The sequence below is a fragment of the Bufo gargarizans genome, chromosome 6 (genome assembly GCF_014858855.1).
Source record: "Bufo gargarizans isolate SCDJY-AF-19 chromosome 6, ASM1485885v1, whole genome shotgun sequence".
Taxonomy (NCBI): Eukaryota; Metazoa; Chordata; class Amphibia; order Anura; family Bufonidae; genus Bufo; species Bufo gargarizans.
This window is the reverse complement of record NC_058085.1, coordinates 205,517,009-205,577,956: the sequence shown is the minus strand read 5'-3', so window position 1 is coordinate 205,577,956 and position 60,948 is coordinate 205,517,009. Positions and strand designations below refer to the sequence as shown.

At 44.9% G+C, this 60,948-nt stretch overlaps 1 protein-coding gene across 1 annotated transcript; it reads right to left on the bottom strand.

Annotated features, from left to right (window-relative positions):
- Positions 1-10,172: 10,172 nt before the first annotated feature.
- LOC122941549 (dual specificity phosphatase 29-like) lies at positions 10,173-28,688 on the bottom strand. Its single transcript, XM_044298873.1, has 3 exons — positions 28,520-28,688; positions 26,643-26,860; positions 10,173-10,564 (listed from the first exon to the last, which is right to left on the bottom strand). The coding sequence occupies exons 1-3, from the start codon at positions 28,636-28,638 to the stop codon at positions 10,353-10,355; spliced, it is 549 nt and encodes a 182-aa protein (XP_044154808.1). The 5' UTR covers positions 28,639-28,688; the 3' UTR covers positions 10,173-10,352.
- Positions 28,689-60,948: the final 32,260 nt, after the last annotated feature.

The window sequence follows — 60,948 nt, the reverse complement described above, 5'->3', positions numbered from 1 at the left end:
CTGAAGACATCCTAATGCATCCTGAACGGATTGCTCTCTATTCAGAATGCATGGGGATAAAACTGATCAGTTATTTTCCGGTATAGAGCCCCTAGGACAGAACTCTATGCCGGAAAATAAAAACACTAGTGTGAAAGTACCCTTAATAGGGTTAATTCTGGTGACAGAAACCCTTTAACTATTATTTATAAAAAATGTTCTAATCACTGCTGTAATTATTCTAATTAAGTGTTAATAATGTATTCACTGTCCTTCATTTGCATACCCCACCCTGCTTGGTGGGTAGAACTCCTGCAAAAATAACCTTTTTTAAACGGTGTATACTAACCTTTCTTGTATTACATTTCTTGATCTGAAGAAGAGGCCGTTCTGGCCCTGAACTTGTGATCTGTTGAAACATTTAATGAATTAATAAAAGTTTATACACAACTCCAAGCCTGGACCTTCCTTGTTGCGTCGCTGCTGACCCAAATTCTTCCACATTCTTCAACCTGGCACCATTTGTCCTGAGGGGAGCAGCTTGCCTGCACCAGCTAGTATAATTCAACGCACATTCGGGTGTTCCACTCCAAGCGCAACCCATCCAGATGAGCCTTCCCACCGGAGATTTAAACGACCTGTAAAACAATCCCACGGATGACCGCTGCTTCTTTTTCAGGCATCAAAGTTTTTGCTGAAGTGCACCGAGGCACGCGTGCATACGTACATCAATATGCGCAGTGGCACTTGGGGAACGGGTAATTAAGAAATCTGCATTGCAAATATTCTTGATTTACTCCTCCCCCAGGTATTTTATATAATCATCGATTACTGAACATTTTATGCACTGGACACAGATATGTAACACATTTTTTGTTTAGAATCATGTGCATTATTTTGTATATGTATGTGTGTGTACGTGTATATATATATATATATATATATATATATATTCTTTTTTAACTTTTATCTGGTGTATCATGTATGAATTGAAATACTGTATATATATGTGGATATGATACAATGATGTTGGATTAATTGGATGTTACTGTTTAGCTATTTAAATACTTCAGAGTAACTTTGCTTTAGAAAGGTCCCGTGAGAGGACTGAAATGTCATATAGATGTGGGTGAATAAAGTTCACATGGCTTACAAATAGTCTAAAAAGGGCAATAAATGACAAAAATAGATCCTTTAAAAATACAAAGCTGAGTATAAAGAACTAAAGAACTAATAAATTATGTAAGGGGGTAATAAAATCAGCTAAAATACACAATGACATACAGGTGGGCAAATAAAGTAAGACCAACCCCAAAACGTTCTTCAAATACATAAATGTAAAAAAACAAGGTCAGAACATGTAGGGCTCCTAAAATATGGTAATAGGGTGTTGGTCACTGGGGATCAAGAGAAGGCACAGCTCCTAAATGTTTTTTTAGCTCTGCATATACAAAAGAAGAGACAGCATTTAATGAGGGTGGTGCTACTGGTGTGAATTACTCAAATAACATACTTTATTGTCTGGGTTTAGAGCTTAACCCGGACATAATCCCTTCTTCACTCATTCAGCATGAATGAGTGGAGCATCCAAGCATTTAAAGGTGCTCTTTTGTTTACATTCTCACACTGCTAGGCACAGGCTTCCACCTGCAGTGATCCCGGTGACGTCAAATGGGCGGTCTGCAGCACTGTCCTAGCCTGTTTTACAAATCTGGTCTGTTTTACAAATCGCCTGCCTCTACATAACTTTGGTGCATTGGAGCATGCCCTCTGAGCCCTGCTCTACCCTGCAGCCGAGTTCGTCCATGGCTGCACGCAACATGGAGGAGCTTGAGAGCAAGCTTGTCTATTCCTGTAGTGTAGCTGCACCTGCGCTGTTTTTCCTATTCTATAAGAGCAGCGACTGTGTAGTCTCCTTCTGTCAGTGGCCTGCTTCCCGCTCCAGTTCTCATAGGAATCAACTACCGTACTTGTTCCAGCTCTACAAACAGCTGATTCCTGTCAGAGTTGCAGAGGGGATCCTAGTAGAAGCACACGTATGTGTGTGTATACAGTATATTATGTATGTTTATATGTATGTATATATATGTATATAGTTATCTACCTACACTGAAAAAAAATGTAAATGCAACACTGAGTTTTGCTCCCATTTTGCATGAGCTGAACTCAAAGATTGGAAAACCGGTCAATATCTGGTGTCGCCACTATTTGGCTCACGCAGTGCAGCACATCTCTGTCACAGAGTTGATCAGGTTATTGATCGTGGCCTGTGGAATGTTGGTCCACTCCTCTTCAATAGCTGTGCGAAGTTGCAGAATATTGGCAGGAACTGGAAGACGCTGTTATATACGCCGATCCAGAGCATCCCAAACATGCTCAATAGGTGACATGTCCGGTGAGTATGCTGGGCATGCAAGAACTGGGATGTTTTCAGCTTCCAGGAATTGTGTACAGATCCTTGCACTATGGGGCCGTGCATTATCATGCTGTAACATGAGGTGATGGTCGTGGATGAATGGCACAACAATGGGTCTCAGGATCTCGTCACGGTATTTCTGTGCATTCAAAATGCCATCAATAAAATGCACCTGTGTTCGTTGTCCATAACATACATCTGCCCATACCATAACCCCACCGCCACCATGGGACACTCAATCCACAACGTTGAAGTCAGCAAACCGCTTACCCACACGAAGCCACACATGCTGTCTGCCATCTGGCCTGAACTGTGAAAACCGGGACTCATCCGCTAACAGAACGCCTCTCCAACGTTCCAGACACCATCAAATGTGAGCATTTTCCCACTCAAGTCGGTTACGACGACGAACTGCAGTCAGGTCCAGACCCCGATGAGGACAACGAGCATGCAGATGAGCTTCCCTGAGATGGTTTCTGACAGTTTGTGCAGAAATTCTTTAGTTATGCAAACTGATTGTTGCTGCAGCTGTCCGGGTGGCTGGTCTCAGATGATTATGAAGGTGAACATGCTGAATGTGGACGTCCTGGCCTGGTGTGGTTACACGTAGTCTGCTGTTGTGGGGCCGGTTGGATGTACTGCCAAATTCTCTGAAACGCCTTTGGAGATGGTTTATGGTAGATAAATGAACATTCATTGCACGGGCAACAGCTCTGTTAGACATTCCTGCAGTCAGCATGCCAATTGCACGCTCTCTCTAACGTTGCAAAAGAGTAAGAGATAGGACAGCACTAACTTTCAAGTCGTTTCAAAGAGTCCATATCATGGCGGTGCCTATGGTGTCGGATCCTAGCCTCTAGAGATCCCACGATGCAGAAAAACAGGAAAAACCCACGGCACTCCAACTTCTCAAAAAACGTTGGTGTTTATTGTTCACCCAGTGTGCAACATTTCGACTCCACTGAGTCTTTGTCAAGCATAGTGTGTTAATACACATCCCCTAATGTTAATTGGGTGGGCGGGCTCTCCCTAAGGTGCCTCCCTCTTTCCCAACATAAGTTAACCCATATGTCCCACAACAATCTTATCACCAACATACAGTAATAATATATCCATCGCCAATATTATATTCAATATACACAATGTCTTGAGGTTTGACAGTGCACACCCTAGAAATATGCTTATTTCACTCCCATAAAGTCAACTACTTAGGACTAAGAGAATTGTGTCAGATGAGGGGTGAGTGGACAAGAGACTACATACATTGGGACAGAAGTTCATTGACAGAAAGTACCCTAGAAATATGGTTTGTAGACATGTGGAGAGGGTTGGGCGACTAGAACGGATGGAACTACTGACAGTCCACAAAAAAGATGCAGTTGCCCGACTAGTGTCATGATTTTAACTTGTCTTCACCATTTTTTTTCACAGTTCATGTAAAAAAGGAGCACACAGGCTGAGGGAGATACATCCAGGGACCTGCCTTTTCAACCCTTAGGATCTTCACATCGGTGATCTACATCGATCATCTACTTCGATGATCAATTACGTGTCTCATCTCATCATTTGACAACTGGATGAATGCAACAGCAGTTTGGAGGTATTGAGCCTTTTGTCATCTATATGAAATGTGGGAATTGGTATTTAGATATTCTATATGATAGGCTCGGTTTTGGCCTAGTAGGGAATGAGGTCGGAGTCTGCTGAGACAGTTTTGTTTATATATTCTGACGTGGTGATTTCTAATTATGTGGTAACACCCATAAACTGACTAAGGACCGAAATACGGACTATGATAAAGAGGGGTGTGAAGAGAGGTGGGCTTCCCTCCAGGTATGGAGGAAGAGGCTACCCGGTTCCACAATACCCCTGAGCGAATGGCAATATATGGACTGATAGTCCCATCGTCCTGGACAGAATAATGGGCCTTACATTAATGGTCCTTTGGTATGAATGGTGGGGTTTGTTACCATTTGTAACCATTTGCCACGCCATATTCAGTGCCTCTCAGCGGACACCTTACCTACCCATATGTAGATATACTAATTGGTATTCCATTGGTTGCTTTTTAAACCTACCCTTACTTCATATAGGGTTATGCCTTCTCACCTGGCTGTATCAATCAGTCTTTCAATGATGAGCAAGACTAATAACACGAGTGGTATATTTAGATTGAAGTTTTACCGATAAATGGGGTGCTAAATTTAGGCAGTGCATAGGTTAAACTACTTCTAGAGTCTAGTTACCACGGCATCTCCCATTTGTCAGTTTCTTTTTTAGCGCTGGAGAGTGTGGTTGGTTAGCAATGGGACGCTCCGTAAGTCATGTGGCCGGAAGTTACGCAGGTCATGTGACCACGCTGACACACATGAAGAGGGATGCCGAGGAGTACAGCCATGAATTACCCTTTGGCAGTTCTCTGCGTGATCTCCTTCAGCCTGAAGTGTATATTGAATATATTATTGGCGATGGATATATTATTACTGTATGTTGGTGATAACATTGTTGTGGGACATATGGGTTAACTTATGTTGGGAAAGTGGGAGGCACCTTAGGGAGAGGCCGCGCACCCAATTAACATTAGGGGATGTGTATAAATTCTGCTCACATATTGTAACACACTATGCTTGACAAAGACTCAGTTTAGTCGAAACGTTGCGCGCTGGGTGAACAATAAACTCCAAGTTTTTTGAGAAGTTGGAGTGCCATGGTTTTTTCCTGTTTTTCCCTCAAACGTTGCAACATCTGTGGCATTGTGCTGTGTGAACAAACTGCAAGTTTTAGAGTGGCCTTTTATTGTGGGTAGTCTAAGGCACACCTGTGCAATATTCATACTGTCTAATCAAATCAGCACCTTGATATGCCACACCTGTGAGGTGGGATGGATTATCTCGGCAAAGGAGAAGTGCTCACTAACACAGATTTAGACAGATTTGTGAACAATATTTGAGAGTAATGGCTCTTTTGTGTGTGTTGAAAAAGTTACAGATCTTTGAGTTCAGCTCATGCAAAATGGGAGCAAAACCTAAAGTGTTGTGTTTATATTTTTGCTCAGTGTATATATGAATAAATATATACAGGTCCTTCTAAAAAAATTAGCATATTGTGATCAAGTTCATTATTTTCTGTAATGTACTGATAAACATTAGACTTTCATATATTTTAGATTCATTACACACCAACTGAAGTAGTTCAAGCCTTTTATTGTTTTAATATTGATGATTTTGGCATACAGCTCATGAAAACCCAAAATTCCTATCTCAAAAAATTAGCATATCATGAAAAGGTTCTCTAAACGAGCTATTAACCTAATCATCTGAATCAACTAATTAACTCTAAACACCTGCAAAAGATTCCTGAGGCTTTTAAAAACTCCCAGCCTGGTTCATTACTCAAAACCGCAATCATGGGAAAGACTGCCGACCTGACTGCTGTCCAGAAGGCCATCATTGACACCCTCAAGCAAGAGGGTAAGACACAGAAAGAAATTTCTGAACGAATAGGCTGTTCCCAGAGTGCTGTATCAAGGCACCTCAGTGGGAAGTCTGTGGGAAGTAAAAAGTATGGCAGAAAACGCTGCACAACGAGAAGAGGTGACCGGACCCTGAGGAAGATTGTGGAGAAGGACCGATTCCAGACCTTGGGAGACCTGCGAAGCAGTGGACTGAGTCTGGAGTAGAAACATCCACAGGCGTGTGCAGGAAATGGGCTACAGGTGCCGCATACCCCAGGTCAAGCCACTTTTGTACCAGAAACAGCGGCAGAAGCGCCTGACCTGGGCTACAGAGAAGCAGCACTGGACTGTTGCTCAGTGGTCCAAAGTACTTTTTTCGGATGAAAGCAAATTTTGCATGTCATTCGGAAATCAAGGTGCCAGAGTCTGGAGGAAGACTGGGGAGAGGGAAATGCCAAAATGCCTGAAGTCCAGTGTCAAGTACCCACAGACGATGGTCTGGGGTGCCATGTCAGCTGCTGGTGTTGATCCACTGTGTTTTATCAAGGGCAGGGTCAATGCAGCTAGCTATCAGGAGATTTTGGAGCCCTTCATGCTTCCATCTGCTGAAAAGCTTTATGGAGATGAAGATTTCATTTTTCAGCACAACCTGGCACCTGCTCACAGTGCCAAAACCACTGGTAAATGGTTTACTGACCATGGTATCACTGTGCTCTATTGGCCTGCCAACTCTCCTGACCAGAACCCCATAGAGAATCTCTGGGATATTGGGAAGAGAAAGTTGAGAGACGCAAGACCCAAAACTCTGGATGAGCTTAAGGCCGCTATGGAAGCATCCTGGGCCTCCATAACACCTCAGCAGTGCCACAGGCTGATTGCCTCCATGCCACGCGGCATTGAAGCAGTAATTTCTGCAAAAGGATTCCCGACCAAGTATTGAGTGCATAACTGAACATAATTATTTGAAGGTTGACTTTTTTTGTATTAAAAACACTTTTCTTTTATTGGTTGGATGAAATATGCTAATTTTTTGAGATAGGAAATTTGGGTTTTCATGAGCTGTATGCCAAAATCATCAATATTAAAACAATAAAAGGCTTGAACTACTTCAGTTGGTGTGTAATGAATCTAAAATATATCAAAGTCTAATGTTTATCAGTACATTACAGAAAATAACGAACTTTATCACAATATGCTAATTATTTGAGAAGGACCTGTAGAATGAACACATTTCACTATAAATAGAATATTTCAGACCTATGGATTTTGGTACAAACTGAGGAGGAGACGGAGTTGGATAGTTTTTAAAGATCTTGGAGTTTCGTGTTTCCTGTCCTGATAGGGGATGGGCTCTCACAGGTGCTGCCATGGGCGCTTGGAAAACAGATTACCGATAAGTGAAATCTAAGTATTTTCGGACTATAAGACTATAAGACGCACTGAGGATTTGTAGGAGGAAAATAAGAAAAAATATTTTCCATCGGACCCCTATCAGACCTCAGATCAGACATTGAAAAAAAAATAAAAAAAAATAAACGTACTTCTCCGGACGGTGCTGCCACTCCCTGATCATCTTCTGGCCTGCACTGCATTGTGACCTGACGTACAGCAAGGTCATGAACGAAGAAAGCAACTCAAACACCAGTTTTGCCAAAACCGTATTTTTACTTAAACATGGTCATGAACGGAGCCACAGATGCTGGTTTCACACAAATACATTTACATACACCCAGCTAGAAGGCTGAGACCCTTGTGCTGTACAGCACGGTGCCATCCGGAGGTATTAGTGATAAAGTTACCTACTTGCGGGCTTAAATAGACCAGCCACGTCTTACCAGTTATTACCCTAAAGTCAGGAACTATTATTTAGGTGTGTAAGGCTAGGCTGCGGTACAGCACAACAGGTTACAATTTTATTCCATTCTATAATAATTCCCTCCCCCTGGTTAAACAGCATGTGCTATAGTGTTTCTCCTGAATAGACCAGCCTGGCTTGAATTAGTTGTGAAGCTTCTCAGCTCTCAGGTGTGAACTGACACTTTAAATGCAAAGTCCTTGTTAAGAGCAGTTAACAACACTTGTGACCTGACACGAACAGAAAACCTAACTAACTGACTACAGGCCTGGTCTAAGTCTCTGGGTTCCTAGGCGCCTAAACTGTATGAGATGCGTGCAAGATTAGTCTTACCGACCGGGGTCTGCTTTGTGTAAGCTGGTGGATGGAATGGAACAAGGGTTTCTCCAACCAGCGTGTGGTACCACATAGTCTGTGGCATTACTCCTCAGCTTCCATCTGAGTTTGTGGCAGAAGTTCCTCTGGACAAGATCAAGGTAATGGACATAATCAGCTCCCCTTGGTTGCAGCTCTGGTCCCTGGAGGATGCTCTCACACTTGGATGTCGAGGGATTCTCCTCACACAGCTCCTGGATGCCTCTTCCAAGCTAACCCTAAAATGGCTGCTGCATCCATTCCTCCCAAGGCTTTGTAACTCCACCCCTGGGAGTTTTCAAATTATTATGCAAGTTAAATGTTTTTTTTTTTTTTTTTTACCATATCCTCCAAATAGATTGGCGAATAGAATGCTTAAGGTTTATGTGACAGTTTTGTCTCTGACGTTTTGGTCTATTCCACGACCTTGGTCACAGTCACATAGGAGGAAGTGAAAAGGTTGGAGGAGTCCCCGTGGCTCAGCGTGGAGGCGCTGTGGGGAAGGCACACAACGTGTAGGCTTCCCCGCAGCTCCTCCACGCTGAGCCACGGGATTTCCGAGCAAAAGCATAGTAAATCCTAACAGAACTCCTAAGAGTACAACCACATGGCATTGTCGAGGGGTGACTGTGACACAGCCATGCTGCATTCGAGTACCATGCAGCCGAAAGTATCGCAGTGGGCTCTAAAGTTGGTCGGTACTTTTAATGCCCATGTGGGATTTTCAATACTAATCACAATAAAGATCTCGCAGGACAGTCTCCATACCATAAAGGGGCCACAGAGGGCATTACTACTATAAAAGGGGCATAGAGGTCAGAACTACTACAAAGGGGCACAGCGGGTATTACTACCATAAATGGGCCACAGAGGGCATTTCTACTATAAAGGGGGCACAGAGGGAATTACTACTACAAAGGGGCCACAGAGGGCATTACTACTATAAAGGGGGCACTTAGGGCATTACTTCTACAAAGGGGGCACAGTGGGCATTACTACCATAAGAGGGCACAGAAGGCATTACTACTACAAAGGGGGCACAGAGGGCATTACTACTATAAAGGGGGCACAGAGGGCATTACTACTACAAAGAGGCCATATAGGATATTACTACTATAAAGGGGGAACAGAGGGCATTACTATTATAAAGGGGGCACAGAGGGCATTACTATTATAAAGGGGGCACAGAGGGCATTACTACTACAAAGGAGCCATAGAGGGCATTACTACTATAAGGAGGGCACAGAGGGCATTACTACTACAAAGGGGCAACAGAGGGCATTACTACTATAAAGGGGCACAGAGGCCATTGCTAGTATAATGGGGCCACAGAGGGCTTTTCTACTAAAAAGGAGTCACAGAGGGCTTTGCTTTATAGACAGGGGGCACAGAGGGCATTACTACTATAAAGGGGCCTAGAGGGCATTACTACTATAAAAGCACACAGAGGGCATCACTACTATAAAGGGAGCACAGAGGGCATCACTACTATAAAGGGGCCACAGAGGGCATCGCTACTATAAAGGTGCACAGAGGGCATTGCTACTATAAAGGAGCACAGAGGGCATTACTACTGTAAAGGGGGCACAGAGGGCTTTACTACTGTGAAGGGGGCACAATAGGCATTATTACTATGAAGGAGGCACAATGGGCATTATCACTATGAAGAGGGCACAATGGGCATTGCTAATTTAAAGGGGTTCCAAAGAGGGCATAACTACTGTGAGAGGGCATAACTATTATGGGGGCACAGAGTGGGCATTAATACTGTGAAGGGGGCACAAAAAGGGTATTACCACTGTGAAGGGGGCACAGATGTGTCTGTTTCTCTGTGTATCTGTCCCTCTGTGTGTGTGTGTCTGTCCCTGTGTGTGTCTGTCACTTTATGAAACTGTCCCTATGTGTGTCTGTCACCATCACCATGGACACAGTGTTCCTATGCCTTGACGCAGTTGCATCAGGACGTTCTGTGTGGGGCAAGATGAAGGAACACCAGCATGGAGTCCCGTGGGAGAGACATACAAATTGACAAATTGACAAATCTACCACTCTACAGTAGGACTTCTTATGAGAGCTGACTGAATATTGGACAAATATATGGAGGAGACATTCTATTATGCAAAAATTCTAATAAATTTAACATTTTGCTTCATTTAAAAGAAAAAAATAGTCCACACATGTAAGAAGCGTGAATCAGATTTTGTTACAGCTTTTTATGAATCATTGTGATCTAAATACACATTAACTAGAATAATTGTAAACTTCTGTTTTGCTGTTTGCCACAGTATTTCATATTAAAGCATAGAGCACCTCCAAAATGAATGGTGCAATTCCATCTCGAGCTGTTGCAATTGCTTCAGGAATCCTCGGTTCGGAGCAATACAACGATGCTCAGAGACATGACGGATGGCATCTACTAGGGAATAGCCTTGATAGATCATAAGGTACGCCAGGACCAATGTGGCAGAGCGGCTTTTCCCCAGAATACAATGTACAAGCACTTTCCCTGAAAAGAAAGGTTAATATCTTTAGTACTTATCTTACCAAGGCAGAGGCCCTATCCTCAAGGGTTCAGTTGACAACTATTGAATGTGTATGGCCACCCTTACCGTGATTTCTACATTGACTACTAATTAATAAAACGTGGTCTGATAAAATATAGGAAACTGTGTTGGCCTCTGTGGTGGCCAGGATGGCCGGAGTGCTCATAGTGCTTTTTATTCCAGTGTACAAGCACAGCCACCGCTGCTGGATTGCAGAGTGGTTGTAACCATGGCTATGAGCATTGTATAATGTGATGGAAAAAAAGAGGCAATATGGGCAAACACAATACATTAGGAAGTGCCTTGTATTAACTTAGTCCACATGATAAATGCTATTTTCTGAAGTGAGACAACTCCTCGAACAATTACACCTGGCCGTATAAATTAACCTACAGGGATGTTTTTAATTTATTCTTTAGGGTGACAGCCAGGCATGTACCCTTCAGTTCTCCAAATGCGGTTGTTAAAATTACAACTGGATCGGAGAACCGCATTACCGGCTGAGTCCCGATCCAGTGCTCTGGAGACGGCAGTGCAGCTGGAGATGTTCACTTCCATTGCTTTGCGCATCGCTGATAGTTTAGCTCCTTAGTTGGTTGGTATGTGTGTAGTGTATATATAGTGTAATTATGTATGTGTACCATGTATATGGTGGATTTATGTGAATATGTGTTGCATACATATGGTGTATGTATACGTAAACATGTTTCGTGACGCAGCGTGTCCGCCGTTGAGTAGGGAATCTGTGGTTAAAAATTGGAATCCCACCTCTGGTGACAAGATGGGCGTACATGGGATAGAATTGAAATGGACTTCCACATCTGGCACGGTCCCATCATACCCTTTTTCATGAGTAGGTCATCAATATAATGATTGTAGCAGATATTGGAGGTAGCAAAGGGATTAAGTTAGTCAAACATCTTCTCTGACCTTGGCAAGTAATGATTTTAGGGATTTAGGTAACAAGCTTAGGGCAAGGACCTCAAAGCTAGTGTTTTCCAAAATGCTACCTGTACCACAAGCCACTCAAGAAAGGCAGCGGGAGAATAGGGAGGTTAATAAATGGCTCAAGAACTGGTGTAGGAAGGAGGGATTTTGATTCCAGGAGAACTAGGCTGACTTCTCTGTCGGCTACAGATTCTATTGTAGAGATGGGCTGCACCTCAGTGTGGAAGGTGCAGCTGTTTTGGGGAAGAAGATGATAAGAAGGTTGAAGGAGTGTGTAAACTAGGGACTGGGGGAGGGTAATTACATTATAGGAGGGGAAGATAGTGCAGATAGAGACCTAGGGCCAGGTAATGGAATTGGGGGAGGAATGGTAGGATCGACTAGAACAGTTCATAAGGAAAGGTGTAGGATAAAGAATAAACATAAACCTCTCAAATGTACCGTATCTATGCTAATGCCAGAAGCCTGACTAATAAAACTGGGGAACTGGAATTAGTGATGTGTGAGGAGGGCTATGACATAGTGGTAATAACTGAGACATGGCTGGATGATAGCTATGACTGGGCAGTTAACCTAATTAGAAACAATCGTCAAAACCAGAGAGGGGTTTGTTTTTATGTAATGTCCTGTTTAAAGCCTACACTTCGAGAAGAGATAAGTGAGGGACATGAAAATGTGGAGTCACTGTGGGTAGAAATACATGGAGCCAAAAACAATAATAAAATACTAAATAGGAGTTCATAATAAGCCACCAAATATACCAGAGTCCACAGAAAATCTAACTTTAAACGATATAGATGAGGCGGCAAATCGTGAAGTCATTATTATGGGGGACTTCAACTACTGTCACGGCAGACAAGCACTCGACACACAGAAAAACCAACAACCAGGCTCTGAGCGAGAAGAAGGGGAAGGGTCACCTCATAGCTGATCCCTGACCTCTCTCCCTGCACTGCTCAGCCCACAGGCAGACCTTAGAGGTAGGAATGCTGTGTCCTCGTGCCTAGGCTAATACACTCTAACTTCCCTGAGATGGTGAAAAGGGGAAATAGGAGCAGCCTGCTCGCACAGAACCTGGATGGGAGAGAAGATATCAACACAACTAAAACAGCAAACAACAAGAACAGAAACCACACTTATCTTAACAGAGCTGGGACAGAAAACCTTCCTTGCTTGCTTGCTTCCTAGGCCAGACTGATTACTATAACCCGCTCAGAGCACTGGAAATGAAAGCCATATAAACTAATGACCCCACCCAGTGCACCTGATGGGAGGTGGATCCATCACGACTCCAAAATAAACACTAAAGACATGCTGCTATTCTGGCCGACCTCCGCACATAGTCAGAGCCGGGCATGACAGTACCCCCCCTTCTACGGGTGACCTCCGGACACCCCGGACCAACCTTATCCAGATGGTATCTATGAAAAGCCCTCACCAGTCGGCTGGCACTGACATCCCGTGCAGGAACCCACATCCTCTCCTCAGGGCCGTATCCCCTCTAGTGTACCAGATACTGAAGGGAACCCCGAAGAACTCTAGAGTCGAGAACCCTGGAGAGCTCGAACTCCAAATTTCCATCGACCAGGACAGGAGGAGGATGCAATGGCGATAGTTCCACCTGTTTCACGTATTTTTTCAGTAAAGACCTGTGGAACACGTCATGAGTCCTCCAAGTTTGAGGAAGATCTAGCCGAAACGCTACTGGGTTGATCACTGCAGATATTTTGTACGGACCGATAAATCTTGGACCCAGTTTCCAAGATGGCACTCTCAACTTAATATTTTTAGTGGACAACCATACCAGATCACCCACACATAGGTCCGGACCAGTCACACGTCTCTTGTCAGCCATTCGCTTATACCTCTCACCCATCTTCTCCAAATTCCCTTGGATCTTCCGCCAGATGAAAGACAAGGCAGAAGAAAATCTCTCCTCCTCTGGCATCCCAGAGGAATCAGTCCCAGAAAAGGTACCAAACTGCGGATTAAAAGCCGAAGAGAATGAAAGTTGAATGCCAAGCCGAGAGCAGAACGCCCTCCAAAACCTGGAGACAAACTGCGTGCCCCTATCGGAGACCACATCTGAAGGAATACCATGCAATTTCACAATATTATGCACAAAAATCTGCGCAAGGGTCTTGGCGTTAGGCAGACTAGATAAAGATATAAAGTGAGCCATTTTACTGAAACTGTCAACTACCACCAAAATTACTGTTCTCCCGGAGGAACTCGGTAGATCCATAATAAAGTCCATAGACAAGTGCGTCCAGGGACGAGACGGAATAGACAATGGAAGAAGTGAACCAGCCGGTCGAGTATGAGCAACCTTTGACCGAGCACAGGTTTCACAAGCTGCCACGTAATCCTCAATGCTCTTACGTAACCTGGGCCACCAGAACCTCTGGGACACAAGATCAAAGGTAGACTTACCACCAGGATGCCCAGCAAGGACAGTATCGTGATGTTCCTTAAATACCTTGTATCGCAGGCCCTCAGGAACAAACAACCTCCCTGGGGGACAAGAACCAGGAGCCCCCTCCTGGGTTCCCAACACCTCCATCTCAAATTCGGGGTACAGAGCGGAGACAACTACCCCATCCGCCAAAATCGGAGCAGGATCCTCTGAATCACCTTCCCCAGGAAAGCTGCGAGACAAGGCATCAGCCTTGACGTTCTTAACCCCTGGGCGAAAGGTAACCACAAAATTGAACCTGGTAAAAAACAGTGACCATCTGGCCTGTCTAGGGTTCAGACGCTTGGCAGACTGCAAGTAAGCCAAATTCTTATGGTCTGTATATACCGTAACGGGGTGAGACGCCCCCTCCAACCAGTGATGCCATTCCTCAAAGGCCAACTTGATAGCCAGCAACTCTCTATCTCCAACATCACAATTCCTCTCGGCGACCGAGAGCTTCTTGGAGAAAAAAGCACACGGGACCCATTTGCCAGGAGATGAACCCTGCGACAGTACCGCTCCAACCCCCACTTCAGATGCATCAACCTCCACGATGAATGGCTGAGACACATCGGGCTGCACCAGAATGGGAGCAGACGCAAAACGCTCCTTAATAGCCGAAAAGGCCTGCAATGCCTCATCCGACCAGACAGAGACGTCAGCGCCCTTCTTAGTCATATCCGTGAGAGGTTTTACAATGGTGGAATAGTTTGAAATAAATTTCCTATAATAATTAGTAAACCCCAAAAACCGCATCAAAGCTTTCTGATTCTCTGATCGGTCCCATTCCAGAAACGCCCGGACCGTTTCGGGGTCCATACGAAAACCAGAGTCAGAAAGCAGATATCCCAAGAACGGAAGCTCCTGCACCAAAAATAAACATTTCTCCAATTTAGCATATAATTTATTCTCCCGAAGGATCGTCAAGACCTGTCTCACATGATCCTGATGGGTCTTCAGATCAGGAGAATAAATTAAAATGTCATACAAATAAACCACCACGAACCTCCCCACCAGGTGATGAAAAATGTCATTGACGAATCGCTGAAATACTGCTGGCGCATTCGTCAACCCAAAAGGCATAACCAGATTCTCAAAATGACCCTCGTGCGTATTGAAGTATTTCCACTCATCCCCCTCCTTGATCCTGATCAGGTTGTAGGCCCCCCTCAAATCCAACTTGGAGAACACCTTGGTTCCCACAATCTGATCAAAAAGGTCAGAAATCAAAGGCAGGGAATATGGATCTCGGACCGTAATACGGTTCAATTCCCGGAAATCCAAACACGGTCTCAGCGATCCATCCTTTTTCTTTACATAGAACAAGCCTACTGCCACCGGAGACTTAGATGGCCTAATATGACCTTTTGCCAAACTCTCGGCGATATACTTTCGCATGACCTCTCTTTCGGGTTGAGAAAGGTTGTAAAGCCGAGATTTTGGCAATTTAGCCCCAGGGATGAGATTAACTGGTCACTCATAGTCTCGATGAGGGGATAATTCCTGAGCCCCATCCTCCGAAAAAACATCTGCAAAATCTGAGAGATACTGAGGTAAAATCGTAGTGGACACCCCAGAGATAGATGTACCAAGACAATTATCTGAACAAAACTCACTCCAACCAATGATTTGTCTCGCTTGCCAATCTATAATTGGGTTATGTTTAATCAACCATGGCAACCCCAAAACTATAGGAGCTGGCAAATCCTTCATGACAAAACAAGAAATAATCTCAACATGTGCATCACCCACCCTTAAGTGAATACCATGAACAATGTGAATAAGACTCCTTTGAGAAAGAGGGGAAGAATCAATTGCAAAAACTCAAATCTCATTCTCTAAATCAGGCATGTCCAAACTGCGGCCCTCCAGCTGTTACAAAACTTCAACTCCCAGCATGCCCTAATAGCTGTAAGCTATCCAGGCATGCTGGGAGTTGTAGTTTTGCAACAGCTGGAAGGCCGCAGTTTGGACATGCCTGCGCTAAATTGCTTAGTCCTAGACTTTGAAGAAAAAGAGAGTCAATTAGGTTTACCCCAGCACCACAATCAAGGAATACTTCAACAAAAGTTTTTCTTGACTCTAGCCCCACCACAGCTGGAAGGAGAAAATGGGAACTGCAGGGAGCTTGCATACCTGCCTGCTCCACCACACCATTCACGCTACCAAGTAACAGGGACGTTTTTTTTTTCTTTCTTTTTCTCTTCCACCTGCGGTTTAACATAAGGACAAGCAAAAATAAAATGACCACTCTTTCCACAATAGTAATATAGTTTGTGCAATTTCCTAAAGTCTCTACTATTAGAATGGCAAGAAACCTGACCCAGCTGCATGGGTTCCTCCACTATCCCAGAGTTACCTGTAACATCACCCGGGGAGGTAGTAGAGACGAAACCACTCGCAGAAGGGATCCCTTGCGCAGAGGGAGCCCTACACCTTTCTCTGATACGTCTATCTAACCGTACTGCTAAAGACATGGCATTCTCCAAAGAGTCTGGGTATTCATGAAAAGCAAGGGCATCCTTCAATCTCTCAGATAACCCTTGACAAAACTGACTACGTAACGCAGGATCATTCGTCTCTGATTCCGTAGCCCATCTCCTAAACTCAACACAGTACAGTAAGCCTCTGCAGTATGTTCACCCTGAAATAAATTACGTAACCTCGATTCTGCCATTGAGACCCGATCTGGGTCATCGTAGATTAATCCCAGAGCCTTAAAAAATTCCTCCACCGACTGGAGGCCCGTGAACCGGGTGGCAGAGAAAAGGCCCAGGATTGCGCAACCTCTTTAAGCAGAGAAATGATTATTCCTATCCTCTGGCTCTCATCACCTGACGACGATGGATGCAGCCGAAAATACAATTTGCAGGATTCTCTAAAATGGATAAAGTCATCTGTACCCCCTGAAAATCAATCAGGAAGAGCCACTTTAGGCTCCACACAAATTTGACCTGCACCTGATGCCAGAGCATTCTGACACTGTGTGACCGAACCACGTAGCTCCGCAACCTCTAGGAATAGCCCCTGCATGTGGTCAACTAACGCTTCAATTGACGCCATCACAAGACCGCTGAGTAATGACAGTCAAAGTTTGGCGGGTTATATTGTCACGGCGGACAAGCACTCAGACACACAGAATAACCAACAACCAGGCTCTGAGCGAGAAGCAGGGGAAGGGTCACCTCATAGCTAATCCCTGACCTCTCTCCCTGCACTGCTCAGCCCACAGGCAGACCTTAGAGGTAGGAATGCTGTGTCCTCGTGCCTAGGCTAATACACCCTAACTTCCCTGAGATGGTGAAAAGGGGAAATAGGAGCAGCCTGCTCGCACAGAACCTGGATGGGAGAGAAGATAACAACACAACTAAAACAGCAAACAAGAACAGAAACCACACTTATCTTAACAGAGTTACGACAGAAAACCTTCCTTGCTTGCTTCCTAGGCCAGACTGATTACTATAACCCGCTCAGAGCACTGGAAATGAGAGCCATATAAACTAATGACCCCACCCAGTGCAGCTGATAAGAGGCGGATCCAGCATGACTCCAAAACAAACACTAAAGACGTGCTGCTATTCTGGCCGACCTCCGCACATAGTCAGAGCCGGGCATGACAACTACCCAGATATAGACTGGGAAACTGAAAACTGTACATCTCATAAGGGAAACAGGTTCTTGGCAATAACCAAAGACAGTTACCTTTCCTAACTCAGGACCCGACTAGATGGACAGCCATATTGGACTTAGTATTAACCAATAGGTCTGACAGAACAACAGACGTGCAGGTTGGGGGACACCTGGGAAATAGTGACCACAAAGTAATATCCTTCCAATTATCATTCAAGAGAGCATTTCTACAGGGAGGAACAAAAATACCAAACTTCAAAAACAGCAAAATGTAGCCAATTAAGAGAGGCCATTGGCCTAGCTAACTGAGACAAAGTCCTCAAAAATAAAAATACAGCCACAAAATTGGATATTTTTAAAGGCATCCTAAACTCTAATTGTGAGAGGTACATACCTTATGGGAATAAAAGGGTAAGTAACAAGAAAAAAAACAACCAATGTGGATAAATTGAACTGTAAAGAGAGCAATAAATGACAAAAAGAAAGCATTTAAATTACTAAAACAGGAGGGTAGTGAGGAAGCTTTGAAAAGCTATAAGGAAAAAATAGAATATGTATAAAACTAATAAAAGCAGCCAAACTAGAGACTGAGAGATTCATTGCCAAAGAGAGTAAAACTAACCGTAAAATGTTCTTCAATTGTATAAATTGTAAAAAGTATAAATCTGAAGGTGTCAGCTCTTTACAAAGTGATGAGGCAGGAATTGCAGACAGTGATGAGGAGAAAGCAAAGCTATAAAACAATTTTCTCCACTGCATTCACTGAGGAAAATAAACTGTCAGATGAAATGTAGAATGTCAAAGTAAATTCCCCATTAAAAGTGCTCTATCTGACCCAGAAAGAAGTACAGCGGCGTCTTAAAAAGATGAAAATAGCCAAATCACCTTTATTTCTCATATTTAAGGACTCTATATTTAGAGGGAGTGTTCGACAGGATTGGTGCATAGCAAATGTTGTGCCAATATTCAAAAAATGTCCAAAAACATATAGGCCGGTAAACTTTAAATTTTTTTAAATTTTTTATTTTTTTATTTTATGTGCTTACTTTGGGGGACATGGGGTGAGGGACACACAGCAGGATATATTAGTGAATAGACATCGAGTACATTGGGGGGAAATGACTATATTGGGGCTTATGTATGGGGGTGAATTACTATGTGGGTGAAAATTATTATGGGGGATTACTATGTGGGAGCTGTGTGGGGCCAAATTATTATGGGAGAGACTACTATGTGGGGCAGTGTGGTGAAAATTACTATGTGGGGCAGTGTAGGAGAAACTACTGTGTTGGGGCATTGCTATTGAGGAGGCACTGTAGGGACAATTCTATTATTTTTGGGGACACTATACAGGGATTTTTACCTGGAGCACAATATAGGGTGTTATTACTGGGGGCACTCTAGGGGTTATTATAACTGCTGTAGACGTAATAGGGACATTTGGGGTAATTTATCGAACTGGTGTAAAGTAGAACTGGCTTAGTTGCCATAGCAGCCAATCAGATTCCACCTTTCATTTTTGACAGCTTTTTTGGAAATTCAATTCCACTTTACACCAGTTTGATAAATGACCCCAATTATGTCTATTAGGGTCACAATGTTTTCAGCAATATAGTACCTGGGGCATTGGGGAGCACCAAGGGCACAGTATTGGGAGTGGCAGCAGGAAACTGTCTGGACACCAGGATGGGGAGGTTGATGGAAAAATTGAGAAGTCTAACGTGTTTGTGTTGCAAAGTCTGTAGAAACAAGATGTGGCTGAAATAATTTGCTATGGCGGTGTGGGTCAAACGGAGAAGAGGAAAGAGAAGGTTTACATGACAGGAGATGTCCCTGGATGTATGAGGTATGTGGTGCTGTATTCTCTTCCAAGTCTTTTTTATTATTATTTTAAATTTGGCAACCAAATTTTTCAGTTTAGGAGCCAATATGGGGTAATTTGGGGTATTTATTTTTTGTCTGAAAATGTCATAAGGACTAGGAGGATACCTTGGTGCTCACGAAGCACCGCAGCCTCTTCATACAAAAAAAAACTAAACTAAAATGGAGGGAGGGACCTAAGTTGGTGTCACGGGTAATGGGGAGGGGATAACACCAGATAACAAACAGAAGGAATAGACCGGAGTCTAGGCCTCAAAGCTAAGGGAGAGGGATGGTGGCCTCCTAGGAATCCCTAGACCTCTCCTTGACTCCTGCCAGTATGAGTAGACCCTGGAGGTGGAAATACTCACACACTGTAACCTTAGCCCGGGAGACCCTGGAAGGCCCTAGGAGTGATGGCAGGGAATGAGACTACTGGTTCCTCCCCAGATGAAGGCCTAGACAGCAACACACACAAGCAAACAACCAAATGCACTTAGCTTGAAGAAGAATGGAGGAGCAGGAGATCCAAAGGAACAACACCCTAGCTCAAGCAACTCCAGCAGGAAATATCAACCGCATGGTAAGATGTGAGTCAGAACTAAAAAGAACCTCAGTAATGACCACAAGCTGCACCTGACGAGAGGCGTGCACCTTACAAGAGTAGGTCTGAAATTCAAGATTTCCATCCACCAAGATAGGGGCAGGAGGTAAGGAGGACGGTTCAGCAGGTTTAACATATCTTTTCAGCAATGATTTGTGAAAAACATTATGAATTTTTAAAGCCTGAGGAAGTTCAAGACGAAAGGCAAGGGAGATTTTATATGGATATAATGGTAATTAGGCTGCACAAGAGTGTTAGATCACGGAGGAGTGGTGCTCACAGCTGATACAGCTGGAAAAAAATAGCTGGGCACTCACTGATACTTGGAACCACACAAATTTAATGACAATAAAACATGCAACAATGGCAAATATTCGAATAAAAAGATGGCATATAATATCAAAACATATAGTAAATCGATGACATATATAAAAAAAAAATTGTATAATGAAATCGAAACCATACGATTTAAAAGATACCACACAATAAATTATTCGTAAAGAGGATCGTCCTGTAATGAAAAATAGTATAGAATACGAAAAGTCAAATCACATGGCATGTGTGCGGCGTCCCGCTACACAGGCCTAAAGAAGCGTGTTTGAAAGGAACCACAGCGATGTTTGAAAGGAAAAGCCACAGGGATTCGAATATAATATGCTGTATAAAGCCAAAAGTCTTGCGACACTGGTGTTATATAATAACAAGTACACTTACATGTCCACGATTCTACCCTTCGATTAAGTCCTTCAATTAAAACGTTCTTGTTCACATCACACGCTTACCAGCAAGCATGTATCGATATCTGATTAACCTTCAGGCCAATGACATCCTTACACAAGTAGGCGGGTAGTTTTACTCCTCCACGGCTAACGGCTTGTAGTTAGTGATGGCTCTGTGTTGATCCGTAGATAAAAAATAGCGTGGCAAAAATGTAGTACCGGAAGTGGTATATAGTCCAATATTATGATTCGAAGGATTGGATGACCGGAACGTGTCATCGGGTGCTATATAGCACCCGATGACGCATGTTCGGCTCATTCTTAGTCAGGGAGAGCTGAGCATAGGAAGGGACAGAGAGTGTAGGGAGTGTAATTGAATATTATTTTGTACAAAAAAGTCCTTGTAAGGATTATTGTGTGTGACAGCAGCAATATATGTTTGTAGCGCAACCTGCGCTAAATTACTCAGTGTTAGGGCTCATGCACACGACCGTATGCCCTCCAAGACATAAAGTCCATTAGAGGGCCATATGTTCTGGAGCGGCATACATCGTGCGAACGGGAGCACATAGCATCATAGATTACTACTATATTGTGCGCATCGGCTGCCTGCGGGACTAATGTCCTGCACTCATATGATCATATGAGTGCAGGACAGTAGTCCCGCAGGCGGCCCGATGCGCACAGTATCATAGTAACCTGTGATGCTGTGCGCTCCCGCGTGCACGATATATGCCGCTCCGGGACATATGGCTCACTCACGCTGTGCATAGGAAGGGACAGACAGTGTAGGGAGTGTAATAGGAAGATCTTTATACAAAAACTTCAGAAACCCAAAAGTCCTTTTAAGGACTATTGTGTGTGACAGCAGCAATATATATTTTTAGCACATCCTGCGCTAAATACCTTGTAATAGGCCAGTTCGCACCACATCTCCTGTGTAAAGTATGCACATCCCTAAAATTATATCAGTGACATCCAGTGTACTTTTTCCGTAGACGGTGCCCTCTCATATACTGTTTTAGAGGGTCAGATCACCTGCAGGCCCTCACCTACAATCTTTTACAGGATCAGCTCACCTGCAGGCCCTCACCTAATTATACCTAATAGGTAATTTGCTCACATGCTGCTTTGCTTGGATGTGGTAGCCGTAGCCGTTTCTCAGGCTCCCTTCTCTGGAATTGAACACTGATTCTTCCCTACCCGTGGTCACCGTGGTTGCCGCTGAAAATAACATTGAAAGTTGATAGGGCAGACATTCAAATGGATCGTCGCCATCACAGGGAAGTGCGATCGGCCCTAGGTTATATAGAGTCACCAAAGTGGCAGCAGGCCCTCGCCCATAATGTTTTAGATGGTCAGATCAGCAGGCGCTTGCTCCAAATGTTTTTGAGGGTCACCAGTAGTGATGGACAAACATCGGCCAGGATGGTTCGCGAACACGATCGCGTGAACGCGATCAAATGTTCGCGAACCACAAGTTCGCCGCGAGCTCCATTCACTTTCATGGCAGACGAACCTGAAAAACGTTCGGCTCATATTTGCAGCCACCAAATACTTAGTAGAAGTGCACAAATAGTCCCAGAACATGGACAGTGACATACTAGAAGGGGATCAAAATTCCAACAAAAAATATTTATCTTAATCAGAGGACATTTTTATGCGTTTTTAAGGGAAATTCTCTGAAATGTGCCCTGTCGGAGCCTAGAAATTTTTTATTTTAGGCCACGGGAGTACAGGCCTAAAAAATTAGGCATTCACCTGACATAAAATAAATTCTGATTATGTGGCTTGAGGTACATTGTGCGGTCAATGGATATCAATTTTCCAGCAGGCCTGTGTACTACAGGCCCCAAAAATGATGCATTCAGCATACAGAAAAGAACAAGTAAGTATGTGGGTGGAGGTAGATTACACGGTCATTGGATATCAATTTTACAGCAGGCCAGTGGACTACAGGCACCAAAAATTATGCATTCAGCATACAGAAAAGAACAAGTAAGTATGTCATTTTACAGCAGGCCAGTGGACTACAGGCCCCAAAAATTAGGCATTCAACGTACAGAAAAGAACAAGTAAGTATGTGGCTGGAGGTAGATTACACAGTCATTGGATATCAATTTTATGGCAGGCCAGTGTATTACAGGTCCCACAAATTATGCATTTACCGTACAGAAAAGATGGATGGATATCAATTTTACTGAAGGACATTAGAAACACAGGTCAAATACATATGTTTAAAAGAACAAAAAATAAAAAAATTGGATTAAAAACATGGCTAACGAATCTTAAATCGAATCTTAAAAAAAAAAAAAAAAAAAAGATAGTAGTTGAAACACGTGGTCTTCACAGGTGTTGAATTCCTCCAAGGCCCAAAACATTAAGTATTCACCAGAAAGAAAAGGCCTTTCATGCCGCTGTATTTATCTAAAACAGGGACCATTATTTGTTCTGGGTGGTGGCGGATATTTGTGGGCTTTCATGAGGAAACTCAATTTAACTTGGTCATCGACTCGTCACATGTGTTGAATTCCTTCGAGATCCATGCCGCATTCATTTTTAGAAATGTGAGGTAGTCCACACATGAAGCTAGGCGAGTGCGCTTATCGGTTAAGATCCCCCCTGCTGCACTGAACGTCATTTCGGACAGGACACTCGACGAGGGGCAAGCCAAGAGTTACAGGTCAAGCCTGCACACCCAGTAGTCCAGGGGTTCCTCGTTTCTCAGAGCGTCCACATCAGCTGTTAACCCGATGTAGTCAGACACCTGTCGGTCTAGGTGTTCCCTGAAGCTGGATCCAGAGGGCGGCTGTCGATGGGTTGGCTGCAAGAATGATCTCATATCCGAAGTGACCAACACATCTTCAAACCGCCCTCTTCTTGCATGTGCTGTTAGATTGGTATACACAACTGTTTCTCTGTGAGTGAAAATTCCTCTGCCAGCGCCCGCAAAACCAGAATGCAGCATTTCTCAAAGCAAGGCCTGGAAGTGCTGCATTCTGACAGTCCTCTGTGATGCTGGTAACATGTCCGCCATTAAGTACCTTGCCACCCAGTACTGGTACTTGCCCTTTATGCTTTTTATACGGGGGTCCCTCTTCAAACACTGAAGCATGAAGGGCCCCATTTGCACTAAACTGGAAGCGGTGGAGTGGCCTGGCTCCTGCTCATTGTCCAGAATAATGTCATCCTCGGTCTCCTCCCCCCAGCCACGGACAACACCAGGGATCCCAGAAAAGTTTAAAGCATGCTCTTCTTACTCCTCCTCCTCCTCCCCTTCCCCCAGCCACCATCCTCCTCTGACTTCTCTTCAGACTCCTGTTGACTTGTCTTAGATGCAGTAGCCACCACCTGGAAATTCAACCAGCATTGCGACTTCCTCATCTTCCTGCTCCTCGACAGCTTGATCAATGACACAACGCAATGCAAGCTCCAGAAAGAAGGCGTAAGGTACAATGTCACTGATGGCGCCCTGGCTGTGACTGACCAGTTTGGTGATATCATCAAATGACCGCAGAATTCTGCATGCGTCGCACATGAGAAGCCACTGGCGCAGTGAAAAAAAAAAACAAGCTCCCCAGAACCTGTCCTGCTGCAGAGTTCGTACAGGTAGTCGTTAACTGCATGTTTCTGCTGGAGCAGCCCTGTCTCAGCGCGCTCAGCAGATTGGCACAGTTTTCACACACCACTTTACCAACTGTCAAATTGAGCAGGGTTAGCCATTGATCGGCCTGTGACCGCAAAGCTTAAAGGAGCCAGTGTGGCTCTTGGCTTCCAGGCACAACAGCCGCAGCACAGCATGGCAATGTTTCACCTGGCACGTCAAATAGGTTCTAGGGAGCTTGGGAGGTGCAGCGGAAGAGGCTGTAGCAGTGGAAAAGGAGGAGTCAGCCAAGGAGGAGACAGAGGATGGAGTAGGAGAAGAAGAGGCAGACTTGCATGCAATCCATAGCGGTAACACCAAATCCACACGGGTGCCACGGGTTGCATGCTTGACGGCCGTCAGAAGGTTCACCCAGTGGGCAGTAAAAGTTATGTGAATGGGTGCAATACAATTACTTGTATAGTAAAAGTTATGTACCTTCCCTGCCCGTGTTTGCTAGAACACGTGTCTTTGGTCAGATGTATCTTGGCACCGACACTGTGTGCCAGAAATACATTCACTTGCCGCTGAACGTGGCCATATAGCTCTGGGATGCCCTTCTTGGAGAAATATTTCCTTCCTGGGACCTTCCATTGCGATGTGCCAATGGCCACAAATTTTCTAAAAATTTTTGGGCAGCATGAGGAGGCCACATAGTGGCACAATGACAGAGTCTGGATAAAAGACTCCGGCCACAGATTGTTGAGAAAGATACAGGTGGAAACAAATCTGTAGAGCTGTCACCTGCAGATTAAAGCAGCCATCAAAATCAAGTTGGGTTTGTCGGTTCCACCTCAGCTCACAAGCAGCCCCGCTCCTAAAATCTTTTACTGGGTCAGCTCAGCTGCAGGCCCGCAACTCAAATCTTTTACTGGGTCAGCTCACATGCAAGCCCTCCCATAACATTTTTTAGAGGGGCAGCTCAGCTGCAGGTCCTCGCATATAATGTTTTACAGGGTCAGTTCACATGCAGGCCTGCAACTCAAATCTTTTTCAGGGTCAGCTCACCTGCAGGCCCGCAACTCATGCTGTCTTGCTTTGAAGTAGTAGCCGTAGCCGTTTATCATGCTCCCTCTCCGAAATCGAACAATAATTCCCCGTTACCGGTGGTCACCATGTTAGACGTATAAAAGAGCATTGAAAGTTGATAGACAAGATATCCAAATGGATCATGGATGTCACGGGGACATGCGATCAGGCAGAAGTTATCTAGAGTCAACAAAGCAGAGCAGGGCTCTCCTGTATAACAGTTCCTCATCCAAAATACTGCAGTGACATTCCCTGTAATTTTTTATTACTCATTCCAATAACAGGGCATCTTAAGAGTCCTGTATTGTTATTTATTGTCACTACCTCCATGAGTCAGGAGTGTGTGATTTGCGCGCCACCCGCTTGCCTTCCTCGGAGGTGGTAGCTGTTTCTCAGGCTCCCTTTCCGGAATCAAACACTGATTCCACATTTCCCATAGTTTACAATGGTTTTGAGCTGACAATGACATCAAAAGTTGATAGGCCAGACATCCGAATGGATTGTCGCCGTCACGAGGACGTGCCATCGGCCCCAGGTTTATTAGAGTCACCAAAGTGGCAACAGGCCACAGCCCATAATGGTTTAGATGGTCAGATCAGTAGGCCCTTGCTCCTAATGTTTTTGAGGGTCACCAGCAGGCCATCAATCTTTTTGGCAGCACTTGCACTTTATATACAAGTAAATATTCAAGAAAGAATGTTTGCTATCAATTTTTCCTCTAAAATCAATTTCCCCCCCCCCTTGGTTTTGTGCGTATTATTGTCATTATGTAAAAGTGGCATACTATTTGGACAACATAGTTCCCTGCAGCAACTAGCGAATCCAAGATGCAGCCATACATCCTCCCCATGCTGTTACAGATCCATTCGGACAACAAGTTCGGACAGTTTCTTATGAACCAGGCACCCTCCCCTCTTCAGAGCAGGGGGTACCTGGTTTAATGCTCGGGTTCTTCCATTGACTTCCATTATACTCGGGTGCACAGTCGAGCCCCCAAGCACTACGGTGTTCGATCAACACTAATATATATATATATATATATATATATGTATACACACATATATACTGTATATACAAACACCTGCGTGCACAAACCCACAAATTTCTAAACTTTTCATAATTTTTTTTTCTTTTCAGAGTAGATACTTACCACTGGATGTATTAAGGGCTTGGTGAATAAACTGTGCTCCTCGTTTAAAATATACACTCATGTTAAATTCTGGACAATCTTCTGCAGTAATGCCATAGTACTGGATGTCAGGGCCATAGTTAATGCCATCTCCTGTGCATTCCCATGAAGCATGAGCTGCGTTTAGGATGTGGGTGAAGCCCATCTTCTTCAACTTCTTTTTGTCACTGGCAATCACTCTATTACAGATTAACATCAGAAAATGTAGTTAATTTGAAGACAAATAACATTAAATGGTATTTTTTTTCCAGGATTTTGTCCCTTTTAAGTAGCCCCATAGCATGTGGTACCTAATGAAAAATTCTAAATAACCTGCTCCATACATTCGTCCAGTCCCCGTCGTATTTACTTCTAGGCATGGTATGGATGAAGTTACGTGCACTGCTGTAGAAAATGACTGGCCTCAGTGGCGATGGATCCCTAAGTGGCATGTGACCCAGGCCAGCAGTGACCCACATCACCGCTGATTACAGTCATTAGCTTCAGCGGTACGTGTGACAAGCCAGGGACTGGAAGATTGCTGAACAGAGACAAGTCGCCAGACCAGAGCTGCGATGATCAGGTTATTATAACGTATACTATAGGGGTTAATTAATACCAGACTAAATCCTGAAAAAAAGTACCAGTCATGATCTAATACGGGGCATGTCATTAGGGATTGTCCACATATAAGTGCTTAGCATAGCAAATAAAACAGCCCTTTGTGGTCTAGCTCCATACAAATTAAAAATACTATGAATCATCTATAATGCAATGAATGTCTATAGTAATATTACACACGACCGTATGGCTTTTTCAGTATTTTGCGGTCCGTTTTTAACGGATCTGTTGTTCAGTTTTATGTTTCCGTTCCGTAGTTCTGCAAAAAATCTCTGTATGGTTTCCGTATGCCATCCGTTGTTTGTGGATCGCAAACAGAAACATAAAACTTAATGTACAGTAATGTGTTTTAACAGTATACACATGGGAAAAGTGGGAATGGATCCGCAAAAAACAGATGACATACGGATGTGTCCTGTATGCATTCCATATTTTTTGAGGACCCATTGACTTGAATAGAGCCACAGATCGTTATTTGTGGGCAATAATAGGACAAGTTCTATCTTTCAGCGGAACGGATATACGGAAATAAGGAAACGGAATGCATCCTGAGTACATTCCATTTTTTTGGCAGAACCATTGAAATGAATGGTTCCGCATACGGACCGCAAAAAGAATGTGCAAAAACGTATGTAGTAACACAGAAACATATTCAATCCATTTATGAGATATAATATAATATAATGTAGACGTAACATTTATTAGATCCATTGTTAAAATAAAATAAACAAAATAAAGAGGTTTTAAAAATATCAACTGTGTCATATGATTGCTTTAAATTTTTCTCTCTACAATAAAGCAATTTAACTCACAGTCCTCTTTCACTAGCTAGGGGGCAATGAGCCGGTACTGCACACTAGTTCATGGCTCACTGCCCTTTAAACCCTTCGCTGTATAAATTGTTTAGATCCTAGGTGCTAATGCATACCCTACTAGCTGTGCTTGTAACAATGGATCTAATAAATGTTAAGTTTTAATAATTGGCACATGAAATAAATAAAAAGGCGTTATTGGTTTTATGGGCCATTTGTAAATATACAGAGTAAAGTGGAGCCTTCACATGTGCCAACGGCCAGCAAACAAGTTGGTATTTAGAGAACATAATATAATGAGCGTACTGTTAATATATTTGACAGATGCTGTGATACTCATTGACATCACTAACAATTGCTCTAAATTAGTTAAGTGTGTCGCCTGAAAGGTCATTGTATATTTTATCGCTATAAAATATAACTTACATATCCCCTAGGTAAAGATTTGGGATAACTTCATCCACGTGGTGTGTAACCCCTTTGTAGTTTTCTAGAAGTGCTTCCAGCTCTTGCACGGGAGGGGGGTCCCTGCATAACTTCTTCATTTTGGGAGCTCCAGTAAAGCAGCAATAGTAGATTTCAGGCAGTGACAGTTGTGTTGCACGTATCAGACTGTGTCTCTAAATGACATTTGATATCAAGTAACAGCTGACTGGCTGTCATTAAATGCTGCTTGATGTGTTACAGGGGTTTGGAAGGTTTAGACACAGACTAATTGTTCCTAGATTGACAGCAGAATGTGGCTGCTACAATGCTTGTATTGTATTAAAGAGATGAAGTAACAATGTGCTTTTCTTTGGTTTGTGTTTAGGATAATTGATTTTAAAATCTGCTAAAATAAAAAAAAACATGAAATGTATTCAAAAGGCTAATATTATTGTAAAATGTGTTCATCCTTCTTCATTGCTAGGGTATGCTATACAGTCCTGATCAAAAGTTTAAGACCACTTGAAAAATGGCAAAAAATCATATTTTACATTGGATCTTAACACGGTTCCAAGTAGAGCTTCAACATGCAACAAGAAGAAATAAGAGTGAGACAAAACATTTTTTGAGCCTTCAATTAATTGAAAATAACTATTAAACTGAAACAGGCTGTTTTTCCGCTGATCAAAATTTTAGGACCACATGCCTTTGAAAGGCCAAATTTGTGCAAAGATGTGGATTCATTGTCATTTTCTGTCAGGTAGTCACACGTTGTGATGGCAAAGGCAAAAAAACTCTCCCTTTTTGAACGTGGTCGGGTTGTTGAACTGCATAAGCAGGGTCTCTCACAGCGCGCCATCGCTGCTGAGGTTGGATGCAGTAAGACAGTCATTTGGAATTTCTTAAATGATCCTGAGGGTTATGGAACAAAAATTTGAAGTGAAAGACCCAAAAAAATTCATCAGCACTGAGCCGGAGGATCCAATTGGCTGTCCGTCAAGACACTGGACGATCCTCGACCCAAATTAAGGCCCTTACTGGAGCGGACTGCAGCCCCATAACCATCAGACGGCATCTGAGACTGAAGGGCTTCAAAAACAAAAAACGTCTTCAAAGACCTTGTCTCCTTGAACGCCACAGAACTGCTCGTTTGGAGCACCAAACATGGGTCAAAGGTGGAAGAAAGTTTTATTCTCTGATGAGAAAAAATTGAACCTTGATGGTCCTGATGGTTTCCAATGTTACTGGCATGACAAGCAGATCCCACCTGAGATGTTTTCTACGCGCCACAGTAGAGGGGACGCCATAATGGTCTGGAGTGCTTTTTCCCTCAGTGGAACAATGGAGCTTCAGGAAGTGCAGGGGCATCAAATGTCCAGATGTTGCAGAGAGCATTCCTCATGACTGAGGGCCCTGTGTGGTAACGACTGTGTTTTTCAACAGGACAACGCTACAGTACACAATGTCCGCAGGACAAGGGACTTCTTCCAGGTGAATAACATTACTCTTTTGGCCCATCCTGCGTGTTCTCCTGATCTAAATCCAATTGAGAACCTTTGGGGATGGATGGCAAGGGAAGTTTACAGACAGTAGATGGCCTTCGTGCGGCCGTCTTCACCACTTGGAGAAATATTCCCACTCACCTCATGGAAACGCTTGCATCAAGCATGCCAAAATGAATTTTTGAAGTGATAAACAATAACGGCGGAGCTACTCATTACTGAGTTAATGTTTGGAAGTTGGATTTCTGTTTTGTGGGGGTTTCGTTTTTTGGGGGGAGGTGTGGTCCTAAACTTTTGATCAGCTGAAAAACAGCCTGTTTCGGTTTATTCCTTGTATTCATAAAATTGAATGCTCAAAAAATGTTTTGTCTCACTCCCATTTCTTCTTGTTGCATGTTGAAGCTCTACTTGGAACCTTGTTAAGATCCAGCCATGCTAAATATAATTTTTTGCCATTTTTCAAGTGGTCTTAAACTTTTCATCAGGACTGTATTAAGCAGGTTTTCTGCCTTTATAAAGTTTAATTATTGTCTAATGAAAATATAACAACTTTATAGGATGCCTTAAAGGGTTTGTCTCATCTCACCATTACTAAGTTGGGATTAGACACAGTCCTCCTGACCAACCTCCCAGACGGAAAACAGTAGAGCGCTCCAGCGCTCTTCAGTTTCAGTAGCTCTCTGCATGAGAGCTACAGAAACAGCATAGCACAACAAACTATGCTGTCTCCCTAAAGCCTCATTTACACGTCAGTGTTTTGGTCAGTGATTGTGAGACACAACCAGTATTGGGGCCTCCACAGACATAAGGTGTGAAGGAAAGATTTGCTCCTGTTCTGTGTTTATAGCCGCACCTGGTTGTAGCTCAAAATCACGGATGGAAATCACTGACCAAAACACTGACGTGTGAATGAGGCTTTACTCAGAAACAACATAGCTTGTTGTGCTACTCTGTTTCCGTAGCTGTCGTGCACAGTAATGAGAGCTACTGAAACATCAATAAGAAAGAAAGAAAAAAGAAGCACTTGGCATCAGATGTGTAGCATCAGGGGGGTGGCAGCATCAGAATAGTAGCTGAGGCAGGTAGCCAGAAGAAACCAGTCTCTTTTGTTAAAGTGTTGGTACCATGGGTGATCTAGTCTGATGCATCAGGAATTGGTGAGTGGAAATCCTGGCTGATCCACGCCTGATTCATCTTGACAAAGGTCAGTCTCTCCACATTTTTGGAGGGCAGGCGAGTTCTTCTTGGGGTAATCCCTTCCTCCAGTCCGGCCCCACAGGTCTCATGTGGCCATGAGATCTAGGCGCCATTTCTCCAGTCCCCTGACCAGCCATATTTACCAGCATCTGTTCCATTCTATTCCATGAAGCAGTGGAATGCCATTGTTCATCCTGTGGTCCTGGTGATTGACAAATAACGTGGCCTCCTCAAAGGGCCTGAGCAAACGGCAGGTGTCACGCATGAGCTGCCACTGGCTGACATTGAAGTTACACAGGGGAGTACTATTGTCTGCTTGGATCATCAAGAAATCGTTGATGGCCCTTCTATGTTCGTACAGTCGGTCCAACATATGGACGTTACATATAAAACGTTACATATAAGCCTATGTTGGGGGATGCCGTTCTGCCTCTGCAGCTCAAGGAGGGTGTGCTTTGCGGTGTACGAGTGGCTGAAGTGCATGCAAAGATTCCTGGATATCTTGCAGATGGGTGGAAGACTTCAGGAACCGCTTGACAACCAGATTGAACACGTGTGCCATGCAGGGCGCATGGCTCAGCCCTCCTTGTGTGTGCAGCATCAGGACCGGCAGATGATGGGTAGGACAGACAGCTCCCTTCAGCTGAGGTGGTGGAGCCTTCACTGCCAGAAACCAGGTGCGTGCCAGTGGGTGATGCAGTGGTTGCTGCGGCAGGCTGGACCACTACATCAGAGCCACGGTTCTCCCAGGCCACTTTACGGTGATGCTGCATATGTTGACGCAGGGCCGTAGTGCCAACGCTTCACCCCCTGCCCACAGATTCTACATACAGCCACGTTCACATGCACCGGCAGGTTAAAAAAACCTGCCACAATGCTGAGTATGTGATTTTACCCCCAACACTATGCACTGACTGACTGACCGGTACCGCGGCTACCTCCTTGAGCCCCTGCACCGCTACTTCCAGGGCAGGTAGGCTCCCACAAAGCAGGTGGTCTTCCCTGGGCACGTTTGGCTCCCAACCTCCCACTGCTGCCACCCTGCTGACTCTCGGCTACGCTAGCGACTTGCTGGCTCACGGGCAAGCTGCCACCCTCTTCTCATGATAATGATGAAGTCCCTTCATCACTTGGCTCCCAAGAGCGATCAGCTGCATCATCGAGTAGTGTCTGCATGTTGCTGATGTCCTCCTCAACCATCTATGGGTCAGGAGCCTGACCGCTCTCAACACCAGCTCCCACAGATGAGTGGATGAGTGCACGCATACTGTTGTCTCTTGGCAATCGCTTTGGTGATCGATTGCTAACGGAATGACTGACGAGGAGTGGGAGGGTGAGGAGCAGGAGCATCAGAACCGGTAGATGATGGGAAGGACAGACAGCTCCCTTCGGCTCAGGTGGTGGAGCCTTGACTGCCTGAAATCGGGTGCGTGCCGCTGGGTGATGCAGTGGTTGCTGCGGCAGGCTGGACCACCGCATTGGAGCCACAGTTCTCCCAGGATACTTTATTGTGACGCTGCATATGTTGACGCAGGGCCGTGGTGCCAACATTGGAACCCTGGCCACCGTTTACCTTTTGCCCACAGAATCAGCAAATGGCGATGTTCACCTCCTCCTGCAGCTTAACAAAAAACAGACACACCGCTGAGTAGGTGATTTTAATCCCAACCCTTCACACTGACTGCTACTGCTACCGCCGCTGCCTCCGTGAACCGCGAAGCAGGTGTTCTACTTCGGGCACGTTTCGCTCCCGACCTCCCATTGCTGCCACCCTGCTGACTCCTGGCCACGCTACTGACTTGCTGGCTCCGCTGCTGCCTCACGTGCAATCTGCCACCTTCATCATCATCGAGTACTGTCTGCATGTCACTTATGTCCTCCTCAACGGTCTCTGAGCCAGGAGCCTGACCGCTCGCAACACCAGCTCCCACGCCATTCTCCTCAACACCACTTACCTGCCTACCGGAGGAAGCAGCGGATGTCTCCTGATCTTGGCTGGGCAGTAGCTGCTGACTGTCCTCTAGTAGCTCTTCCTCACTGAAAAGTTGAGCAGAGCCTACAGCATATAATACTTCTCGCGGTGAGGGAACAGAAAAGGACAGAGGCAGGTTGAGGACAGGTGAGGGGCCAGGGCCTGCTCCCCGGACATGCCAACTAAGTGGTGTTCCTGACAAACCCACTGACTCTTGGCGGGGGGTGTCTGATGTCACTTGCGACAAAGTCGAAGATCGAGTCAACCATACAAGAACTGCTGGGTTGCTGGTCATGACACGACCACTAGCTGACACTGGGAGTTCAGGCCTCTCGAAGTGACCCCTGCTGCCACGGCCCCTTACTCTGCTGTGACCTCTGTCTGCGCCAGAAATATTTAGGCCTCTGCCACTCCCATGTACAGGGCTTGGCACTTCTCTGCCTGACATACTGTTAGATCAAATAACCAAATGTTAGATCAAATATTTTTTATTTCACTACTAATACACAGCACACAGGGCTTTAGAATATATCACTGCACCGCTAAACGGAAAATAGGCCCTAATTGTTTTAAACTGTTACAGAACACAACAGGCTTTTCAAAAGATAAGTGCAATGCTGAACGGCGAATAAAAAAAAATTACGCCACTAGTACACAGCAAACTGGGCTTCAGAGTATAGCACTGCACTGCACAAGGGCAATTAGGCCCTAGTTTATTTACACTTTTACAGAACACAACAAGCTTTTCAACAGATAAGTGCAATGATGAACGGCAAATATATTTGTATTTTGCCAGTAATACATGGCAAACTGGGCTGCCAAATATCTCACTGCACCGCTGAACAGCAATTAGGCCCCAATTTTTTTCTATTTTTACACAAAAGGCTTTTCAACAGATAAGTGCGACTATGAACAGCGAATATATTTGTATTTCGCCAGTAATACATGGGCTGTAAAATATCTCACTGCACCGCTGAGCGGCAAAGATATTTTTCCTTTTTCCACTAATATATGCAAAAAAGGGCATTAAAACAGATAACTGCACCACTAGGCGGCAAAGATATTTTTCCTTTTACCACTAAGGGTGGGTTCACACTAGCGTTAGGGATTCCATTATGGCTTTCCGTTATAACAGGGTTATAAGGGAACATAACGGAATTCATAAGATGGAAGGGCGGATCCGTTTTGCTGCCCGTAGATTTGCATTATGACGGAATGCAAAACTAACGTCTTTAAAAGGCATTCCGTTTTGCTCCGTCCTAATAGAAGTCTATGGGAAAACATAACGGATCCGTCTGGTTCCTGTTATGCAAGATGGAAAACAAAGTCCTGTCGACAGGACTTTGTTTTCCGTCTTGCATAACGGGACCCAGACGGATTCGTTATGTTTTCCCATAGACTTCTATTAAGATGGAGCAAAACAGAATGCCTCTTAAAGGCTTCCGTTTTGCATTCCATCCTATGGATTTCGTTATGGTCTGTTATAACCCTGTTATAACTGAAAGCCATAATGGAATCCCTAAAGCTAGTGTGAACCCACCCTAATACATGCAAAAAGGGCTTTAAAACAGATAACTGCACTGCTGAGCGGAAAATATATTTTTCCTTTTTCCACTAATAAATGCAAAAAAGGGCTTTAAAGATGACCTTTCATGGGTCCAGACTTGATAAACTAAGTATCGGGGTATGTAGGCCATACAGTGGGGATCTAATAGCGCTTACTATTTTTTCAGGAAGGGGGGGGGCGCTCTGTTCGCCCGCTGTGGCCCCTGTTAAATTCTAATTTTCGCATCGGTACAGGGAGAAGGCATCTCCTTCTCCCTGGCTGTGAGCTGTCCACTCGGAGCGGAGAGCATCACAGCCAGGGAGAAGTTGAGTTTTTTTTCGCCTTGGCTGTGACGCTCTCCACTGCGATTGGACAGCTCACAGCTAGTGAGAAGGAGATGCCCACTGAGAAACAGGGCAGTCTCCTCCTCCCTGTACCGATGCGAACATTAGCATACAGGGCGGGAGAATTTAACGGGGACCACAGTGGGTGAACAGAGTGGCGCCCAGATTTTTTTTTAAGTGCTATTAGATCCCCACTGTATGCCCTACATACCCTTATACTTAGTTTATAAAGTCTGGACTGTAGGAAGGTACAAGGGATCGTCATTGACAGTGATGGCCAGTTCGCATTGTTCGCACACATATGCAGGCTGCCATCTTTTTTCACAAGTCGTGGGCGAACAATGTGAACTGGCCATCACTGGTCATTGATGGTAGGTATGTGTCACCGAGGTTCCTGGCCTCGGTGAAGTAAGAGCCAGTATTTTCATGTGGCGGTGGCAGCTATTGCTGATTGACACTTTTCTATTTAGTATGGCTGTAAATAGCTGATTCGGGTCAGCTCTTACTGGGAGTAGTCAAAATGCTGGGTGGGTGACTACTCCCCAGGTGCCAGGCTGGGTCTTGGTAGGCTTATTAAAAACAGCCAGCACTTTCAGGTGGTGTGGATTACCTCCCTCTAGCAGTGGAGCTCTGGAGATCTCTGTGCTGAGGTCAGAATACAGTGTGTCAGGCGAGCAGACCGCCTTAAAGCCTGCAAGTGGACTTTCTGAGGCTGAGCATTCAGCCGGGTGTGAACTAATACCCAGGACACCAGGTGAACTTTATTTTGTTTTTCTGGGTGTAAACAAGCACCAAGTCTGAAAAGTGACTGTTGTGTTATGTTATAAGTGTGAATAAACACTGAAGAGGGATTTACAACCTGGTCCTTTGCCTCTGTACTGCGTCCGCTAACCTGCCTACCAGAGCGAATACCAACAATTGGTGTTGGATGCGGGCAAACGCAGTGAGGCTGTCCTGAAGGCCAAATAATTTTTGTTTTTCCTGGCACGGTTGTATGTCTTGCCTCAAACCAGCGAGATTACAACCCATGTCCCTTGACAAAATGGAAGCTGTTATGAAAACCCTCGTGGAGGCTAACTTGCAGCAGTGGGAGGCTAATAAGCAGCAACAGGAAACCAACCAGCTGCTATTGCAGCATGTGATGGCTTTACAAGCCGCAGGAGTGTCCCAGAACGTCCAGGATGCCCGGAAAACGGTCCATGCAGCGATCCCTAAGATGAACACCTCGGACGACGTCAAGACCTATCAGGCAGTGTTCGAAAAGGTGGCCATGAGGGAGAAGCTACCACTAGATGAATGGGCTGAGGTCATCGCTCTGTTCCTGGCATCCGGACCCCAGCAGGTCTTTTTCGACTTACCGGATGATCAAGCGGCCTATTACACGACAGTAAAGGGTAAGATTCTGGCAAGACTGGGGGTGAATATGTTGTTCCGGGCCTCAGTGAGAGTTTAACCCAACTGAACCTGCTAGACCTCAGTATTATGATCTGTTACACCGGTTGCAAAAATGGCTGCAGCCTGACATGCTGAGTTCCACTGCTATGCTGGACTGTCTGTTGGCTGATGTATTCTGGAGGGTTTGGCGTACCCTCTCCAGCACTGGATCGGCCAGGTGTCTCCTGGTAATGCCCTTGAGATGCTCAACCTGGTGGAGCACTATGAGGCTACCAGGAATCTACAGGAGGGGTTCTTTTAAGAGGGGGCAGTCAAACCGCGGAAATATTCACCCCAGACCCGGCGGCTGGTGCCAGCAAAAGCCGCCCGGGATGTACCCCCTGCAGAACCAGCTCCGATGGCCTGCTGGCGGTGTCAGGAGCCTGGCCACATAAGGGCCGACTGTCTCTATTGGGGCAAACCCATGGATACTAACTATGGCTACCGCTGCTCATTGTATGCAAGGAAGCTGTGTGCAACAGGTACTCCCGAGACTATAGGCAATAGTCACCTGTGCCAGGTGGAAGCGGGAGACACTCTGGTGGTGGCTCTGCTGGACTTAGGGAGTCTGGTGTCCCTGGTAAGAGCTGCCCTGGTGCTGCCCGCTGAGTATACTGGCCAAAAAGTCAAGGCCGTGTGCATCCATGGAGATTTAAAGGACTATCCCACCGCCCTGGTGTCTCTGTCCACGGTGGCCTGCAGGTGCACTCACAAGGTGGCCGTCTCCACCAATTTACATTAAGAACTTATAATTGGGAGAGACTTACCGGGTTTCCTGGCACTGTGGCCTGATACAAAAGTTACCGATACCCATGAGACAGGTGTAACCACAGTAGAGTGGCCTTGCTCACTGATGTCACCACAGGTCCATTTGCAGGTCCTGAAGAAAAGAAGATATCGGCTGCGCGATCAAGTGGATGAGGTGAGTTTTTTATTTATTTTAACCCCTCAATAGATATTTTATTTAGCATTCTGTTTTCTCTCCCGAACCCGAACTACAGTGAAAAAGTCTGGGTACCCGAACTTGCAAAGTACAGTACGAACCCAAAGTTTGAAGTTCGGTTTCGCTCAACTCTACTAATAAGCCCTTTTTTTCCCTCTAAGCCAAAACATGCTTACTGCACTATGGCAAATAAAACGTAGAAATATTTCCTTGCCTGTACCAAACAACACTTGCACCCCAATAACAAGAACGGTATGCTGGAATTACAGAGCTGTATAATGGCAATTTGGATCTCCAGTCAGTGCTGCAAGGTGTAATAGAATTGTTCCTATTACCCAGGCTGTCACCTCCCCAACTGAACCCTGTTCAACAGAAATGCTGTAAAATGATTTCTCCCTATTCTTTCCCTACACCTTAAATAATATTTTCCTGCACTTGTAAATCGTTTTTTTGAGCTCAATGACGTTTTTTCTATCACTGTCCTTAGCGCTTGCAGACGGCTCTCACTGCACTAAGTACACTGGTAAATTGAAGAATCTAAGATGGCTGCGCTATTTATAGGGCTGTGACATCACAGGGCCAGCTGTTGATTGGCTGCATGCATGGCATTATGGGTGATCCCGCCTTCCCAGAATTCCTTTCTCCATGTCCTCACACGTGCAGCAGCCAATTTAGGAAAACATTTGATTTGATACAATGAAGCACGAGTAAATTCGGCTTCGGTGCAAATCAAATTTTTCCTGAAATTCGGAACGAATGCCACTTCGTCAGCTTCGATTCGCTCATCTCTATTCATTGGCATGGCAGAGGTAGTTATAATCCACATAAAGCATATTCACTTCAAATCCCACTACTGCTGCAGTTCCTGGTAACAGGCTCAGTTGTTGTGCTAAGGGCTCATGCACACAATGGTTGTTGTTTTGCGGTCTGTTTTTCACAGATCCATTGTTCTGTATCTGTTTTTTCCCCTCTGATTTAATTACCAAACACATTAGCAATATGGGCTGGGCATAGCATTTCTACAGTATGGATCCCAAAAATACGGATGAAAGGCGAATGACATACGGATGTGTTCCGCGTGCGTTCTGTATTTTTTGCGGACCCGTTGACTTTGAATGGGGCCTCGGACCGTGATTTGCGGACAATAATAGGACATGGGACCTAATAAATAATTACCAGACCGCATAGAATACAAATACACATTATTAACACAATATATAAGGTATAATCCATCCATAAAAACATGTGCAGGGAAAAGGCAGCATCCACAAGAGGAAGGAACAAGGGTGATGATTCAATACAATCCTCACATTTAAATAACAATGAAAGTGCTAGTGCAACGTGCAATAATATTCAAACATATATATAAAGCAACGAATCCATTACCCATATTGTGCTCCCTCTGGGATGGCGCCAGCCCCGACGAGCATTTTAGCGAATCTTCGTCTGGGGTTGCGTCATCACAGAGGGGCACATACTAAATACCCCAGTTGGCCAATCGTGAAGCTTGACAGCTAATTGAAAACATCTCATGCAGGCGTGAGCGAAGGAGAACGAACCGCATTATTATGAAGTGCTATGTCACATGATGCGTCACGTGATCGTAGTCACATGATCACGCATGAAAGCACATGATAGCCCCGAAAATAAAAAATGGGGAACATTTATGTAACTATGTGAAAGCAAGAAGAGTAAACAAAATAGTGAATGGAACATGACCCATGAAAACTTTGAAAATTGAAGTGCATACCGTATTTTTCGCCCCATAAGACGCACTTTTTCTCCCCCCAAAATGGGGGAGAAATGCCCCTGCGTCTTATGGGGCGAATGCTTGCAGTTTTACATCGCAAGCTGTGATGTACGAGCGAGCGGGGACTCGGGGAGGGACTGGGAGGAGGATCTGGGGGCTGGCAATAGCGGCGGGCGGTGCAGTCAGTGTAGTATAGCCCCGCTCCGCCGCTCCGGTATACTAATATAAGATGTCATATTCAATTAATAGTTATTAAACATGCCCCCTCACTCCTATTACTACCTTACATCCTAATCGCTTCTGTAGAATTCAGGCAGGCAGGCCGGGCGGGCGGCAGCATAACTCGTGTCACGTGCCTGCGCCGTCCACTTTATGAATGAAGCAGGTGGCGCAGGCAAGTGACATCAGTGAGGGACGCGCCGGCCACCCGGCCTGCCTGCCTGCATTCTACAGAAGCGATTAGGATGTAAGGTAGTAATAGGAGTGAGGGGGCATGTTTAATAACTATTAATTGAATATGACATCTTATATTTGTATACTGGAGCAACGGCGGCGGGGGGGGGGGGGATGGCACAGTTATGGGCTGGGGGGGTCTGTGGATGGCACTGTTATGGGCTGGGGGGGTTAGAGGGATCCCCCCTCTAACAGTGCCTCCACAGATCCCCCCAGCCCATAACAGTGCCATCCACAGATCCCCCCCTGTAGCAGTGCCATCCACAGATCCCCCCTGTAACAGTGCCATCCACAGATCCCCCCCCCCTGCAACAGTGCCAGCCACAGATCCCCCCCATAACAGTGTCCGTCACAGATCCCCCCATAACAGTGTCCGTCATCCACAGATCCCCCCATAACAGTGTCCATCATCCACAGATCCCCCCATAACAGTGTCTGTCATCCACAGATCCCCCCATAACAGTGTCTGTCATCCACAGATCCCCCCATAACAGTGTCCGTCATCCACAGATCCCCCCATAACAGTGTCCGTCATCCACAGAGCCCCCCATAAGTGTCCGTCATCCAGAGATCCCCCCATAACAGTGTCAGTCATCCACAGATCCCCAGTAATAGTGCCATCCACAGACCACCATTAGTTCCAAACCCACCAAACACACAGCACACCTTTTGGTTAAAAACATTTTTTTTCTTATTTTCCTCCCCAAAAACCTAGGTGCGTCTTATGGGCCGGTGCGTCTTATAGGGCGAAAAATACAGTAATTCATACATGAAAAATTAGAATGATAAATAAATAAAATGGAAAAAATGTGTAAAAAATGTATGGATGTGAATATACTGTACATACTATGTGAAACTAATATGAATGAGGTATGCAAAATGATGTGAAGTGAATGATTGTGACACTTGACAAATACATGACAAATAGAAATACAAATGAACATGATAATGTGAGAATGAATAATAAAAAAATGTATGTGCATAATATGCAAATTTATTACAAATGGGCAATGTAAATATACATGATTGTATAAGTTAGTAAATCACAAAATACATACCTAAAGGTGCCCTAAAAAGGATAATTGTGATTGTGCATAATAATAAAGAATAAATAAATAAAAATGAAGATAAGAATTGAAAATTGCCTATACCGCACAATTATAGATACTCCGATCCTACAATTAGTAGTCAACTTAAATCATGCAATAAAAAATCCATCCATAGTAAATATAGAATAATTAACCCCTTCCCAACCAACACTGTAATAGTATAGCGCAGCAGGATGTGATTTGCCGCCCAGCGCAGTACTATTACGGCGCGCTGATCTGGCGGGTGCAGGAGCTGCGCCCGCCCGATCAGCTGCAGGGGACCGGATGTTAGCCAGACTGCTGCTGTATGCGCATTAACCCCTTCTATTCCGCGGTCAGTGCTGAGATGGAAGGAGTTTGCTACGGGTGAGGGAGCCCACCTGGTACCCACGCTACTGTGTCGGGGACCCGATGGGTGAGAAGGAAGCCTGATGCCCTGCAGAGGCTTCCCAATGCCTTGCACGGCATTGAGACCTGCCTTATACGGGTGCCCAGGAGATCCAGTCTCAGGCTGGGACTCCTAGGCAACCTGTTAGTGTATTACTCTGTGTAATACACTAACAGGAAATGCATTACAATACAGATGTATTGTAATGCATTGCAGAGGGGATCAGACCCCCAAAAGTTAAAGTCAGAAATAAAGTTAAAAAAAAAGTAAAAAACAGTTTTTAAATTATAAAAAAGGTTCAAGTGATAAAAACAAAAACGCCCCTTTTCCCCTGATTTTATAATAAAAAAATTGAAAAAAGAAAAGCAAAAAACTCGCTTATTAGGTATCGCCACGTCCGTAACAACCAGCTCTATAAATATATCACATGAGCCAACCCATCCGATAAACACCATTAAAAAAAAACAAGCGATCAAAAAGGCGTATATCCCACAAAATGATACCAATAAAACAGTCACCTCATCCAGCAAAAATGAGTCCATACATAAGAAAATCACTCAAAAAAAGAAATAAAACTATAGCTCTCAGAACATGAGACACTAAAACATCATTTTTTGTGTGTCAAATATGCTATTATTGTGTTAAAGTGAAATAAATAAATAAAAAAGTATACATATACAAATATAACATAATCTAACCCCTGAAGTGAACACCGTAAAAAATGCCATTGTTGTCACCGTACTAGAGTTGAGCGGACACCTGGATGTTCGGGTTCAGCCAAACTTCACAATAAAGTTTGAGTTCGAGACCCGAACTTGACCCCGAACCCCATTGAAGTCAGGAGTAGGAGGTTGAGGAGGCAGTGGATGTGGGGGTGTAGGTGGAAGCGGTGGTGGAGAAGGAGGAGGTACCCTACACAGTTTTTTTGTTTTAATTTTTAATTTTTTTGTTTAAATTAGGGTACACCCCAAAACATTGGGAAATATAACCTGTGACAACCCCCTCCAGTCGTGCTAAACACACATTCAGACAAGACACTGGCTGCAGGGCAGGTCAGCACCTCCAAGGCGTAAAGGGCAAGCTCAGGCCATGTGCCCAATTTGGAGACCCAGAAGTTCAAGGGGGCAGAACCATCAGTCAGTACGTGTAGGCGTGTGCACACATACTGCCCCACCATGTCACACGTCCATGTGATGTTCACGATCCAATTGGATATCTTCTCTATCAACTTTTGATGTTCTTTTCTGCGCCTACCATGTTGATTACGGTTAGCGGCGAATCAGGGTTCCACGCTGGAGAGGGAGCTTGAGAAAGGGATACTATATACAAGGGAGGTCAATGGATGAAATTCAATGTGATCGAGCGGAAATGTGGGACAAAGTATTGAAGCAGAAGCTTCTAAGTTAAGGAGGGGGCGCGCGGCAATTACCCAATCCCGACTCGGGGAGGTAGTGACGATAAATAACAATACAGGACTCTTAGGATGCCCGGTTATTGGAATGATTAATAAAAAATTATTGGGAATGTCATTGGAGTATTTTGGATTTGGAAACGTTAGACAGGAGAGGCCCTACTGCCACTTTGTTGACTCTAGATAACATCTGCCTGATCGCACGTCCCCGTGACGTCCACAATCTATTTGGATATCTTCTCTATCAACTTTCGATGTTCTTTTCTGCGCCTACCATGTTGATCACGGTTATCGGCGAATCAGGGTTCCACGCCGGAGAGGGAGCGTAGAAAGAGATACAACATCCAAGGGAGGTCAATGGATGAAATTAAATGTTGATCGAGGGGAAAAGTGGGACAAATTATTGAAGCCGAAGCTTCAAGAAAAGGAGGTGGCACGTGTTAATTAAAGAACAATTTTTTAAATTTAATTCCCTGTTACCTATGCAGAGCAGGGGTTTGTATATGCCAAAATTGGTAAAATGTCACCTGACAATGTAACAGACGATTTTTTGAAATTGATGTCCCTGTCACCTATGCAGAGCAGCGGTTTAATTACGGCAAAAATGGTCAAATGTCACCCAAGAATGTAACAGACAAATTAGTGAAATGTTTTTACCTGTCTACTAGGTATAGCAGTGGTATATCACAGCCAAAAATTGGTGAATATCACTCGAAAATGTAACAGACAAATTAGTGATTTTTTTTACCTGTCTACTAGGTAGAGCAGAGGTATATCACACCCAAAAATTGGTAAATTTCACCCGAAAATGTAACAGGCAAATTAGTGAAATGTTTTTACCTGTCTACTAGGTAGAGCTGGGATATATCACACCCAAAAATTTTGTGATTTTTCACCCGAATATGTAACAGACAAATTAGTGCATTTTTTTTTACCTGTCTACTACGTAGAGCGGAGGTATATCCCACCCAAAAATGTGTTAATTTCACCCGAATATGTAACAGACAAATGAATGTTTTTTTTTTACCTGTCTGCTAGGTATAGCAGTGGTATATCACAGCCAAAAATTGGTGAATTTAACCCAAAAATGTAACAGACAAATTAGTGAAATGACATAAAATAAAATAAAATACGTACAAATAAAAAAAATTAACTTGATTTATGAGGTGGAGGTCTATATGGAGTAGGAGTTTGAGGAGGCGGTGGATGTATCGGTGTAGGTGAAAGCTGTGGTGGAGGAGGACGAGGTAGCCAACACTGGTTTTTGGTTTAAATTTTTTTTTATTTTTTATTACGGTACACTCCAAAAGAGTGGGAAATATCCAAAATACAACATTGAGCAATTGCGCTGTAGTATAACAATGGCTGGATAAGGCCAGTATACATGTCTATTCTGCACAAGGTACAGGCAAGTCCTTTGGGATCCATGCCTGGTTCATTTTAATGAACGTGAGCTTGTCCACATTGGCTGTGGACAGGCGGATGCGCTTGTCTGTGATAACGCCCCCTGTCATTCTAAACACAGGTTCAATACACTGGCTGCAGGGCAGGCCAGCACCTCCAAGGCGTAAAGGGCAAGCTCAGGCCATGTGCCTAAATTGGAGACCCAGAAGTTGAAGAGGGCAGACCTGTCATTCGGTACGTGTAGGCGTGTGCACACATACTGCTCCACCATGTTGCTGAAATGCTGCCTCCTGCTAAGACATTCCATATCAGCTGGTGGTGCTGGTTGCTGTGGCATGCTGACAAAGCTTTTCCACATTTCAGCCATGCTAACCCTGCCTTCTGAGGTGCTGCGGGTGCCCCAGCTGCGTTGGTGACCTCTTCCTCGTCCTCTGCCTTCGCCTTGTGCTTCCACTGTGCCCCCGCTGTCAGATGGGAATGCCACAAGCAGAGCGTCTACCAGCGCGCGCTTGTACTCGCGCATCTTACGATTACGCTCCAGTGACGGAATTAAGGACAGTGCGTTGTGCTTGTAACATCCAGCAGCGTGGCAACCCAGTAATCAGCACAAGTTAGAATGTGGGCAACTCGGCGGTCGTTGCGGAGACACTGCAGCATGTAATCGCTCATGTATGCCAGGCTGCCCAGAGGATATGAAAAGCTGTCCTCTGTGGGAGGTGTATCGTCTGTGTCCTCTGTATCCCCCCAGCCACGCACATTGATGGCCATGAGCTGGTTTGGGTGCCACCCTGCTGTGAACACGGTTCCTCCTCCTCCATCTCCTCATCCTCCACCTCGTCATCCTCCAGAACTGTGCCCTGGCTGGACAATTGTGTACCTGGAATTTGTGGGTGCATGAACCCACCCTCGGAGCCACTTGTGAATGACTGGCCGGAAACCCTATGAAATGATCCCTCTTCCTCCTCCTCCTCCTGTGCCACATCCTCTTCCATCATCGCCAGAAGCGTTTTTTTCAAGGAGGCATAGAAGTGGGATAGTAACTCTGAGAGCGGCGTTATCAGCAGTGGCCATGTACTCGAAACAACGCAACAAGGAACACAGGAGGAGGCCCAGTCATTGGTGGTGAAGTGCGTGCTGCAGCTAAAACTCCACTATCACCTTCTGCTGCTCACACATATCGAACATGTGCAAGGTGGAGTTCCACCTTGTGGGCACATCGCACATATGAGGCAGTGAGCGGGAAGGCCGAAGTTATGCTGCAGCGCTGACAGGTGAGCATCAGCAAGGTGAGAACGCTGAAAGCGCGCACAGACAGCCCGCACTTTATGTAGCAGCACTGACATATCGGGGTAATTTTTAAGGAACCTCTGCACCGCCAAATTCAGCACATGCGCCAGGCAAGGGATGTGCGTCAAACCGGCTAGTTCCAGAGCTGCTACTAGATATTGCCCATTATCGCACACCACCAGGCCGGGCTTGAGGCTCACTGGTACCAACCACTCATCGGTCTGTTGTTCAAGGCCCGCTCACAGCTCCTGCGCAGTGTGGGGTTTGTCCCCAAAACAGATACGTTTTAAAACTGCCTGCTGTCGTTTTCCCTTGTTTGTGCTGAGGTTGGTCATGAAGGTGGTACGCTGACCGGATGAGGAGGTGGTAGAGGATGATGAAGCGGAGTAGGAGGAGGAAGCAACAGGAGGCAAACTGAAGTGCCCTGCAATCCTCGGTGGTGGAAGGACATGTGCTAAACTGCTATCCGCCTCAGGCCCAGCCACCACTGCATTTACCCAGTGTGCTGTTAGGGAGATATAACTTCCCTGACCGTGCTTACTGGTCCACGTGTCCGTAGTTAGGTGGACCTTGCCACAGATGGCGCTTGCGCAGTGCTCACCTGATTTTGCACGACGTACTGTGGGACAGCCACCGCCTTAAGGCTTTTAAAACTCTCTGTCTCCACCAGACGGAATGACAGCTTTTCAAAGGCAAGTAATTTTTAAATGCTGGCATTCAGGGCCAGGTATCGCAGGTGGGTAGGGGGGTAATTCCTCTTCTACTCCAGTGTTTGGGAGATGGAGAGCTGAACCCTTCCGTGGGACATTGTGGAGATGCTTGGTGAACCAGGTGTTGGTGTTGCTGGCAGATCCTCTGTTTGTGGGGTGCCAGGTGGCACTGTCACTCCAGAGGTGGATGAAGAGGCCGCAACTGCAGCAGAAGAGGAAGCAGGAGGAGCCAGAGACCTTTCTTGGTTTTTGAGGTGTCTACTCCACTGCAGCTCGTGCTTTGCACTTAAATGCATGGTCATGCAGGTTGTGCTCAGGTTGAGAACGTTTATGCCTCACTTCAGGCTCTAATTGCACAGCGTGCAAACCACTTGTGTCTTGTCGTCAGCACATTGTCTGAAGAACTGCCACGCCAGGGAACTCCTTGGAGCTGCCTTTGGTGTGCTCGGTTCCTTGCTGCGGTGGGCAGTAGCAGGTGTACTGTCTAGGGGACGGTGCTGCGGTGGTCATCTTGAAACATAAGTGGTTGAGCATCGGTGAACTCAATCCCTTCCACTTCTGAGGCAGGGCTAGGTGGATGGCCCTGGGAAAACCTGCTAGTAGAGTCATCAAAAAGCAGAAGAGACTGCTGCATGAATTGGGGCTCAGACTGCTTGGCTGATTTGCAAGAGGATGAGGTGAAAGACTGATGGACATCGGCTGCAGGTGCCAACTCTGATCTTTCAGCAGGAGACTGGGTGAGAGACAATTCAAAGGAACTGGAGGCACTGTCAGCAACCCAATCTACTATCGCCTGTACTTGTTCTGGCCTGACTCGTAGAGCCGCATTAGGCCCGACCAAATAACGCTGAAGGTTCTGTCGCCTACTCGCACCTGAGGAAGGTGTTTCACTTGTGCATGTAGCTCGCACAGATCGACCACGTCCTCTCCCTGCAATAGGAGCTCCACCAGCAGCACCACAACCACGGGCCACGTCCCTTATTTGACGCTCTCCTCGTATTTCTTAAATTTAGGATCTTGCCCAAAATGGGTGTTTTTTTTATCACAGAATATAACACCAGTAACTAAAGCGTGTATCTCGCACTGACATATGCAGCAAAGGCTGCAAAATTAAGTATTTTGCCCAAAATGGGTGTTTTTTTTAATAACAGAATAGAACAGCAGTATCTAACGCGTGTATCTCACACTGACAGATGCAGCAAAGGCTGCAAATTTAGTTTTTTGCCCAAAATTTGTGTTTTTTTAAACCCAGAATATTATTGCAGTATTTTTAGCTTGTATGTCACACTAACAAATTCAGCATAGGCCCCAGATGTATGACGCTCTCCTCATATTTCTCAAATTTAGGATCTTGCCCAAAATGTTTTTTTTTTTTTTTTTTAACAGAATATAACACCAGTGTCTAATGCATGTATCTCACACTGACAGATGCAGCAAAGGCTGCAAAATTAATTTTTTTGCCCAAAATTGTTTTTTTTTTTATAACAGAATAGAACAGCAGTATCTAACGTGAGTATATCACACTGACAGATGCAGCAAAGGCTGCAAATTGAGTTTTTTGCCCAAAATGGGTGTTGTTTTTTTTAGAACAGAATAGAACACCACTATCTAACACGTGTATCTCAACCTGACAGATGCAGCAAAGACTGCAAATTGAGTTTTTGGCCCAAAATGGGTGTTTTTTTTTTAATAACTGAATAAAACACCAGTATCTAACACCAGTATCTAACACGTGTACCCTGACTGATGCTGCAAAATGTAGTTTTTGGCCCAAAATGGGTGTTTTTTTTATAACAGAATAGAACACCACTATCTAACACGTGTATCTCACACTGACAGATGCTGCAAAGGCACCAGATGTAGGATATTGTCAAAAATAGGTGTTTTTTGAAACCCATAATATTATTGCAGCATTTCAAACTTGTATCTCACACTTACAGATGCAGCAAAGGCTGCAAATTTAAATATTTTGCCCAAATATCACTGTTATTTTAATAGCAGAATAGAACAGGAGTATCTAACGTGTGCCTCTCACACTGGCAGATGCAGCAAAGGCTGCAAAATTATTTTGCCCTAAATGGGTATTTTTTTAAACCCTGAATATTATTGCAGTATTACAAGCTTGTATTTCACACTGACAAATGCTGCAAAGGCACCAGATGTAGGATATTGCCAAAAATGGGTTTTCTTTTAAACCCAGAAAATTATTGCAGTATTTCAAGCTTGGATTTCACACTGACAAATGCTACAAAGGCCCCAGAAGTAGGGTCTTGCAAAAAATGGGTGATTTTTTAAACCCAGAAAATTATTGAAGTATTGCAAGCTTGCATATCACACTGACAAATGCTCCAAAGGCACCGGATGTAGGATATTGCCAAAAATGGGTGCTTTTTTAAACCCAGATTATTATTGCAGTATTTCAAGCTTGGATTTTAATGTCACAAATGCACATATGCCGTGCTGGTGCACTGAGCTTGCATAAAATGCCCGCCGCCACACTCCTAACTAACAGACAGATAAATGTTCTTTTTCTGTGTCACTGGGCTAAGGGCAGCGTAAAAAGATTGTGCACTGCACCCGCAAAACTAAATCTATGTAGATCGCTGAGTTAATAAGCACTTCAGATTAAAGATTCTTTCCTATTCTCTCCCTCACAGCAGCAGCATTCTATCCCTACACTAATCAGAGCAGAGTGACGTGCAGCTCTACGTGACTGCAGCTTATATAGAGGCTGGATCACATGATGCACTGGCCAATCACAGCCATGCCATTAGTAGAGTAAAACGCTTGTTGATTGGTTGCTCTGCAGCCTTTCAAAAAGCGCCAATAAATCGCCGAACACCGAACTCGAACCTAAACTTTTACTGAAAAGTTTGGGTTCGGGTCCGGGGTCCAAAAATCCTACATTTCGGGTTCGCTCAACCCTACACCTTACATCACAAAAGTTGCAACACCAAGCCATCAAAAAGGCTTATGTCCCCACAAAAAGTACCAATTAAATCGTCACCTCATCCCGCAAAAATGAGACCCTAAATAAGACAATCGGTCAAAAAATAAAATAAACTATCACTCTCAGTCAATTGAGACACTAAAATATGATTCTTTTGCTTCAAAACTGCCGCATCCGTAACAACCTGCTCTAAAAAAATACCACATGACCTAACTCCTTAGGTGAACACCATAAAAAATAAAAAATAGAAACAGTACCAAAAAAGTCATTTTTTGTCACCTTACATCACAGAAATTGCAACACTAAGCAATCAAAAAGGCGTTTGACCCCCAAAATAGTACAAATCAAACCTGATCCCGCAAAAAAGGAGACCCTACTTAAGACAATCGGTCGAAAAATAAAAAAGCTATGACTCTCAGACTATGGATACACTAAAACATAATCTTTTTTGTTTCAAAAATGCTATTATTGTGTAAAACTTAAATAAATATGAAAAAGTATACATATAAGGCTACTTTCACACTGGTGTTTCTGGGTCAGCTTGTGAGATCCATTTCAGGGCTCTATTTTCACTGACACAATATGGTGAAATTGAAAACGGATCCGCCTCCCATTGACTTTCAGTGTAAGTCAAAACGGATCCGTTTGCATTATCATGAACATTTATTTATTTATTTTTTGTTCATGGTAAAGCAAACGGATCCGTTCTGAACGGATACAATCGTTTGCATTATAGGTGCGCATCCGTCTGTGCAGATACCAGACGGTCCGCACCTAACGCAGGTGTGAAAGTAGCCTCAGGTATTGCCACATCCGTAATATCTGCTCTATAATAATATCAGATGAACTAACCCCTCAGATGAACACTGGAAAAATAAATAAAAACTGTGCCAAAATTACAAATTTTTTGGTCCCCTTGCCGCATAAAGTGTAATAAGGAATGATCAAAAAATCATATGTACCCAAATATGGTACTAATAAAAACATCAACTCTTCCTGCAAAAAAGGGGCCCCTGCACAAGACAATCGGTAGAAAAATAAAAAATATGGCTTTCAGAAAATGGAAACACAAAAACATACTTTTTTTTCAAAAATGCTTTATTATGTAAAACTGAACTAAACAAATAAAGAAAGCAGACATATTTGATATCATTACATCCGTAACAACCTGCTCTATAAAAATAGAACATGATCTACCATGTCAGATGAATGTTGTAAAAAATAAAAAATAAAACCGGTGCCAAAGCAGCCATTCTTTGGTTACCTTGCCTCACAAAAAACATAATATAGAGCACTTAAAAATCATATGTACCCCAAAATAATACCAATAAAACTGGCACCTTATCCCCTAGTTTCCAAAATGGGGCCACTTTTGGGGAGTTTCTACTGTAAGGGTGCATCAGGAGGCCTTAAAATGGGACATGGCGTCTAAAAACCAGTCCAGCAAAATCTGCCTTCAAAAACGATATGGCGTTCCTTTCATTCTGCACCCTGCAGTGCGCCCTTACATCAGTTTGCGACCACATGTGGGGTGTTTCTGTATACCGCAGAATCAGGGTAATAAATATTGAGTTTTGTTTGGCTGTTAACCCTTGATGTGTTAAAGGAAAAATTGGATTAAAATGGAAAATCTGCCAAAGAAGTGAAATTTTGAAATTTCATCTCTATTTTCCTTTAATACTTGTGGAACACCTAAAGGGTTAACAAAGTTTGTAAAATCAGTTTTGAGTAGCTTGATGGGTGTAGTTTCTACAATAGGATAATTTATGGGGGGTTTTCACTATGTAAGCCCCACAAAGTGACTGCAGACCTCAACTGGTTTTTAAAAAGTGGGTTTTGGAAATTTTCTTAAAAATTTTAAGAATTGCTTCTAAAATTCTAAGGCTGGTTTCACACGGGCGTTGCGGATTGGGGCCGGATGCATTCAGAGTGCGTTCAGTGAAACTCGCACTATTTTGCAAGCAAGTTCAGTCAGTTTTGTCTGCGATTGCGTATAGTTGTTCAGCTTTTTCAGTGCGGGTGCAATGCATTTTGATGCGTTTTTCACACGCGTGATAAAAAACTGAATGTTTGCAAACAACATCTCTTAGCAACCATTGAAATTAATGGGTCAGGATTCAGTGCGTTTGCTATGCGTCCAAGTCGCGCATTGCACCCGCGCGGGAAAACTCGCTCGTGTGAAACGTCCTAAAAAAAATTAAATGACATTTACAAAATGATGCCAACATAAAGTAGACATATGAGGAATGTAATAAATATTTTATGAAGTATCACATTCTGTTTTAAAAGAAGAGAAATTGAAATTTAGAAAATTGCTAATTTTACTTAATTTTTTGTAAATTTGTCATTTTTTCATAAATAAAGGTGAAATATCATGAAGTACAATGTGTCACGAGAAAACAGTCTCAGAATGGCTTGGATGAGTAAAATGGTTCCAGAGTTATTACCACATATAGTGACACATGTCATATTTGCAAAAAATTGCCTGGGCAGGAAGGTAAAAACTGGCCTGGGGTAGAAAGGGTTAATGCTGTACCTGCGTTCCCTGGACTTTGTGTGGCTGTCATGGCCCATAACAGGAAGGAACTAGTGTTAGGGACTAGGGATGAGCGAACCTGAACTGTATAGTTCAGGTTCGTACCGAATTTTGTGGTGTCCGTGACCCGAACCCGGACATTTTCGTAAAAGTCCGGGTTCGGGTTCGGTGTTCGTCGCTTTCTTGGCGCTTTTTGAAAGGCTGCAAAGCAGCCAATCAACAAGCGTCATACTACTTGCCCCAAGAGGCCGTCACAGCCATGCCTACTATTGGCATGGCTGTGATTGGCCAGTGCAGCATGTGACCCAGCCTCTATTTAAGCTGGAGTCACATAGCGCCGCCCATCACTCTGCTCTGATCAGCATAGGGAGAGGTTGCAGCTGCGACGTTAGGGCGAGATTAGGCAGTGATTAACTCCTCCAAAAGACTTCATTCAGAGATCGATCTGCAGCTGTGGATGATTGAACTGCTGCTATTGAATTGCTCACAGTTTTTAGGCTGCCCAGAGCGTTTTTCAGTCACTTTTTTCTGGGGTGATTGGCGGCCATTTTGTGTCTTGTGGTGCGCCAGCAAAAGCTGCCACCAAGTGCATTTAACCCTCAATGGTGTGGTTGTTTTTTGGCTAAATCCTACATCAGAGTCAAGCTGTCACACCAAGTGCATTTAACCATCAATAGTCTGGTTATTTTTTGGCCATATACTACATCAGGGGCAAGCTGTCACGAAGTGCATTTAACCCTCAATGGTGTGGTTGTTTTTTGGCTAAATCCTACATCAGGGTCAAGCTGTCACACCAAGTGCATTTAACCATCAATAGTCTGGTTATTTTTTGGCCATATACTACATCAGGGTCAAGCTGTCACCAAGTGCATTTAACCCTCAATGGTGTGGTTGTTTTTTGGCTAAATCCTACATCAGGGTCAAGCTGTCACACCAAGTGCATTTAACCATCAATAGTCTGGTTATTTTTTGGCCATATACTACATCAGGGGCAAGCTGAGCCTGTCACCAAGTGCATTTAACCCTCAATAGTGTGGTTGGTCAAGCTGTCGCACCAAGTGCATTTAACCATCAATAGTGTGGTTATTTTTGGGCCATATCCTAGTCTAATTCCGTCAGTAAATCTACACTTGTCACCCAGCGCCTAAATACTAGGCCTCAAATTTATATCCCGCTAAATCTCTCGTTACCGCTGTCCTGTTGTGGCTGGGAAAGTTATTTAGTGTCCGTCAAAGCACATTTTTTGTTCTGGGTTGAAATACAATTCCAAATTTAGCAATTTCCTAATTTAGTGGTTTCTGCTGTATCAGAGCTATTTGAAATCTATCCCTAAAGGGGTATATAATATTCAAGGTGCACATAGGGTCATTCTGAATAACTTCACACACGCGCTACTGTGCATTTCCAAGTCTAATTCTGTCAGTAAACCTATACCTGTCACCCAGCGCCTAAATACTAGGCCTCAAATTTATATCCAGCTAAATCTGTCGTTACTGCTGTACTGTTGTGGCTGGTCAAGTTATTTAGTGTCCGTCAAAGCACATTTTCTGTTCTGGGTTGAAATACAATTCCCAATTTAGCAATTTCCTAATTTAGTGGTTTCTGCTGTATCAGAGCTATTTGAAATCTATCCCTAAAAGGGTATATAATATTCAAGGTGCACATAGGGTCATTCTGAATAACTTCACACACACGCTACTGTGCATTTCCAAGTCTAATTCTGTCAGTAAACCTATACCTGTCACCCAGCGCCTAAATAATAGGCCTCAAATTTATAGTCAGCTAAGTCTGTCGTTACTGGTGTGGCTGGTCAAGTTATTTAGTGTCCGTCAAAGCACAGTTTTTGTTCTGGGTTGAAATACAATTCCCAATTTAGCAATTTCCTAATTTAGTGGTTTCTGCTGTATCAGAGCTATTTTAAATCTATCCCTAAAAGGGTATATAATATTCAAGGTGCACATAGGGTCATTCTGAATAACTTCACACACACGCTACTGTGCATTTCCAAGTCTAATTCTGTCAGTAAATCTATACCTGTCACCCAGCGCCTAAATACTAGGCCTCAAATTTATATTCAGCTAAATCTGTCGTTACTGCTGTACAGTTGTGGCTGGTCAAGTTATTTAGTGTCCGTCAAAGCACAGTTTTTGTTCTGGGTTGAAATACAAGTCCCAATTTAGCAATTTCATAATTTAGTGGTTTCTGCTATATCAGAGCTATTTGAAATCTATCCCTACAAGGGTATATAATATTCAAGGTGCACATAGGGTCATTCAGAATAACTTCACACACACGCTACTGTGCATTTCCAAGTCTAATTCTGTCAGTAAACCTATACCTGTCACTCAGCGCCTAAATACTAGGCCTCAAATTTATATTCAGCTAAATCTGTCGTTACTGCTGTGGCTGGTCAAGTTATTTAGTGTCCGTCAAAGCACAGTTTTTGTTCTGGGTTGAAATACAATTCCCAATTTAGCAATTTCCTAATTTAGTGGTTTCTGCTGTATCAGAGCTATTTTAAATCTATCTCTAAAAGGGTATATAAGATTCAAGGTGCACATAGGGTCATTCTGAATAACTTCACACACACGCTACTGTGCATTTCCAAGTCTAATTCTGTCAGTAAACCTATACCTGTCACCCAGCGCCTAAATACTAGGCCTCAAATTTATATTCAGCTAAATCTGTCGTTACTGCTGTGGCTGGTCAAGTTATTTAGTGTCCGTCAAAGCACAGTTTTTGTTCTGGGTTGAAATACAATTCCCAATTTAGCAATTTCTTAATTTAGTGGTTTCTGCTGTATCAGAGCTATTTTAAATCTATCCCTAAAAGGGTATATAAGATTCAAGGTGCACATAGGGTCATTCTGAATTACTTCCCACACACGCTACTGTGCATTTCCAAGTCTAATTCTGTCAGTAAACCTATACCTGTCACCCAGCGCCTAAATAATAGGCCTCAAATTTATATTCAGCTAAATCTGTCATTACTGCTGTGCCTGTATTAGTGTAATACGGTACCTAAATAGATAGCCAGATAGTGTTAGGTGTCTGTAAAAAAAGGCCTGAATTTGAATTCAATACATTGGGCCAAATAATATTTTTCTTATTGTGGTGAACGGTAACAATGAGGAAAACATATAGTAAGGGACGCGGACGCGGACATGGTCGTGGTGGTGTTAGTGGACCCTCTGGTGCTGGGAGAGGACGTGACCGTTCTGCCACAACCACACGTCCTAGTGTACCAACTACCTCAGGTCCCAGTAGCCGCCATAATTTACAGCGATATTTGGTGGGGCCCAATGCCGTTCTAAGGATGGTAAGGCCTGAGCAGGTACAGGCATTAGTCAATTGGGTGGCCGACAGTGGATCCAGCACGTTCACATTATCTCCCACCCAATCTTCTGCAGAAAGCGCACAGATGGCGCCTGAAAACCAAGCCCATCAGTCTGTCACATCACCCCCATGCATACCAGGGAAACTGTCTGAGCCTCAAGTTATGCAGCAGTCTCTTATGCTGTTTGAAGACTCCGCTGGCAGGGTTTCCCAAGGGCATCCACCCAGCCCTTCCCCAGTGGTGGAAGACATAGAATGCACTGACGCACAACCACTTATGTTTCCTGATGATGAGGACATGGGAATACCACCTCAGCATGTCTCTGATGATGACGAAACACAGGTGCCAACTGCTGCGTCTTTCTGCAGTGTGCATACTGAACAGGAGGTCAGGGATCAAGACTGGGTGGAAGACGATGCAGGGGACGATGAGGTCCTAGACCCCACATGGAAGGAAGGTCGTGCCACTGACTTTCACAGTTCGGAGGAAGAGGCAGTGGTGAGACCGAGCCAACAGCGTAGCAAAAGAGGGAGCAGTGGGCAAAAGCAGAACACCCGCCGCCAAGAGACTCCGCCTGCTACTGACCGCCGCCATCTGGGACCGAGCACCCCAAAGGCAGCTTCAAGGAGTTCCCTGGCATGGCACTTCTTCAAACAATGTGCTGACGACAAGACCCGAGTGGTTTGCACGCTGTGCCATCAGAGCCTGAAGCGAGGCATTAACGTTCTGAACCTTAGCACAACCTGCATGACCAGGCACCTGCATGCAAAGCATGAACTGCAGTGGAGTAAACACCTTAAAACCAAGGAACACCTTAAAACCAAAGGAATTTGGTGGTGCAGAAGTTCATTCACAACTACCCCGACATGTCAGAGCTGCTGCATAAAGTGCGGGCCGTCTGTTCGCGCTTCCGGCGTTCACATCCTGCCGCTGCTCACCTGTCTGCGCTACAGCGTAACTTCGGCCTTCCCGCTCACCGCCTCATATGCGACCACCAACTTCAGCACAGCCCGGGGTAAACGTCAGCAGGCCATTCTGAAACTCATATGTTTGGGGGACAGGGCCCACACCGCACAGGAGTTGTGGCGGGGTATAGAACAACAGACCGACGAGTGGTTGCTGCCGGTGAGCCTCAAGCCCGGCCTGGTGGTGTGCGATAATGGGCGAAATCTCGTTGCAGCTCTGGGACTAGCCGGTTTGACGCACATCCCTTGCTTGGCGCATGTGCTGAATTTGGTGGTGCAGAAGTTCACAACTACCCCGACATGTCAGAGCTGCTGCATAAAGTGCGGGCCGTCTGTTCGCGCTTCCGGCGTTCACATCCTGCCGCTTCTCGCCTGTCTGCGCTACAGCGTAACTTCGGCCTTCCCGCTCACCGCCTCATATGCGACGTGCTCACCAGGTGGAACTCCACCTTGCACATGCTGGACAGACTGTGCGAGCAGCAGCAGGCCATAGTGGAGTTTCAGCTGCAGCACGCACGGGTCAGTCGCACTACGGAACAGCACCACTTCACCACCAATGACTGGGCCTCCATGCGAGACCTGTGTGCCCTGTTGCGCTGTTTCGCTTACTCCACCAACATGGCCAGTGGCGATGACGCCGTTATCAGCGTTACAATACCACTTCTATGCCTCCTTGAGAAAACACTTAGGGCGATGATGGAAGAGGAGGTGGCCCAGGAGGAGGAGGAAGAGGGGTTATTTTTAACACTTTCAGGCTAGTCTCTTCGAAGTGACTCAGAGGGAGGTTTTTTGCAACAGCAGAGGCCAGGTACAAATGTGGCCAGCCAGGGCCCACTACTGGAGGACGAGGAGGATGAGGATGAGGAGGATGTGGAGGAGGATGAGGATGAAGCATGGTCACAGCGGGGTGGCACCCAACGCAGCTCGGGCCCATCACTGGTGCGTGGCTGGGGGGAAACACAGGACGATGACGATACGCCTCCCACAGAGGACAGCTTGTCCTTACCCCTGGGCAGCCTGGCACACATGAGCGACTACATGCTGCAGTGCCTGCGCAACGACAGCAGAGTTGCCCACATTTTAACGTGTGCGGACTAGTGGGTTGCCACCCTGCTGGATCCACGGTACAAAGACAATGTGCCCACCTTACTTCCTGCACTGGAGCGTGATAGGAAGATGCGCGAGTACAAGCGCACGGTGGTAGACGCGCTACTGAGAGCATTCCCAAATGTCACAGGGGAACAAGTGGAAGCCCAAGGCTAAGGCAGAGGAGGAGCAAGAGGTCGCCAAGGCAGCTGTGTCACGGCCAGCTCCTCTGAGGGCAGGGTTAACATGGCAGAGATGTGGAAAAGTTTTGACAACACGCCACAGCTAACTGCACCACCACCTGATACGCAACGTGTTAGCAGGAGGCAACATTTCACTAACATGGTGGAACAGTACGTGTGCACACCCCTCCACGTACTGACTGATGGTTAGGCCCCATTCAACTTCTGGGTCTCTAAATTGTCCTCGTGGCCAGAGCTAGCCTTTAATGCCTTGGAGGTGCTGGCCTGCCCGGCGGCCAGCGTTTTGTCTGAACGTGTATAAAGCACGGCAGGGGGCGTCATTACAGGCAAACGCAGCCGCCTGTCTACAGCCAATGTGGACAAGCTGACGTTCATAAAAATGAACCAGGCATGGATCCCACAGGACCTGTCCATCCCTTGTGCAGATTAGACATTAACTACCTCCCCTTAACCATATATTATTGTACTCCAGGGCACTTCCTCATTCAATCCTATTTTTATTTTCATTTTACCATTAAATTGCGAGGCTATCCAAAGTTGAATGAACCTCTCCTCTGTCTGGGTGCCGGGGCCTAAATATATGCCAATGGACTGTTCCAATGTTGGGTGACGTGAAGCCTGATTCTCTGCTATGACATGCAGACTGATTCTCTGCTGACATAAAGCCAGATTCTCCGTTACGGGACCTCTCTCCTCTGCCTGGGTGCCTGGGCCTAAATATATGACAATGGACTGTTGCAGTGGTGGCTGACGTGAAGCCTGATTCTCTTCTATGACATGCAGACTGATTCTCTGCTGACATGAAGCCAGATTCTCTGTTACGGGACCTCTCTCCTCTGCCTGGGAGCCTGGGCCTAAATATATGACAATGGACTGTTCCAATGTTGGGTGACATGAAGCCTGATTCTCTGCTATGACATGCAGACTGATTCTCTGCTGACATGAAGCCAGATTCTCTGTTACGGGACCTCTCTCCTCTGCCTGGGTGCCTGGGCCTAAATATATGACAAATGGACTGTTGCAGTGGTGGCTGACGTGAAGCCTGATTCTCTTCTATGACATGCAGACTGATTCTCTGCTGACATGAAGCCAGATTCTCTGTTACGGGACCTCTCTCCTCTGCCTGGGTGCTTGGGCCTAAATATATGACAATGGACTGTTACAGTGGTGGGTGACGTGAAGCCTGATTCTCTGCTATGACATGCAGACTGATTCTCTGCTGACATGAAGCCAGATTCTCTGTTACGGGACCTCTCTCCTCTGCCTGGGTGCCTGGGCCTAAATATATGACAATGGACTATTGCAGTGGTGGCTGACATGAAGCCTGATTCTCTTCTATGACATGCAGACTGATTCTCTGCTGACATGAAGCCAGATTCTCTGTTACGGGACCTCTCTCCTCTGCCTGGGTGCCTGGGCCTAAATATATGACAAAGGACTGTTCCAATGTTGGGTGACGTGAAGCCTGATTCTCTGCTATGACATGCAGACTGATTCTCTTCTGACATGAAGCCAGATTCTCTGTTACGGGACCTCTCTCCTCTGCCTGGGTGCCTGGGCCTAAATATATGACAATGGACTGTTCCAATGTTGGGTGACGTGAAGCCTGATTCTCTGCTATGACATGCAGACTGATTCTCTGCTGACATGAAGCCAGATTCTCTGTTACGCGACCTCTTTCCTCTGCCTGGGTGCCTGGGCCTAAATATATGACAATGGACTGTTGCAGTGGTGGCTGACGTGAAGCCTGATTCTCTTCTATGACATGCAGACTGATTATCTGCTGACATGAAGCCAGATTCTCTGTTACGGGACCTCTTTCCTCTGCCTGGGTGCCTGAGCCTAAATATATGACAATGGACTGTTGCAGTGCTGGCTGACGTGAAGCCTGATTCTCTTCTATGACATGCAGACTGATTCTCTGCTGACATGAAGCCAGATTCTCTGTTACGGGACCTCTCTCCTCTGCCTGGGTGCCTGGGCCTAAATATATGACAATGGACTGTTCCAATGTTGGGTGACATGAAGCCTGATTCTCTGCTATGACATGCAGACTGATTCTCTGCTGACATGAAGCCAGATTCTCTGTTACGGGACCTCTCTCCTCTGCCTGGGTGCCTGGGCCTAAATATATGACAATGGACTGTTCCAATGTTGGGTGACGTGAAGCCTGATTCTCTGCTATGACATGCAGACTGATTCTCTGCTGAAATGAAGCCAGATTCTCTGTTACGGGACCTCTCTCCTCTGCCTGGGTGCCTGGGCCTAAATATATGACAATGGACTGTTGCAGTGGTGGCTGACGTGAAGCCTGATTCTCTTCTATGACATGCAGACTGATTCTCTGCTGACATGAAGACAGATTCTCTGTTACGGGACCTCTTTCCTCTGCCTGGGTGCCTGAGCCTAAATATATGACAATGTACTGTTGCAGTGGAGGCTGACGTGAAGCCTGATTCTCTTCTATGACATGCAGACTGATTCTCTGCTGACATGAAGCCAGATTCTCTGTTACGGGACCTCTCTCCTCTGCCTGGGTGCCTGGGTCTAAATATATGACAATGGACTGTTCCAATGTTGGGTGACGTGAAGCCTGATTCTCTGCTATGACATGCAGACTGATTCTCTGCTGACATGAAGCCAGATTCTCTGTTACGGGACCTCTCCCTCTGCCTGGGTGCCTGGGCCTAAATATATGACGATGGACTGTTACAGTGGTGGGTGACGTGAAGCCTGATTCTCTGCTATGACATGCAGACTGATTCTCTGCTGACATGAAGCCAGATTCTCTGTTACGGGACCTCTTTCCTCTGCCTGGGTGCCTGAGCCTAAATATATGACAATGTACTGTTGCAGTGGAGGCTGACGTGAAGCCTGATTCTCTTCTATGACATGCAGACTGATTCTCTGCTGACATGAAGCCAGATTCTCTGTTACGGGACCTCTCTCCTCTGCCTGGGTGCCTGGGCCTAAATATATGACAATAGACTGTTGCAGTGGTGGCTGACGTGAAGCCTGATTTTCTTCTATGACATGCAGACTGATTCTCTGCTGACATGAAGCCAGATTCTCTGTTACGGGACCTCTCTCCTCTGCCTGGGTGCCTGGGCCTAAATATATGACAATGGACTGTTCCAATGTTGGGTGACGTGAAGCCTGATTCTCTGCTATGACATGCAGACTGATTCTCTGCTGACATGAAGCCAGATTCTCTGTTACGGGACCTCTCTCCTCTGCCTGGGTGCCTGGGCCTAAATATATGACAATGGACTGTTGCAGTGGTGGCTGACGTAAAGCCTGATTCTCTTCTATGACATGCAGACTGATTCTCTGCTGACATGAAGCCAGATTCTCTGTTATGGGACCTCTCTCCTCTGCCTGGGTGCCTGAGCCTAAATATATGACAATGGACTGTTGCAGTGGTGGCTGACGTGAAGCCTGATTCTCTTCTATGACATGCAGACTGATTCTCGGCTGACATGAAGCCAGATTCTCTGTTACAGAACCTCTCTCCTCTGCCTGGGTGCCTGGGCCTAAATATATGACAATGGACTGTTACAGTGGTGGCTGACGTGAAGCCTGATTCTCTGCTATGACATGCAGACTGATTCTCTGCTAACATGAAGCCAGATTCTCTGTTACGGGACCTCTCTCCTCTGCCTGGGTGCCTGGGCCTAAATATATGACAATGGACTGTTACAGTGGTGGCTGACGTGAAGCCTGATTCTCTGCTATGACATGCAGACTGATTCTCTGCTGACATGAAGCCAGATTCTCTGTTACGGGAGCTCTCTCCTCTGCCTGGGTGCCTGGGCCTAAATATATGACAATGGACTGTTCCAATGTTGGGTGACGTGAAGCCTGTTTCTCTGCTATGACATGCAGACTGATTCTCTGCTGACATGAAGCCAGATTCTCTGTTAC

Excerpts from the sequence above, each read along its gene's own strand:
- LOC122941549 (XM_044298873.1), bottom strand. The coding sequence starts at position 28,638 with ATGAAGAAGTTATGCAGGGACCCCCCTCCCGTGCAAGAGCTGGAAGCA. Across the intron at positions 26,861-28,519 it reads AATCTTTACCTAGGGGATAT|AGTGATTGCCAGTGACAAAA; the intron begins GTAAGTTATATT and ends AATCTGTAATAG. Across the intron at positions 10,565-26,642 it reads AGCCCTTAATACATCCAGTG|GGAAAGTGCTTGTACATTGT; the intron begins GTAAGTATCTAC and ends CTTTCTTTTCAG.